Source organism: Heloderma suspectum, chromosome 8 (genome assembly GCF_057233095.1).
Source record: "Heloderma suspectum isolate Gila_16-S chromosome 8, 16-S_ref, whole genome shotgun sequence".
NCBI classification, from domain to species: Eukaryota; Metazoa; Chordata; class Lepidosauria; order Squamata; family Helodermatidae; genus Heloderma; species Heloderma suspectum.
The window spans coordinates 10,112,553-10,184,641 of NC_139465.1; the positions used below are offsets into that span (position 1 = coordinate 10,112,553).

Sequence of the window (72,089 nt, forward strand, 5' to 3'; positions counted from 1 at the left end):
TTCCTTCCTTCCTTCCTTCCTTTTTTTTGGTGCCCCCCCCCCAACAGACACACACACACACACACACACACCAATGTCCTGGAATGATGCTAGGTCTGGGGCATTGTGGAGGATACAAAAGGGTGGCCAGGCTATCAACACAGTTGCTGCTGGTGGTTCTTGCACCACCAGCAAAAAGAAAGAAAGAAAGAAAGAAAGAGAGAGAGAGAGAGAGAGAGAGAGAGAAAGAAAGAAAGAAAGAAAGAAAGAAAGAGAGAGAGGGAGGGAGGGAGGGAGGGAGGGAGGGAGGGAGGGAAGAGCTGGGCTAGTGTCACTGCTAATGGTGATTTCTACCCCTGAGACTGTAGAATCTAAAGGCACTAAAAAACCGGTTCTTAAAACGTCTGGGAGAATGAAAGGTCTTCACTGGGTGCCGAAAAGATCATAACTTTGGCAGCAGGCAAGCCTCTCTGGGGAGGGCATTCCACGGACAAGGCACCAACACCGAAAAGGCCCTCTCTCTTGTACCCATGCACCTTGCCTCATTTGGCAGGAGCACCTGGATCTCAGATTACTACCTTAGTGTCTGGATAGGTAAATACGGGAGGAGACCTTCCTTCAGGCAATCTGGCCCCAGGCCGTTCAGGGCTTTAGGCCACAATCCTATGCATGTTTAGACAGAGAAAAGGCCTACAAGTTGTAGGCCTTTTCTCTGTCTAAACATGCATAGGATTGTGCCCTTAAAGTTTAAAACTGGAACTTTGAATTACGCCTGGAAACAGGCCGGCAACCATTGCAGATGGAGAAACTCTGGCATAAGGTAATCACATCTGCCAGTCCCAATTAGCAGTCTAACTGCCCTGTTTTGGACTGACTGATTCTGAATCATTTTCAAAGGCAGCCTCATGTATAATGCATAGCAAAAATCCAAAGAGGAGGTTATCACACTGTAAATAATGGCCACTCCTTATTTGTTTGTTTGTTGGCTTTTGCCATCCTTGGTGGGGACAAGGAATGGGATCCCAAGACGACATGCGACTCAGCAGCACCCTGCATGCTCTGTGGTCTATGCTCGGTTTCTGAAGGGAACCAGCAATACCAAAAGTGGTGCAGACTTGCACACCGTTTCTAGATGGCAGGTGCCACTGGAACTGTGCCTCTGAGCCCCTAGGCTTAACCTTCTTCAACCTGGTCCCCTCCAGATAGTGTTGGACTATAGTTGCGATCATTCCTCACCATTGGCCATGCTGGCTGGGGCTGATGGGAACTGTAGCCCAGAAGCACCTGGAGGACCTCAGGTTTGGGAAGGCTGCCCTAGGCAACCATGAATTCACCTTCTATGGCACCTCCAGTCACCTTCTACCTACATTTCATTCTTTTCGAACTGCGGCAATCCCTAGCAGCTTTCATTATGACTCAGCTGAGATACATCACCCAGTTGATAATGTGCACTCTAGGCAGCCATGAAGTCACCTTCTATGACAAATCCAGACCTGCCTGCACTTTGTTCTTTTTTGAACGCCCACTGAAATCCATCCCTAGCAGCTTGCATTATGAATCAGCAGAGATCCATTGCCCAACTGATGACATGAGCTCTCTGATCATCTTACTGCTTATAGATCTGTTTTATTGTGCATGGTGACTGTTGAGCCTTTTCCTCTGTCCTCCTCGAACCGTGGGGAAGTAGCAGCAAACTCTTATTGCCTCATCTTTACAGCTTCTCATTTCAAGCTCCGTCTTTGGTGCTTAAACCACCCACCTTGCCAAATGGGAAGCGCCAGGTCCTTGGAGGAGGGCTGGGAGAGGCATCTCATTTCCACGCAGCTTGCTTTGTAATTTACAAGAGAACACCTCTGACGTCTCATGCCTTCCTGCGGTGGTAAATTCAAAGCTACCTGACAGAGGCCGTAATTGCTCTGTACAGTGTAAAATGAACTGCCACCAAAGTTTTAAAACTCCATTCTCTGGCATGCTCTCTCAGTAGCTGATCGCTCTTCATTTTCACAGGACTAAGTAAAGTAAAGAATATATAGTTCCTTATCCCACCCCCCACCCCGGTCCTGCTGTTTATTCACAGTGACAGACAGTGGTGTAGTAGTGGACCCAGGGCTCATAGGGTCAAAGCGCCAGGAGTTCTTTATTAACAAGGATGCTGATATCTTCTGCCAACCCCTCAGAGTTCCCTGTTCCCTTTGCCTTCAATCTTCAAAGTAGCTAGTGTTGTGAGCCATCCCTACTGCAATTCAGAGTATTTGGGGGTGGCTTGGACTGGAATGGATAATTAAGACCCATTAGCTTTACAAAAGACCAACAGAAGACATATATAACACAGAGAGAAAGAGAATCATAGAATCATAGAATAGTAGGGTTGGAAGGGGCCTACAAGGCCATCGAGTCCAACCCCCTGCTCAGTGCAGGAATCCAAGTCAGAGAGAGATGGATGAATCAATGCAGCGGCCTGCTTTGTTGGACTCTCCTTGGTGTATGTCTGTATGTCATGATGAGTATCTCCTAGTTATAACATAGTATGTATGTATGTATGTATGTATGTATATTCATTACATTTAAATCCCAACTTTTTCCTCCTTAAGGAACCCAAGGAATTATCCTCCTCTTCCTCTCCATTTTATCCTCACAACAACCCTATGACGTACATTGGGCCGAGAGTCTGGTACTAGCCCAAAGTCACACAGTGAGCTTCCATGGCTGAGTGGGGAGCAGAGTCTGGACCTTCTGACTCCCAGTCCAACACTCTAACCACTGCACCACACTGGTTCTAAGCTAAACATGTTCTCTCATTGCTTCTAGTTTGCCTGCTGGGCTTCCCCTCACTGGCCAAATATATTAATCTGCCATATCCGAGTCAAACAACTGGTCCATCTAGTATGGTCTTGTCTATTCCAGTTCTCTGTGTTTCTTTCTCCCCAATGTCTTGCCATCTGCTTGCTGCCATTTTGTCTCCAGGATTCCCAGTGGGAGGACAGAAAGCATTGTGCTCATTCTCACTGGCTCCAAGGCAACACTGTATATACAGCACCATCCCAAAGTTCCACGATGTGTCGTCATCCAACGGTGCGTAAGCGGACTTTCTCCGTAGCGACAACCACTCTCTGGTGCAGTCTCACACATTTTGTGCAAGAGGCAGAAGCTGTGGCAAACTTTAGATGCTTCTTGAGGACACATCTGTTTATTCAGGCTTCCCTTGATATGTATGTACAGCATCGCTCCATTTTACTGTGCCTGTAAATTTTGATGTATTTATTATTTTATATTGACTTGTATTGTATGTATTTTTATGTAAAGTTCTTAGAGATCTTATAATATCAAGCAGTACATAAGTAGTTTAAAATAAAATAAAATAAAATAAAACAAAGCAGATAGTTTAGCCTTTTAAATTACATAATTTTAATGTTTTACTGTTTTCAATGTTCTTATTTATTGTGTTCGGGTTTTATTGTTTTATACTGCCTCTATGGCTTTTTAGCAAATAAGGTGGTATATACTACTACTACTAATGGTGGTTCCACATGGACCCATGGCTCGAGTCACTGGAGTCCACCAGGAAAAGAGCCTTCAGCTTGGTGGCCCACTTCCTGTGGAACTCCTTGCCTTTGGACATCATCATTGTTATTATTAACAGCCTAGCAAACTCAAGCTATTTGCATGCAAGTGGGGCTTTACATCATTGCTGGCACATGGGGGAATAAAAAACCCCTTACATTCATGGAACTCCAAATGCCATAAACAAGGCCTGCTCTGCACATACAGGGGGGAAAGATGGTAAAATCCAAAGGCAGCAGAGAGGATTGTACCACCTCATTTTGCAACTGTGGGGAGAGTGGATGTCGTTTTTAATACTCCCCTTCAAAAAATGTCCTTGCAATTAAAAAATAAATTAATAAAACTAGCACACTAGGGAGAAGAGTTCCATCAGAAGGCATGTTCCTGGTGCTTCCACATGGACCCATGGCTCGATTGGAGTCCACCAGGAAAAGAGCCTTCAGTGTGGTGGCCCCCTTCCTATGGAATTCCCTGCCTTTGGAGGTCAGGCAGGTGCCAACATTGTGTTCCTTCCAATGTCTCCTGAAGACATTGTTATTGCAAGAGGCCTTCCTTCCTTGAGTGACCAGCCACAGTTTATTAAATTCGGCCTTATTGGAACTTGTCTTTTAAAAAACATTGTAACATGGTGTTTTATTCTTTTATCCTTGCTGTTCCCCACTCTGAAATCTTTTGATGTGGAATGGTATAGTAGTAGTAGTAGTAGTAGTAGTAGTAGTAGTAAGGCATTGAATGCCAGCCAGTTGAGAATGTCCCAGTTAGGACATTGGGGATAGATGCCACCACCAGGACCTCAAAACAAGCTGCACTGACTGTGTAAGTCAGGATAGCTTGGGAGAACTTTCTCCAGTGTCTCCTAAAATTTGAGCCCAAAGCCATGCCTTCAAATGGAAATGCGAGAGATTGGACCTTGGACCTTCTGCATCTAGAGTACGTACGTGCTTTAATGCCGAGCTATGCCTCGTCCATGACGGCAATTATTCCGTGATATCATAGCATGAGATCAACCAGTCGAGGAGCCAAGGAGCAAAGGAAGAATGCTGCCATGCAAGCCATCCTCTGTGGGGAGCGGAGTGGAAATGCAGAAGACAACTGTTATCTCAAGGAGTGAGGGCTGTACAACAAACTGCTGTTTGGCCTGTTGTTTTAGTGGTTAGCTATGTTTCTTCATCTTCCCAGAGTCAGTTATTTGAGACTGAGCAACTTGAGAGGCTAGTAGATAAGCCTCTGGCAAAATCTCAAGGTTACCCGAGTAGCTAGGAAAGAGTTACCTATGCTGGATTCCTGCCAAACATTCTCAAAGTCATTAGACTAGGGATGGTGGAGAAATCTGCCATGGACTCCAATGAGGCTGGATTCTTTAGAATCCCCCCCCCCCGAGTCTGTGGCAGAACGGACAACACCCCCCTGCTACCCCCCGAAATCCCCCCAGGATGGGCCCTACCTGGCGGTGGCGGCTGCTCTGGGTCATTGCCTCCATCCGCTGCCGGGCTGTGGAACGAAATGGTGGCCAGTGTAGCGGCCGTGATTGCCTATGTAAATATTTATGTAGCCTATCATGGCAAAGAGCAGGCATGCAAATGGCAGCCGCTATGCCATTTGCGTCCCTGCTCTTTCCGTGATAGGCTATGTAAATATATACGTAGCCTATCATGGCTAACGCAGGGATGGAAATAGGCTACGTATATATTTACGTAGCCTATCACGGAAAGAGCAGGGACGCAAATGGCATAGCGGCCGCCATTTGTGTCCCTGCTCTTTACTGTGATAGGCTACATAAATATATATGTAGCCTATCACGACCTAATGTAGGGACACAAATGGCGGCCGCTACGCCGGCCACCATTTGTGGCCTCAGCAGCCCGGCAGTGGACGGCAGTCCAGCTGCGGATGGGCCCGGCCAGCAGCTCCGTGGACTTGCCACAGAGTGGAGCAGGCCGGGCAGGATTCCAGGGGGAGAAATGGATCACCTCCCCCCCAGCAGATGCCGCCACCTGGAATGAGGTAAGGGATTCATACATCCCTACATTAGCCTCTGGCCAGCACAGGGGTGGGGTTCCAATGAGGATAATGGTATATATGAATCCCTGAGACACTCCCAAGGTGGGAAGTCAATGCAGGCTGATCCAAAAAGGTGCTGCATCTTAGAAGCCGGTATTAGAGTCACATCAGTTGCCATATTTTAATGGGACCCCCCAGCTACTGTAGGGATGTAAGCTTATAATCTTGCTCCATAGTGTTCTGCTTTCTTCTGCTTTGTTAATTTGCTCCTGCTTAAGAAAATCTTTAGCCTTCACCCGTTAGTGTGGTCCTTGTATCTGAATCCTAAAAAGAACCATTGCCTCTTGGAAACACAGGACGTAAAATGTCAGCTTGGATAGGGAATAACTTCACCTTTTTAAATTTTGCACATTTTTCTATGATGAAATTTGTGAACAATTCCCGAAGGTTGGAAAACTGGTCCACAAGTCCACAGAATCCACCTGACCGGGGGGGGGAGGGGGAAGCCAGTCTGCTGTGGAATCCATGGGTCGGATTCATGAAAATCTGAACTCATTTGGTTCCATTGTGGATTTCTCTGACATCTCTACTTCCCTCCCAAAATGCTTTTGTTAAACTAGCAAAAAAAGCCAGTTTAGCAGAAATGTAAAGTGGGAGGACAGGAAGGTGAAGATTGCCTCTGCCACTCCTCCCACTCTACATAGGATGCTCATAAGCCTCTGAGTTCAGAGGCTTGTGAGCATCAAGGGCACAGCCCATATGATTGCACCCTTAATGTCTTTCTTTCTTTCTTTCTTTCTTTCTTTCTTTCTTTCTTTCTTTCTTTCTTTCTTTCCTTCCGAAGTATTGCTGAAAGTCAGATTACAGATCTGTCAGTTAACAAAATCATGGTGCAATAGTCACAGTTCTACCTATGATAAAGTTGTAGAGAAAGTCAAAAGAGCTAAAAAGCCAGAAAGACAAGATAGCTGGCCAGAACTGAAGCTGAGGAACAACCCCTAACCGAAGAGGAACTTGCTTGTTTCTGCACTAGTCCCTAGAATTTCTGAAACAGCTCTTTTCTTTTCTTTTCTTTTACTCTGCTTTGTTTCACTGCCTTTGAAGAATAATTTCTGGGAAGCTGTCCCAGCAGGTGATGCCCGGAAATGCGCTCGTTGGATTGTGCCTGTGCTTGCAACAAATGAACTGACACCTTCCCATGGCTGTGTCTGAGCCTCAGGCTAAACCAAAGTTCTCCAGACAACAAAGACCTCCACAATTGATAGGCAACAGAGCAGGAACAGCACGTACTCGACCGCACATTTCTACTGGTCACATATTTTGGCAACTGCTACAGATAAAAGGAGTGGAACAGGCAGAGACGAATGAATCATTTCTGTGTCCACTGACTAAGCTGCAAATTCTTTGGCTGCCGACATCTACGTCCACCAGCGTTAAAGGGTGTTGCTGTAGGAATTCCAAGTTCTTTCCACCCAGATAGACTGCTTCTACTTGAAACTGTTGTGCAAACAAACAAATCAAAACCCTGCTTGTTATAATTTAGCTATATTTTATTTTAATCAATGGAAATGAATTACATCAGGGGTGTTGAACTTCATTCAGCCCAAGGGCTGGATTCAACTTCAGAGAAGCTCTCAGGGCTGCATTCCAGTCCTGGGAGAGGCCAAGGGAAAAGGAGCATGCCCAAAATATCCGAAATGTGAGCTTATTTTAGCTTAAAGTGCTTACTGCTAGTAACGAATCCCCAAGAGAGGCATTTCAACCTTTTAGAAAGGGAGGGGCATGCAAAAGCCAAGAAACCACTAAACAATCAGTGGTTGGAGGAAAAGGGTTGAGGGGAGGGGAAGGGGCATAGCCAAATTTGGCCCACAGGCCTGAGGTTCACCACGCCTATATATGAACATTGATCCCCATTTTACACACCGGTCCAGCTTTGCTTATGAAAAATGCTCCTGTCATCTCTAGTTATTTTATTTATTTATTTATTTTTCGCATTTCTATATTGCCCAATAGCCAAAGCTCTCTGAGCAGTTCACAAAATGTTCTAATTAGAGCTGTGCGCAAATGGCCTCTCAAAATTCTCCAGCCTTTTTGTGGGCAGAGAAACAAGGGCGGGGCGCGGGGGGATTTCACCAAATTTCTCCTAAGGGAGGAGAAATTCTCCAACAGTTTTTCACAGACAGGGCTCAGTATTGGCAGGGGCTGTAGCATAGCTTCTTTCTTTTTCTCTAAGGGTTTTTTGGTTTATTGCACTGCTTCTGTAGGTGGCAACACCTTCAATTGTGTTGAGGCTTCCACTTTTTCGAGGCAGAATTTTGAATTTCTTTTGGTTTTTGAGGTGTGAGGTGGCCGAGGGTGCTGTGAGGTGATCGAGGGTGCTGTGTGTGCTTTCTCTCTCTATCACACATCTTCCCACTGCTCTGCAGCCTCCCAGGCCACCTGCACTTCCTGATCTGAAAAAAGCCCCATGGGAAGAATTGCCTCATGACGTCGGTCTTCCTCATAGGGATGTACGAAAGTGACTTACTTGTTCGTGGATTCTGTTCACGGTGGGGGGACGCTCTGTCCCTCCCCCCGGAATTCTCAAGGGGGGGGAGGTGATCTGGTCTTCCCTCCCAGAATTCTGCCTGGCCAGCTCTGCTCCGCGGCGGCTCCGCGGAGCAGCCGGCCAGCCAGGGCCGTCCACAGCCAGATTTCCAGCCGCGGACTGGCTGGGGCGGACGCAAATGGCGGCCGCCATAGCAGCCGCCATTTGTGTCCAGCCAGGCAGCCGTGATAGACTATGTAAGTCTTTACGTAGCCTTACAACTGGGCAAAAACGAAAAAACAAAAACCGGCGTACGCAAATGGCTGCCATTTGCGTTCCCTATTTTTTGCTGTTCCAGCCTACATAAATATTTACGTAGGTAATTATGGCAAAAAAAAAGGGGAACACAAATAGCGTATTGGGCACTATTTGCGTTTCTTTTTTTTCGCTGTAAAAGCCTACGTAAATATTTACGAAGGATAAAACAGCGGGAAAAAAAGAACGCAAATAGCGCCCACTATGCTATTTGTGGTTCCCTTTTTTCACCATAATTGCCTACGTAAATATTTAGGTAGGCTAGAATGGTGAAAAATAGGGAACGCAAATGGTGGCTGCCATAGCCGCAGCCATTTGCGGATGCTGTTTTTTTTTGGGGGGGTAGCCATGATAGGCTACGTAAATTCTTATGTAGCCTATCACAGCTCGAAGGATGGCAATGGCGGCTGCAGCAGTCTGGCGGCAGCCGGCCAAGAAACCAACCGCCACTGGAGCCGCTGGAGCCGCCGCCGAATCTGCCACATCCGCCCCAGGTAAGTTCCATCCTGGGGAATTCCGCGGGGGGCGGGGGGCAGGAGGCCGTTCTGCCATGGATTCCGGGGGGCTGGATTCTAAAGAATCCGGCCTCACTGGAATCCGTGGTGGAATTCTCTGCCATCCCTACTTCCTCATGATGGATTCAACAGAAGTGTGGAAAGCCAAGGAGGCTACAGGCTGCCACAGAGATTATTATTGTACAATGAATCTCTGTACACTCCTCAGCCACCTCCAAAGTAAAGTAAACACAAGAACCCCAAACCCAACCCATGAAAATTTCTCCGAAATTTATTATCCTTTGGATTTGTTTTTGAAAGCAATTTATTTTCTATCAAACTGAATGAGAATGGTAGAAAAGAATGTGGGAGAAATTTTTGGCACAGCACTTGTTACAATACTGCAAGTAAGAATGTCAGAGAAATCTGTAACAGTTTCAAATGATTTTGGATTACTATGAATCCAGCCAGAGGATTCCGCCACTCACCAGCTTTTTTCCAAGTCATGAGGAGTCCATGGACCTGAGGACCATTTTTTTTTTTTTTACTTCTGTGGGGGGATTTGTGCAAATGTGCACTTGTGCAAATGTGCTCATGTGCATTAGCACAAGTGGAATGAAATTCTTGTACATTCCTGAAAAAACCCTGATTCTGTCAATGAGTGAAGGATGGATTGAAAGGTGCCTGCCACTCTGCAAAACATTGATGGAATGGATGGAACAAAATCCATACAGCCCCCAACTACACGTCATGTAGAATGAGTTGAGAAGTCTCATCGGAGTGTGTGTGTAATATGTGCCTTTCTTTTCTTTTCTCATTGCTTTCTCGTTTGACCAAGGGTTAGAACACCCCCATGGAGCAATGAACTGCCATCATTTCCAGTTGGAGAAACGATGAATGGCAGTCGTGACAACGAAGACCATCAGTGTGACAAATGCCTCCTTGCCTGTGGCAAGACCACGGAAGATTTATTCATTTCCTGCTTGGACTATTTGATTAAAAAATGCAAGCATCACCACAAGGTAAAGCTTTTGCTGCAGTCAAAATGTGACTAGCAGGCAGCTGCCTGCCTCCCCAGCCTCTGTGACTTTATTTCTGAAATGCAATAGTGACTGTTCAGCATATTGATTCATGGATGTCGACCTAGAAGACAGCTCAGGACCCAACTTCACCTGACACATAGCTGGTGGTAACTTTCCAGAGACTCTTTTTAAAGATTCCCCAAAAGTAGCTGTGGGTAGCTACAACTGGGAGTGGACAATCAGTGGGTAGGAAGTGTTGGGAATCTGGTGATATACTGTATTTATTCTTCTTCTTTCTGTGAACATAAGAACTTACGAACATGAGAAGAACCCTGCTGGATCAGACCAAGGGGCCATCTAGTCCAGCCTTCTGTTCACACAGTGGCCATCCAGCTGTCGACCAGGAACCCACAAGCAGGGCATGAGAGCAATAGCACCCTCCCACCCATGTTCCCCAGCAACTGGTGTACATAGGCTTACTGCCTCTAATACTGGAGGTAGCATATAGCCCTGAGGGCTAGTAGCCATTGATAGCATTTTCCTCCAGGAATTTGTCTAACCCCTATTAAAACCATCCAAATTGGTGGCCATCACTACCTCCTGTGGAAGTGAATTCCATAGTTTAACTATGAACTGCATGAAGAAGTCCTTCCTTTTACCTGTCCTGAATCTCCCAACACTCAGCTTCATGGGATGATCCTAGGTTATAGTATTTTGAGAAGAGGGAGAAAATGAGGATACTATGCTATATTCTCATTGGACATTGGTGATTATTATGGCCCAAATACACTTATTTACTGCTATTCAAAAATAAAGAAGTAGATGTCATTCCTGTCCACCGTCTCAAATTCTAAATATATGTATTACTTCATTAAGATATTTTAACTGCTTAAGAGTATAATCTTATGGTCCATGAAGAGCATCCCAGGGACTGTAGGATTTTTAGGATCCCCCCCCCCATTCCCATAGCCATAGATACAGCTATGACTTTGGGAGGGGAACTCCAGAATCTGATCCCTGCCCCCACCCCCTTGCAATCACCATGGAAAGAACCATGGCACCTGCTTTCTGATGTCACAAAAATGGCCTTGGATGACCTCATAGAGGTCAAAAAGAGGGTGTTTTATAGGCGATGAGGTGAGAGAAGAGGCCAGGATATGAAAAATCCTATGGCTTCTCCAGTCCCGGCCGCATCAGCGTGATTACTCTACTACCCTAAAAAGGCTCAGACTCAGAGGCCTGCCTAGAGAAAAAAAGGAAAAAAAAAATAAGGAGGACAAAGAGGAGAAAATCTCTGTTTCTCCTCTTGCTCCTCTGACAGCAGCTTGGCAGGGCAGAGGATACTCTTAAGCATCTAGTATCGAAGGCTTCCTTCTAACAGGCAACAACCTGATGACCCTAAAATTTCCAAATGCATAAGTAGTGTACAAAGTAAACATCAGTTAAAGCCCAATAAAACAATAAACTATGAACTCAGGCCATAAAGAGGCTGGGAGCACCCTTAACTAAAATCATACATCTGGATGACTTGCAAAAAGAGATAAGGTTTTATCATGCTCCAAAAATGTGCCATGATGATCAGGCAAAAGTCCACCCTCATGACCCACCAGGACATAGGATGCATGCTGGTTCCAGCCAGAACAACAACATCCTGGTTGCCTCAGCAGTGGAGCCAAAACCAAAAAATGAGAGAAAGATGACAGGGAGATGTGTCTTTGGTGCTATGGTGATAGATCCTCTTCCTCTCCTTCCAGGGTGGTGTATGGGGTGGTGGTTGAGGGGTGGCGTTCCTCTCATGGTTGTTTGCGGGCCAGCCTATCCCTGAGTTAGTGGGGCAGCTGGATAGTATTAGACCCTGGATGGTCATGGGGGGGGGGGGGCTTTACCAAGATTTTGCGAATGAACAATGGTGGAGATTACTAGGATTCTCCAAACATTGTCTTGCCACTCTCCTCATTCTTGATTCCCATTTGCATTCACAATTGCTACTTGTTTAGCACAAACGGGAGATTTGTGCAAAGCAAGAAGCAACCAAATGGGAGATTTACACAAATTTCCCAATGTGCACAAATGTTCTCCATAGACGAAAGCGGGGCTGATTTGGTTTCCTGAGGATATTTGTGCTCATTTCGGAAGATTTGTGCAAATTTCAGGAGATTCGTGCAAATCAAACTTGGGATGAGGAACGAGACAAATGCAAGCACATCTTCGACAGTTTGTGAACATTTTTGGCAGACACGTGCTCGTGTTCAGGGCTACATATGGGGCACAGTTGCATATTTTGCAAGCAAAAACATAATTCTTGTACTTCTCTTACCCTTTACACAGCCATGTAAAGGATGGGGAGGCAAATGGAAGCCTCAGAGGTTGCTGATGTTTTCAAGCTACTGGGGAGCGGGCGGCACGCCCTCAGCCCTCCTTTGGCTGCAGGCCAACCATCAGGCCCAGGCCCAGCAGAGGGGAGATGCCACTGCCCCGCCAGGCCCAAGACCAGCTGTCCCACATGCACAGGCAGCAACTCAACTGGAGAGCCAGTGTGGTGTAGTGGCTAGAGTGCTGGACTGGGAGTCGGGAGATTCGGGTTCTAGTCCCCACTCAGCCATGGCAGCTCACTGGGTGACTTTGGGTCAGTCACAGACTCTCAGCCCAACCCACCTCACAGGGTTGTTGTTGTGAGGATAAAATGGAGGAGGAGGATTATATACACTGCCTCGAGTTTCTTGGAGGAAAAAAGGCGGGATATAAATGCAATAAATAAATAAATAAATAAATAAATGTGTATTACTTTAGTTGTGACACAAACAATCAATATTTCTCTTCCCTCTCCTACTTGGATGCCATGCTTTAAAATGGTTTCTTCATGATATGGTAGCTGAATGTGGCCATGAAAGCTTTAAAACCTCTTTCAGACTGAAGGCCAATTTCAGAGAAGCTCTCAGGGGCTGCAGGGCCAAAGGCAAAAGTGGTGGGCCAAAAATATCCCAAATACCAGCCTGAAAGCTACCAGTCGCTAAGCCTTAGGAGAGGCATTTCAAACTTTTAGAAGGGGGGGCATGTAAAAGCCGGGAAGCCACCAAACAACTGGTGATTGGGGGAAAGGGGCTTGGGCCAGGGAAAGGGGCCATTACCTTCAGGAGAGCCACAGAGAGCCAGGCTGGTCCCCAGGCAGGCCAGATTTGGCCAACAGACCTGAGGTTCAGCTCCCCTGGCTTAATACCTCCATGTTCAGAGGCAATGGTCTATCTAGTCCAGCATCCAGTTTCCAACATTGGACAGCTAGTGGCTTTCATGTAGCCCCAAATAAAGCATAATAACCCTCCTGCACTCATGCCTCAGGGCTATTATGTCTTATTTTGGGCTATGTGGAAGGCACTAGCTGTCCACTGTTGGAAACTGGATGCTGGACTAGATAGACAATTGGTATCATCCAATGGGTTCTTCTTATATTCAGGAACTGAGTTACCCATTTATTTGCTTTCAGAACAATGTCTGCCCACACAGAGGAACAAAAGAGGGAACAGAAGAGGGAACAAATACAGTTCAGGTATGTTCCATTCTCTGTATTGTTCCTCATTAGCTTGAGAAGAAAGTTAAGCTGTTTTGATGTTTATGTGGGTGGAGCCCTGCACTCAGGTATGATCATCACTGGGAAATCAGGCCCTTTTGGGACTCGCTGGATTTCCACAGTGCCCCCAACTCAGCTTGTATTTGCAAGCCGAGCTGAGGGTTTTTCCTGGAATCTAAGAACGTCTTCCATTTTTAATCTGCGTAAATAGACATTTGCACAAATTGCAAATGCAATTTCTGAAAATTATGCAAATTATGACTGCACTTCCTGCAAATTATGGAAATTAAGCACATTTCTATTTAAGCAAAAAGGAAAGAAAGAAAGAAAGAAAGAAAGAAAGACCTCAAACTGGCCCAACTGGATGCTGATTGAGTCAGGCCTGCTTGTGGGAAACAAGCCAAAGTCTGAGGGCGTGGGGGAGTGAGAGCTGATGAAAGTTCAGTGAATTCCACCACCTGGATGGATTCCTCTGAGATCCCTCCTTACATTACAAGCTTCCCTAAGAGTATCTTAAAAACTGTTGCTGAATGCAGCCACTGTCTCTTTAGAGATGTGGGCATTCACCCACAGAATAGGAACTTTAGAATATGTGTCATTGAAGTGTGACATTGTGCATTTGGTGACCCTGCTTAATGTCCATTGCTGCTTTGCTGTGTGTTTTGAATATAGCCATGCATTATACTGTGTAGAGAGCTATCATGATGTCCTTTTTGCCACTTTGCAGTATATGAGAAGTGTGTGTTCTGGCCATGTTTATCCATCTTATTTCAATTTTGCTTTGTTGTTTAAGAACTTGATTCCAGTTAACATTTTTTTGTGTGTGTTTTGTGATGCTTCCAGATGAAGCTTTTATTGTGCAATCACCCTGATATGAAGAAAAGTGTCAGTTTTAGATCAATTCACTTTCTCATGTTCCCTACCCTATGTTTGTTTCACTCCCATTTCCACATCAGTTGGTGAATTCAGCAGAAAAAGTGTGCAAAAATTTGTAAGCATATTTTGGTACGTTTTCCAAGCATGCACATTTCTTACAAGCACATGGCTCTAATATAGTGCATTTTTGTGCTACTTTCCCCTAGTCTTTGAATTTTTGCACTTTTCCTTAATACACAGACGTTGTGCCCATTTTTTGAGTTACAAACTGCACTGCAAAATCCTGAAAGTGTGGATTTGGGTGTGGAAGTGCTTGCCAGCCCACATACAGGTTTACATAGAGAAGAGGTTAGGGGCATCAAGCCTGGGGGCAGTGAGCCTATGTACACCAGTTGATGGGGAATATGTGTGGGAGGGTGCTGTTGCTTTCATGTCCTGCTGGTGGGTTGCCTATGGGCAGCTGGTTGGCCACTATGTGAACAGAATGCTGGACTAGATGGACCCTTGGTCTGATCCAGCAGGGTTCTTCTCATGTTCGTTATGTTCTCAAAGGCAGTTCAGGAGGGGCCATAGCTCAGTGGTAGAGCATCTGCTTTGCATGCAGAAGGTCCCAGGTTCTATCCCTGGAATCTCCAGGTAGGGCTGGGGAAATTCCTGCCTGAAAAACCCCATTGGAGGAATTACCACATGATGTCTTCCCTTGGGCTTTAATTGAAGAGCAGGAAGCCAAGGGGGCCGCAGGCTGTGGGCAAAATAATTGTACAATGAAAGACAGGACAGGATTCATGACAGATAAAAGGACGGACTTCTTCACACAGTGCACAGTTAAACTATGGAATTCGCTACCACAGGATGTAGTGATGGCCACCAGTTTGGATGGCTTTAAAAGGGGGTTGGACAAATTCCTGGAAGAGAAGGCTATCAATGGCTACTAGTCCTCGTGGCTATGTGCTACCTCCAGTACTAGAGGCGGTGAGCCTATGTAGAGTAGTTGCTGGGGAATACGAGTGGGAGGGTGCTGTTGCGCTCATGCCCTGCTTGTGGGTTCCTGGTCAACAGCTGGTTGGCCACTGTGTGAACAGAATGCTGGACTAGATAGACTCTTGATCTGATCCAGCATGGCTTTTCTTATGTTCTTAATATGCCGGGTTGTTTGTTTGTTTGTTTTATATTTGGGGTTTTGTCCCGTTTGGGGTTTTGATCCTGCCCACTTTGCTTTCACTCCTGCTCACCACTGGAATGCAGCCCCCAACAGCTTCTCCAAAATGGAATTCAGCACTCGGGTTGAAAGAGGTCCCCTACCCCTGACATAAAGGTACAGCAACAACTAGAGAAGTCATCAGTAGAGCTTCCTCATCAGCTATCCTCTCCCCTTTCCAAAATAGCACAACAAGTCACACATTCCCATAGAGGCCTCCCAGCCTCTTGCCATAAGGATGTATGGACTATGTAAAATCCTCTGCATCTTTTGCGGATTGTAAGGCGCCTTTTGTTCCATCTTCTGCTCACAGATGGATGCGGATTTCTTTCTTTTCAATATGCCGAAAAATACACAAATATTTACGTCAGAGATTTCACAACCATTTACATGATTTACCTTAGTATGTAACATTTTGCGTATTGTCCCCCAATTCATTCCACTTTTCCTCAGCAGAAACTTGCGTATTTTCCTTCGAATGAATATGCATAAATTTAGGGAAAGTAAAAACAAACAAACAAACATCTGAAAGTCTACAGACTCCACATGGCCTGAGGTGGGCGCTCTGCAACAGATTCCGCAGCTCAAATTCTTAGAAATCCAAGTTCATTTTAGTCCATCTCAGATTTTTCCAGCATCCCTATCTTGCAAGGCCGCTGGGCCTGGGGAGGCCCATGCAGCATCATTATCTTAGCAACGCAGCCTGCACCACTGGCCTCAGCCACAGGCTGTAGCCTGCCTGTTTCCACCACAGTAGCCGCAGCACTCAGCCATTTGCCAGCCAGGATCTGGCCCACACTTTTGTGGATCAAGGCAGGGGAGTTGCTGATCTCAGAGTCTTTCTGGCTTCTGAGTGGCACCTGGGGATCCTGCTTCAGGACAGAACAAAACGGTGGCAATGGAGAGCAACACTTCACCTATGCCATTATTTGGTGTATGGCCCACCGTGTCCAGCTCTCCTCATGTCCTAAGGTTTGCAGAGCAGTCACTTATTTATTTATTTATTTAATTGCATTTATATCCCGCCATTTTTCCTCTTTAAGAAACCCAAGGCGGTGTACATAATCCTCCTCCTCTCCATTTTATCCTCACAGCAACAACCCTGTGAGGTAGGTTGGGCTGAGAGTCTGTGACTGGCCCAAAGTCACCCAGTGAGCTTCCATGGCCGAGTGGGGACTAGAACCCGGATCTCCCGGCTCCCAGTCCAACACTCTCGCCACTACATTACACCACACTTAACATACACAACTGGTTTCTAGTCCTTATGACTGCAAAGAGAACTTTGGAAGTTGCCTATATATAGGCAACATCTGGTGAACATTCTAAAGCATCATGTGCTTGATTTATACTTATCTAAGAATTGATTTTTTTTTTCCCTTGGTCCAGGATTTTGGTTACCTCTAGGGATGGGTGAGAATTTCGTTTCAGTCTGTTTCTCATAAGGGCTTACTAATATTCACAAATGTCTTCATATTCAGGATGGAAAGAAAAATGAATGTGGGAGAAACTGAAACCGACCGATTTGTCCATCCAGGGCCAGGGCTTTGAGTGCTTTGCACTTAAGTCTGGGTTTGAATCCTTGTGCATTCATCCATAGTAATGCTTAATTATGGTCACCACCTCTCTCTTCTTTTTCTGACAGGATCCTCATCTTTATCAGCTACATGGCAGGCAGGTACAACGTGGTCCTCTCCATACTTGGAGCAGCCGTACCTATGAATTTGGCTGCTGCAAATGAGGGAGAATTTTGTCTCAGTTCATTTTTGATGAGAATTTGCCAAAATTCTCAAACGTTCTTCAAATCTGTGATGGAACGATCTTCAGATTTAAACAATTCAAATGTGCGCAAAAGCAAAAACCACAGATTTTGCCCAGCCCTCTGGGTTACCTCTGCTACAAATAATAATTTTAAAAAAATAAAAAATGTGTGTGTTGTTTGTTTGTTTGTTTGTTTGTTTGTTTTAAAAGCACGAGGTACACAAAACCCTGGTAAGCTGGAGCCATTTGATCACGAGGCAATTTCCTTATTTCTTCTCTTCTTGAGACATAGGCACACTGTTCTGAATGTTCATAGGTTGTTCTGTCTCACATATTAGGTGGGGTTGGCCTAAATTACCTTTTGGGGGTTCCTTTCATCTCTTTGATCCTTTCATTCCATGACCATTGATCTGTTTCAAGTGAACCATCTTTAGAAGCTGCCAGGTGCCTGTACCTCCATTTGCATTTCGATCTTGAAAGTCTACAAACTAACCCTCTGTATAAAACCTTCACAAGTGATCAGGATGTTTTATTTATTTGTAAAGTCTTGGGAAATGCTGATGTTTAAAAATTTAATCTACCACTCACCCACTCAATCATTCATCTCTGGCAGGCAAACAAGTGAGGTAAGCTACAGTATTACACAGTTATATATACTACCCTCCCTCCTCCATCACAGTAATTAGATCATATTTTCTCAGCTTCATTTATTCTCCCTTTTTGCCATTTTTAATTAAAAATTTACTGTGTTTCTCCTCAGGACCATGGCTTGCTTTAAATACAGTTAAGAAGTTGTTTTCTCAAATACGTAGGAACTGTAATTATGATTCATAACACTTGTTTTTAAGCGTCTATGGTATGTTAAGACAATCTAAATTAAATTCCACAATGAATTACACAACCTGCATTTCACGTGTATTCACTTACTTTCCAGGGCTTTGAGTGCTTTGCTTTTAAATCTGAGTTTGAATTCTTGTGTATTCACCCATGTTAAATAGGGTTGCCAACTCTCTCTCTCTCTCTCTCTCTTTTCTGATAGGCTCCATATTTTTAACAGCTACATGGCAGGCAAGTACAACTTGGTCCTCCCCATACTTGGAACAGCTGTACCTATGAATTTGGCTGATGCAAATGAGCAAGAATTATGTTTCAGTCCATTTTTTATGAGAATGTGCCAAAATTCTCAAAGTTCTTCAAATCTGGGATGGAAAGGTCTTCAGATTTATTTATTTTTTAAAAAAATTCAAATGTGGACAGAAGCTCTTATTGGCAATTACTCTTTTCTTATTAGGAGACAAGTTAGACTAGTCTTCCCCAACCTGGAGCCCTCCAGGGGTTGCATCCAGATGTGGTCACCACCCCCCTCTAAATTGTTGGAATGCTTTTCCTGAAGATCGGTGATGGGCCATAAGAGCTTTAAGCTAAACTCTGCTGATAATTTTGGCCCCATTTGCCACTGAAATGCAGTCCCTGAGAGCTTGTCCAAAATGGAATATTGTACAAATATGGGGATTCCCTCTTGTTTCTCGGTGACTCCATTTTGATTCTCATCCTGTTGGCACTCAACATCTGAGTCCACTGTTAAAGGGAGCAATCGTAGTTCTCTGCAAGATCTCTGGCACAGAATGGGCTGAAGTGCTCTAATTTAGAATGGTGTTTTAACAGTTTACTAACATGTTGCGATGCTGTGAGAAAATTATATATATATATATATATATATATTCAGGAAGCAAGGCCAGGCATAAGAAGTGCCATGCTGGATCAGAGCAAGGGTTCATCTAGGCCATTATTCACACAGTGGCCAACCAGCTGTCTGTGGGAAACCCACAAGCAGAACATGAGTGCAACAGTACCCTCCTGCCCATGTTCCCCAGCAACTGGTGTACACAGGCAAACTGCCCCTGATACTGGAGGTTGCATATAGCCATCAGAACTAGTAGCCATTGATAGCCTTCTCCTCCAGGAATTTGTCCAATCTCCTTTTGAAGCCATCCAAAGTGGTGGCCATCATTACATCTTGTAATGTATTACATTACATCCACAGTTAAACTATGTGCTGGGTAAATAAGTCCTTCCTTTTACCTGTCCTGAATCTCCCACTATCCCAGGTTCATGGGATGACCCCACTGAGTTCTAGTGTTAGGGGAGAGGGAGAAAAATCCCCATAATTTTGTACATCTCTATCATGTCTCCCGTTAATTGTCTTTTCTCCAAGCTAAATAGTCCCAGCTGTTGTAAACTTTCCTGATAGGCAACTCCTATGAGCCCACACTCCAGCAGGAAACCTTGGACTTGCTCCTCTTATCATTGTATCTTGCTTTTTTACCCTCCTCTCTCTGGCCCAGAAAATGGTGTTAGTGAGAAGAGGGAGCAGGAGATGCTACTGACAACTTACGCACTGGCTTTCTGCCTGTCAAGCAAGCAAGAGGTAGCAATGATGAGAAAGAGGGTGAGGAGCAATAACAGCTGCTGACAATGGTGGTGAGAACATAGATTCAGTGAAAAAGGGGGCCCATTGAGGGTGTCTTGCCCAAGGGTCCTCAGAAGTCTGGAGCCAGCATTTGCATAGGTGTATGCATAGGTGAACAAACCCAAGCTTGTTGTAGAAATCAGTCTCTTTTCTACTTGATTCTATCTAGTCATTCTATTTTATCTTAATTAATTTATGTTACTTCCTTTTGGCTATGTCTTTTCATCTGAAGCACCTTGAACTTTGCTTCATTCACTTTGAAATCAGGTGGTTAAAGTTTCCATTACTCTGCCCCTATGAGGGTAGGGTTCATCAAACCAGGAAACATCACTCAAACTTAGCCTAAGGTCATGATGTAACATGCCAAACCTGTTCTATCAAGAGCAGAATCAGTTGGCATCCATGGATACCTTAAAGCAGTCTTGTCCAACCTGGTTACTTCCAGATGTTCTGGACCTCATCTCCCAACAGTCTCTGCCAGCATGACCAATGGACAAAAGTGCTGGGAGTTGTAGAGGGCCACAGGTTGGACAAGGCTGCTTTAGAGTCTTGGTTTTCATTAAAACAAACTAAGCCATGTTTCTATCCCTTGTCAGTCTATGGAATGAAACTTAAAAAAAAAAATGCAACAATTTGTTACCTTCAGTGGTTCAGATGGAATCCACTTAACGTATTTATTTAATTAGTTATTTACAAGTTATTTATAAACCACTTACATCTAAAGATTGATGTAATCATACATCAATCATATATATATATATATATATATATATATATATACACACACATACATACACACACACACACACATATATATATACACATATACACACGCACGCACACACGCATGCACACACACACACACACACACACATTTAAAACCAATACATGGAATTAATAAACTGTATCTACATATCCACAACAATAAAATATATGGTAGGTGAAACTACACCAGGAAGACTTGCATAAATGGATGTCTCTTCAACATGTGCCTAAAGATAAGAATTGTTGGTGCATGTCTAATATTGCAGGAAGATCATTCCACAGGGTGGGCACCACTATTGACATACTGACTTTTTGTTCTCTACTAATGCTATCAACATTGGCTGAGCTGGGCAAAAGAGAGCCTTTACCAATATGGGCTAAGGACACAGTCCTATCCAGATGCCTGTCAGCCTCCGAACTCTGAACTCCCACTATGCGGAGTGGGAGGAGTGCAGAGGCGATCTTCATCTCCATGATTCTCCTGCTCTGCATGTTTGCTAGATGGGTATTTTCCCCTGTCCAGCTAGGGCTACCTTGGAGAGGCAGCTGGCACGCTTCTCTCCACACTGGCAGGGAGGGGGACTCGGACTCCTGGGTCTGAGGTCAGAGTGCTGTCTCCGACCTTGGATCCCAGAATCCAAACTATCCTATGGCCCTTAGACACTGTCTAAGGGCATTAGGATTGCTCTCTAAAGGATCTATTTTGGAACAATGGAGTGGAAGCTTTCATTTCCCCATAAACTAAGCAGAAAGATCAGCACCAGGGCAATCCAAGCCAAATGGCAGACTGCGACAGAGGAGCTGGTGAGGAAAGTAGTGGCAGGGTACTGCTGCGACAACCATTATGCAACTGATAACAATGGCTTTATGTCTTCTTTCTATCGGTGCCCTCTCCAAGAAAGCCCCAGGGTACTTAGCAAACAAAGCCGCCAATGTGACTGGCGCTAGCGGCTAGCCTAATCAAGGGCATAGAACCAGCCCAAGTATTTCTGTGAAAGAACCACCCTGCATACAAGCAACTTCTTAAATCATTAACTTGGGTTACAGTTACAGCGACTGGCACAAAGTACTTACAAATCACAGTTATATTGTTATGCTCACTGCATCCTCACAGCAGTGAGAAGTTCCAGGGCTGCAGTGTGCCCACTCACCCAGGTTTGGTTTCCTTTGGAAGGAGGTCATTAGAGGCATATTGGCATTTTTGTTAAATATTTGCCTTTATCTATAAATATACAGTATGAGCATAGATGGAAGCTTAGTGTAAACCAGGGGTGTGGGATGTCTTTCAGCCCAAGGGCCAAATTCAATGTCAGAGAAGCTCTTGGGGGCTGCATTCAAGTTGTGGGCAGGGCCAATGGCAAAAGGGGTGGAGCCAATGGCAATTAGAGGCAGGGCTAAAATACCCCCAATACTAGCTAATTTGACCTTACTGCCAGTGGCAGTAACAAATTCTTAAGAGAGGCATTTTCCCCTTTTAGAATGGGGAAAATATGCACAGAAGCCAGCAAACCACCAAGATTGGAGAAAGGCTGGGTGGTTAGAGAAAAGAGGGTGGGCCCAGTAGGAGGAGTGGGGCCATCTGGGAAACCCCACAGAGCCAGACTGGGACCCCTGGCAGGGCAATTGGGAGCCTGGGCCTGAGGTTCCCACCTCTGGTGTAAACTTTCTCATAAGCAGACAAAGTTTATGACTTCCCCATCAGATCTCCATAGACAGATAGCTCCTTAAATATTTGTTGGCTTACAGAGCTCAACTAGAGCTGTGTGCAAAGGGCCTCTCAAAATTCTCCAGCCTATTCCCAGTGAGGGAAGGGAATTTCACTGATTTTTTCCTAGGGAAGAATAATTTCTCCAACAGTTTCTAATGGATAGGACTCACTATTGGTAGGGGTTGTAGCACAGGTTCTTTCTTTTTTTCCCTTCAGGGTTTTGGTTTATTGCACTGCTTCTGTAGGTGGCAACAGCATCAACTGAGGCTTCCACTTTTCTGAGGCAGAATTTTGAATTTCTTTTGGTGGTATTTTTGAGCTTATCTAATCACTGTGAGGTGGCCGAAGGTGCGGTGCGCGTTTTCTCTCTCTGTTACCCATCTTCTCATTGCTCTGCAGCCTCCCAGGCCACCTGCACATTCTGAATGGAGAAAGTCCCATGGGAGGAATTCCCTCATGATGTCTTCCTCATGATGGCTTCAACTGAAGTGCGGATTGCCAAGGTGAAGGAGGCCACAGGCTGCCACAGAAATGACTGCATAATGACAGAGAAACTACTCATGCACACTCTTTGGCCACTTCATAAGTCAGGTAAGCACAACAACCCCAAACCCAACCCTTGAGAATTTCTCTGAAATTTCTCCTCCATTGAATTTCTTTTCAAAAGCAATTTCTTTTCTATCAAATTTAATGAAAATGGTTGAGAAAATATGGGAAAAACTCAAGTTTAGGCTAGTGCCTCTCTGGGCATGTTTAACCTTGAGAAGAGAAGACTGAGGGGAGATATGATAGCACTCTTCATGTCCTTGGAAGAAGGTTGCCACAGAGAGGAAGCCCAGAACCTCTTCTTGATCATCCCAAAGGGCAGGACACAGAATAATAGGCTCAACTTACAGGAAGCCAGATTCCAGCTGAACATCAGGAAAAACTTCCTGACTGTCAGAGCAATACGAGAATGGAATCAATTACCTAGGGAGGTAGTGGACTGTCCCACACTGGAGGCATTCAAGATGAAGCTGGACAGCCATCTGTCAGGGATGCTTTGACTTGGATTCCTGCATTGAGCAGGGAGTTGGACTCACTCAATGCTCTTATAGGCCCCTTTCAGCCCTATTATTCTATGATTCTATAATCGTCTCTCCCTCAAAATTCCCCAAACAATTAAAGGGGTGATCACACATCCCTTTCACACACACACAGACCTAGCTTGCCCACTCCCCCTGGCCACATGGGCTGGCAATCCAAATGAGACATCTCCCAACATCGACTAGCTATCTTAGGCAATGTTAGCTCCCATGGAGACACATCACCTGAATACAGACATGTATGAGAAATCTGTTCCAGTTTGTTTTAGATCAGGATTTAGCCAGTTTACACCTTCCAGACCTAGGATGGACTTGGATGCTATCTGTAAGTCCATACACTTCTGATCTTGCAATGTGATTTGTGGACCAAAAGGAAAAAAAAAATGTGTTCGACAGTATGCATTCATTTGAAAAATGCACATGAAAAAATGCATACTTTTGAAAAATGCAGAGAACAGACTTTAATCCATGGGAGACAAACACATACACTTCAAAGGCATGCAGAACTGATGTGTACATTTGAGAAAATATGCACAAAATATGCTTGTCTTTTCATGGAAAAAGAAAATAAAAGAACAAAGCTTGCTATCTGATAAGGCTCAGGTCAGAACAAGCTTTGAGATAGAATTCAGAGAACTTCAACAAGGTAGAAGTTTGCTGATTCAAACATCCCTGCCTGAATATTACAGGCTAGGAAACACTCCACACACACACACACACACCCCAGTTTGGAGATGCTGGCCAGGAGTTGCCTGAGGCCAAACCACACTGATAGTCCTACTCAGAGAAATCTGTTAGAAAACACATAATAAGAATCATTAAAGAGGTGATCACACATCCATCCCTCCTTCAGCATACCGTGGCTGAGATTTGATTTATGCCAACGGGTGCCTACAAATCATGTTCAGATGCACCCTTCTATCCACATGCTTGGCAAGCATCTCTTGGAACTCGTCCAGGTGCAGTGCAAACTCCCATTTCTAGCTTTTTGAGCTTATGCTCCCTTTAAATATCTTCCTGCTTTGGTTTGAGCAATTGAGCAATTTACTAACTTGGCAGGGCCGTGGACTACGTCCTGTTCAGCCCATGTCAAGCTGACCCAGGTTGGAGGGCTGTGTCAAGCTCAACATGTCAGGAGGGTAGGACGTCCAATATGTTTGTGGTTTCTTGTGGTGCCATACTCAGTAGCAATGGGCTGATGGCAATCCATGATATGGCGTATAAAGAAACTGGCACAAACCCAACCATGCCACTTCCTTGCTGATCTGGGTCACCTTGACCTGGGATGAGCAAGGCATGTGTGTGCAATACTTCCCTTAAGGAATTCCCAGTGGGTGGAGTAGATCTCCAAGCTGACAGCGATAAACTACTTAAGAAAAAATCCTGATTTGTCAGCCCAATGATGAAGCTGCTCTGCTTCCCGCAGTGCTTCCGTACAACTGTCCATCATCAATTCCTGCAAGAAGGAGTTGATTTCAGTGATGCAGTCATGTCTAAGTTAGCTCCAATCATCTCTGTTTTCAACTGTGGGGGTCAAAACTCATGATTTTGGTGCAATGTGCATTTCTCCTTCTATGTGAATATTCACCTTTTAAAAATAATAATAAAAAATGTTTAAAATCATTTCCTGGGGTGCTGCTTCTCTCCATTGCTTGGATTAATTCCATGGGTGATCTCGCCTAATCAGAGATCACAGATGTGCTATTCAAATGACATATGGAGGGTGACATTGTCCACTGGCCCTGTTCCCTCGGCTCAACCCCTACATGTTCAGCTGAAAGCCTGAACAGAATACATACACACAACTGTAAAGGCAATCAGGGAACCTGTATTCTTCAGGGTCCCTGACTGTGCAGAGAGATCCCATGCATATGCATATGCAAATTGTATGCACATAGATTCTATTCACATTTTTGGCTAACCACGTGGACATCAGGAATGGAGGGACAGCAGGAGCAACTCCTGACTCCACACACACACACTCACACACATGCACTACAAACACATGCACATTTTCACTGAAACATGAAAAGGGTTTTAGTGAGCAGGATGACATCCTAATGCCATGTAGCCAATTAGATCTGGAAGGGTACTGCTGATGTCATGAGGGGAACTGAGAATTAGGGCAATTTGGTAAGCAGCAGAGACAAAAAATCTTTGGAAAAGGGAGAGATTTGGGGCATTGCAAAAAAAAACAACATTACAAAGGGGAGTTTCAGTACAGCCTTAGTCATGATGAAAATGGTACCAAGGTATCAAACAAATTTAAAATAAAGAAGGGCTAAATGTACAGGGCAATAATATGAGAGAGTCCTATCAAAAAGCTAAACACTTCTATCCCGTCCTTTGAGTTGAATCCAGATTTACTCAAACTGACAATGGACCCATTAAAATCAATGGGCAAGATCCAAGGCTGCCTACCCACTGTCAGAGCTGACTGCTGATTCTGGTCCAAGCACAGTCAGCCCCACTGCTTCTGGTCCACCAGCAGTGCCTACCACTTGCGGAATGACGACTTAGCATTCTGGAGGCAAGCCCCCAAATGAGTGGAAAAACACTCATTTCTGGAAGGCAGCAGGTCAGCGGAGCCAACCTGCCCCCTTCCAGAAATCAGCAGAGACCGGAATCAGTGTCCTGCCTACTGAGACTTAAGCTAGCTGTGACTATCTTAACTTCCGTTCATTGAAATGGGTCTACTCTAAGTATGACAAAATTTGGTTCCACTCCAGTGTATTTTTAAGAGCTGCAGATCATCCATCATCATCATCATCACCACCATCATCATCATCAAAAGATCCAAGATCCCCAACACTCACAACTGACTAAATAACTTAGCAATCAAAGGCCATGAATCAATGAGTAGTTCATCCATGATTGTCTTAGTTGTAGAAAGCGTGTGTACTCCTGTATCTGTCTACAAGTTCTTGTTTTTTGTCTCTGCTGTTCTGAGAGCACTGGGCATGCTTGGGATAGGCATCAGTTTGCTCACACAAAAATCATAAAACCAGACCGGAGAACAGCAAAAAATGAGGAGGTATTTGTATGCATTCTTGCCTGGCGTGTACAAACTGTATGGACAATCTGCCAGTAATGCATGTAAAATATCACGGAGCACCGGTGAGAAATCTGGTGAAGATACAGAAGGCATAAACGTGAGAGATGTCTTCAGGGCGAGGATGTAATCTTCACCATAATCTTTCTTCACATCTGGTGAGAGGTTCTCCAGAAGGGTCTGCTCTTCTTTATTCCAGAGCTCAGGAGTTCCCTGGATAGCTGGAAGATCAACCAGTTCATTCATAAACATCTGGGCTTCTTCATTTGACATTAGAGATCAGTCAAACAAGAATGAAACAAGAGAAAATGCCAGAGCAAGGGCTTATAAGGTAGCATTTTCCTTTAAAGTAATGGATTGGAACATGGCCATTGCAGTTCTATCTTTTGAGCTACTTATTTATTTGCTTGCTTGCTTACTTACTTACTTACAATATCTCTTGGCTGCCTCTCAGGGCAGGAGCTCTCCACGTACAATAATAATAAAACACATAATAAAAACTGATATGGACTTGAAAAGTAATTAAAAAAATAGTAATAACAGCAAAAACACAGTAAGAACAGTGATTAAAACAGTGACAAAAACAACAGTAAAGCAACAACAACATAAAATATATCAGGAGAAGGCCAAATACATTTTCATGGCCTTCTTAAAAGACTGCAATGATGGGGCCTGGTGGGAGGGAAATTCTCCCACAATAGGGTAGAGAATTTCAAGATGCCATTTGAGCACTGCTCTTGTATTTATACAAAGACAGCAACTACTTGGAGGCCAGTCAGGTCCATAGACAAAGAAATTAATGATGCCTTCCCCAGCCAAAGATGATTGGCGAACTCCTAGAAAGTTGCCATATGCATCCTATCCCTAAAACAAACTCCATCTGGGATCCTAAATAGCAAAAGCAGGTTTCACACATCTTTGTGGGTTAACACTGGTGAATGAGGGACAGTGTGGCATAGTGTTGGACTGGGGCTCAGGAGATCTGGGTTTTAGTCCCCACTCAGCCATGAAGCTCACTGGGTGGCTTTGGGCCAGTCACAGACTCTCAGCCTAACCTACCTCACAGGGTTGTTGTGAGGGTAAAATGGAGAGGAGGGGGGCCATGTAAGCTGCTTTGGGTTTCTTGCAGGAGAAAAAATGTGGGATATAAATGTAGCAATAATAATAACAACAACAACAATACTATCACATTTGTTTAGAAATTGGCCTCTAACAAGGTCCACACACACACACACGTTAAAGAACTATGTGAAATGTCACTGCCTTACATGTTTTGAAGGCTGACGGATGAACAACAGCTACGTTCATGCCCCATTTCTTAAGCTCCTGCCGAATGACTCCAGAAAACATAGACAAGGCTGCTTTGGATGCTCCATAGGCAGCAAATCCAGGCATTGGGATCCCTCCTGTGGGAGCAACAGAAACATGCTACTGAGACTTGCTGTGAGTGATTTAAAAGGAAGGATTAGAGCAGAGTTGATTTGTGTTGCTGAGGGTTAAATACAAGGCATGGAAGGAACCGTATGATAGCAGCCACAAACAAAGCATGTGTAGTCATGGCCAGCTACAAGCTACCACTGCTGAAGCAGCACTTGATCTGGTAGTCTCTTTCTGGATTTGGTAGTCTCTTTTTGGATTTGGTAGCCTCTTTCTTCCCTGCCCCCAGTGGAACTGGATTTTGGCATCTAATTGGATGAGGATGAGGTGGGGTGTGTGTGTCACCATCATGTTAGTAACTGGTTCAAAGAAGGTGATAAACACATAGGAAATAGCGTTGGGTGATAAACACATAGGTGATAAACACATAGGAAATAACTGTTTCTTCCATCGTAATGACTGGGTCAATGCAGACAGCCAGGGGAATGGAGACTGCACAAGTTTCTAAAGATGGGTGGAGTCCTCCTCCCCTGCTTAGGTTAAATTAGCTTCAAAATGAGAGCTGAGCTATTCCGCTCTCCCTCCCCCCAAACACCTCCACCAGTGAACCAGACCATCCCAATTAGGGGTCAGCACCTTGGGTAGTTCCTTTAGAGTTCTGGTTGGTTCTGATGGAAACCTGGATGGGTTTAGGGCCCCACCGAAATCTGAGCCACCAACCTCCACAGGCACTTGCTTTCAATAGTCATTTAACTATGCAACCATGCATATCGGTAATGTGGGGAAGGGGAAAGACAAGAAGGAACTGAAGGGGTTGAAACTGTGGCAAACTGAGCATGCTGTATACCAAAGCAAGTCCATCAGAAAGCGCTGAAAAGTAGAGATGTGTGCAAATGCCCTCTTGAAATTCTCCACCTTACTTACGGGCAGAGAAATTTGGGAGACAATTGCATCAAATTTATCCAGGGGAAGGAAAAATTCTGAACAGTTTTTCCAAAGTAGGGCTCCCCATTGGCAGGGCTTGTAGGACAGCTTCTTTCTTTTTTCCTGAGGGGTTTGGAGGTTTTCATGCTGCAACAGCATCAACTGTCTTGGCAGGCTGGGGCCCAGTTTGCATCCGCCACAATGCAGGCGGGGGCAGTGTTGTGTCCAGCTCCAGGGATGAGGTAGAGACAGAGTTAGTGCTCTGCCAAAATCTGTCCAATTCTCTGAAAGTCTTTACCCCTCATGAAAGAGGTGCCCATTTTCTGCTTCATTCAGGATGTTTTAAAATGTATTTTGTGTTGTTTTTGAACTTACCTAATCACAGCTAGCCTCTCAGGCTGGCTGTACATCCTGATCTTTTTTTTTAATTTTTTTTAATTGCTTATAGCCAATGGCCATTACAATATAAACACAAGAGAACATATTTATAAAACATTCAACAATCAATCCAATAAAACACAAGCAGGGCCTTCAAAATACAAATAAACGGTTTTAAGCATATGTTTAAATTAGAAAATGAAACTCCCCTTAGCTTTTTTCACTGATGTTATTCAGAAAGGCCACTCCTAACTCGCTGCGGTTAGTGCAAACAGAACTACTTTGTAATTGATGCATTTGTCTATATCTGCCAGAAGCCATCTGATCTTAAGATCATGGGACAGGCCTTCCAGGAAGGCCAGAAAAGGGAGAATGAACTTAACCCTAGGTGAATTATAGAGAGGGCAGTATAAAATGTAAAGCACTACATCTTCAATTTGGCCCTATCCACGTATGCAGAAACAATATTTTGCTGACTTCTTAAAGAAAATCTGCCCGCCAGGTATTCACTGGGGATCAGTTGAAATCTGAGCTGAGTAAAGCTTGCTTTACAGGCAAGAAGGTTAATTCCCACAGGTAGGTGGCCCTTTCCTGATCTAGCTTGATTTTGGCATAGTAAATAGCAGACTTACAATTCTTTATATATTCAGAATCTCTCTTAGCATCTTCAGCAAAGATTATGTCCCGGATCTTATGAACAGATGCATCCTGCATCATCATTACTGGTGAGATCAAATAGCTCCGCATCAAACATCTCCATGATTGTACCCAACCTTCTCTATTCTGCAGATCGAAAAAGCACAGTTTTGCTAAGTAAGAAGCCAGCATCAGTAATAGCGTTTTCCAATACAATATGATGGATTTGTGTATGCACGCTTTTAAAGAGGGAAGACCTAGTTCACTCCTTAATATTGCACCGGGTGTGCTATGCACTACTTCCAAAAGCAGTTGCAAGAACTTATTTTGGATTGCATGAAGTTCATCTCTGCAATGACTCCCCCAAATTGCTGCTCAATATAGAAGGTGGGTTACAATCTTAGTGATGTAAACTTTTAATACTGCGTCTACTAAGTGGTGGCCTTCAGTATGATAAAGCTTCTGTATGGGCCCCAATGAGTGGGTGGCCAAAGATGTAATTGCCTCGGGGTGGGGTGGGCCATAGGGTGTTTTCAGAAAAATGAAGCCCCAAATATTTACATGAGCGACACTGTTTTTATTTTATTTTTTTATTAGATTTATTAGCCGCCCATCTGGCTGGCTACCCGGCCACTCTAGGCAGCATACAATACAAATAACAACACTAAATACAACATAGTCAACTAAACAAAACAACATTGCTCTAAAACAACAACAACAACCCCTAACCCACCCCAAATGCCCGCCTGAACAGCCAGGTTTTCAAAGCCCAGCAGAAGCTCATCAAAGAAGGGGCACGGCAGAGGTCACTAGGGAGGGAATTCCACAGAGGGGGGACCACCACAGAAAAGGCCCTCTCTCTCATCCTCACCAGCCTAGCTGTCCTAGCTGATGGGACAGAGAGAATGCCTTCCGAGGCCGATCTCGTTGAGCGGCATCTCTGGTATTGCTGGAGGCACTCCTTAAGATAGATTAGGCCGGAACCATATAGGGTTTTAAAGGTCAATGCCAACACTTTGAATTGGGTCCAGAAAACAACTGGTAACCAGTGCAACTCCTTCAGCACTAGAGTGATGTGATCTCGCCGACAGCTGCCTTTAATCAGGTGGGCCGCCATGTTCTGCACCAGGTGCAACTTCTGAACCATCTTCAAGGGCAACCCCTCATAGAGCACATTACATCAGCCTAGGCGAGAGGAGACCAGGGCATGAACTACTGATGGGAGCAGAGGTTAGGGAGGTATAGGCACAGCCTTCGTATCAGATGGAGTTGGTACAGTGCTGCCCAGCTCACTGCCGACACCTGAGCCTCCATGGACAACTGGGCATCTAAAATGACCCCCAGACTGTGGACCTGGTCCACAAGAGGCAGCCGCACCCCATTCAATACCATCTTGTGTCCATCCAGAGCCCATCTATGCTGATCATGCCTCTTGCCAAGCACAACCACTTTAGTCTTACTTACTATAATTGATAGGCCTTCTTGCTTGCAATTCATTTCAGATTTGGTAAGCAATCTTCTCATGCCTGTTTGAGCCAAGGAAATGAGGGCCATATCATCTGCATAAAGCAGAACTGAGATCTTCTGTGTCCCAACAGCAGGCAGGGGGAGGAAGGGGAGAGGGGTTCCTCAGTTACGTCATCCTGATCTGATAAAGCCCTATGGGAGGAATTACCTCATGATGCCTTAAACTGGGTTTTAATTGAAGTGTAGGAAGATGAGGAGGACACAGGCTGCCAGAGAGATGACTGTACAATGAGAAACAGGACACCCGTGCTCCTTATTCAGCCACCTCCTAAGGTGGTAAGTTCATGAATCCCGAACTCAACCCATGAGAAATGTCTCCAGAATTTCTTCACTGCTGAATTTCTTTTCAAAAGCAATTTCTATTCTACCAAATTGAATGAGAATGGTTGAAGACAATGTGGGAAAAATGTTCAGCACATTGCTACTGAAAAGAGCTGGGTATGTGTTGCCTAGAAAACACAAGTTAAAGGGCAGACACAGTAGCTATTTTCAGATACCTGAAGGGCTCCGTGTCCAGCCAAAGAATGAGAAGACATGTTCTCTGTTGTTCTAGAGAGAAGGATTAGAACCAGTGGGCGTAAATTGCAGGGAAGCAGATTCCAGGAAAACATTCAGAGAAATTTCCTAATTATAAGACCAGTTCAACTGTGGAACAGGCTGCCTCAGGATGTCTTGGGATGTCCTTCACTGGAGGTATTTTTAAACAGAGGCTGGATGGCCATCTGTAAGGGATGGTGGTAGCACAGCCTCCAGAAATTTTCACTGCCCAGGGAAGTGGGTACCACATATCAGTATATGTGAAGTCCTTTGAATAACAGTACTATTTAGCATTTACATCTTGCTCAGAGTGTCTAACCCATTTAGGTAATGGTTCTATAATAGTAGTAATAATGGAGCCTTATGCACACAACAGGGTTGTAGCATGTACAACTATCCGGTAAGGAAGGTCAGTGGTAATATCCCTATATTGCAAGGCTGGGAACTCATAATGCCAAAGTCCAAGGAAGGAACTCATGACCAAAGTGAGTTTCCAGTTCCCTGGTTCGCAGCATGGTCTCTTAGTCACCAATCCACACTCAGTGCTGAGCTGAACATCTTTCAGTTTCAGCTCAATTTTGTGGAGGCACAGGAGATGAAAAGAGGCAAAACCATGGGCAATTTTTCAGGGTGCGGGTCAAAAGTCAGAATGAAGGCAAAACACACCACCACTGCCTGGACCCCTTCTTCTTCTTAAAGTGCCATCTCCTATCGGATGTTAGCTATCATTACAGTTTTGTTTGTTTGTTTTTGATGCTGCTGCTGCTCTGAATAGTTGAATACAAGTATAGATGAACCATTCCCTCAGATTCTTTAACCATGATGTCCATCTTCTTCCTATTGATCTTTTTCCTTCCATTTTCCCTTGTATAATGAGTTGGAGTATGGCGTATCTTCCGCCTCAGATAATATGACTGAGGTATTGTGTAACTTTCTTCTTTCGATGGTCTTAACCAATTCCGTTTACTTGTTTACTATGTATAGTACGTCCTCATGTGTTACTCCATCAGCCCACGGTATTTTCAGCATGCGTCGGTATATCCACATTTCGAAGGATTCGATTCTCCTCAGATTGTTATTTTTAATTGTCCAAACATAAAGGACACCCCCACTAGTGTCCTCAATTTTTCTTTTCCCAAATCCCCCCAGTGTGGCACTACTAGGGGTGGAAAAGAAATCCATTTGGTTCAAATTGTAATATGAACCGACCTAATTCACACTTCCCAAATTAAGATGCAAACTAGAACACAGCTATCCTTTGGTTTTCGCACCTGTCTGAATATAGCAATATAGTCCTTGGATGCAAAAGTGTATGAAAAAATGCATACATTAGAGAAACATCATACAAATGCGTACATTAAGGAAAACAGTGTACAAAAAGATGAGAAGTCTATTAGGAGAATATCCTTGCAAAAATGCATATAGTGCAGGAACTGCATACGGATATTCTCCCCAGAAAAATGCATACAGGTTTTTCTGCTGAGTTTTTTAAAACAAACAAACAAACAGCCATTCCCAAACTGATAGAATGGAACAAACTTACACTTGAAAAAAATGTGAATGTTATGGAAAGTGAAACAGAGAGATTTGTCACTCCATTAGGGATGTACGTACTGTGTAAAATCCACTCCGTCTGTGATAGTCAGGTGCCTTTTGTTCCATTGTCCACTCACAGACAGATGCAAATATTTTTATTTTTCATCAAGCGGAAAAATACAGAAACAATTAGGTAAGCGTTTTCATAAGAATTTACATAATTTACCTTAGTATGTAACATTTAGTGTATTATCCCCCACTCCATCCAACTTTTCCTCAGCAGAAACGTGCATGTTTTCTAAATTTTGGGAAAGTTAAAAAAAATCCAATGGTCCACGGACTCTGTGCAGCCTGAGGGGGTTCATTCCACAGTGGATTCCACAGGTCACATTGTTAGAAATCCAAGCTCATTTTAGTCCATCTCGAATTTCTCCAGCATCTCTACTCCACATAGGCGCTATGTGACAATGTTATATCACTCTAATCTAAGGGTGAGGGTCAGCATTCCAGTGGTGGGTGGGATTGAAAGCAAGGGGTGGGGCCAAAGGCAAAAGGGGTGGGCCCAAAGTTTACCAACCCACCCCTAAACCCCCACCAGCATATTGTAGGTTAAAGCTTTTACTATCAGTGCCTAAGCCTTAGGGGAGGCATTTAAACCTTTTGAAAAGGGGGAAAAGCTGCACAAAAGCTGGGAAACCACTGTTAGGAATGAATCTGACCTTGTGGAGGTGTCTGACAGCTCAGATTCACAATCAGAATGGGAACAGCAAGAACAGAGGGAGGCACCCTCCCTAGTGAGCCCAGATATGGCAAGACTTTCTTCCCAAGACCTTGACAGACTGATGGCCCAGCCTGAACTGCTCCACCATTCCTCCACCATGAGAACTCAAGTTGCAGAGGAGGAGGGCAAGGGGCATGACTTGAGGGATGCTACGGTCCGTCGCAGAGTGAAGTGGGAATACTTAGGGACAGGGCTGAGACGCTCTCCCAGGTCGGCCACTCGTGGAAGCCAATGTAGGAAGGAGCCACCCTAAGGAAGGAGCATCCTGCCAAGCAAGTCTGGTCATGAGGTTCATGCCCAGACTGCTGGCAACTTCTCTAACTTCAACTTTGTCTCCTCTATTCATATTCTTAGATGTGTGGATTAGCTATTTCTATGCAGTCTGAAAGTTTCCTAGAATCTGCATTTGTAAAGAAGCTAGTCGTTTACTAACAAAGCAGTGTTGGCCTGAAGTCTTGTTTCCTAGGGTGTGTTGATTGTGAAGGGAGAGGACGAAGGAACGTGACAATCCCCAAACAACTGATGGTTGGGGAAATCAGGACATGGACATGTGGAGAACCATGGAGGAGGGCTGGATTTGGCCCCATGGCCTGAGGTTCCCCACCCTGCTGTAATGGCAGATCCCAGGGAAGGGGGAATGGTAGCCCCAGTGGGGTGTTATGGGCAGCACAGCAGTGAGTTTTGTTCAGTAACAGCTACAGTAATATAGGCTATAGCCAGATCAGGAGGCACACACAATAGGAAAATAGTCAGTGTTTCTAGTGGCCACAAGACTCTACGTATTTATCAGCTTGTCATTCCAAAGATTCTCAGCTGGTTCTTTTCCCCACTACTTTTTTTGTTGTTGTAACCCCTAAGTGATGCAGACACTTTTGACAAACCGGCTTTTTCACCTGCTGAAATTGATAAATGCATATGCCATTTCAATTATCGACAATTGGCCGCCTGCCATGTTGGAGACAGAGCTGAAAGCAGCAGAGAGAGGAGACGAGGCAACATTTTTTAACAAGTCCGCAATTGCCTTGTTTTAACCTGTCTTCATCAATCCTGGTTGTCAGGAAGAAACTCGCAGTCTGAAGATATTTGGGCAAAAACAATGTCCTCGGCTACCGTACGACGGTGCCTGAAGTGACTCATGTTTCCATTATGAGAAATATTTAGAGGTCCCCCAAGACAGGTGAGAATTTTTAAAGATGCCTAGCACACTGTTTTCTGTACTGTAGGAATACATCTTGTGCTGTAGTGTTATGAATACCAAAGGGCGTCCCATTTTAAGTGATACATTTGGTAAACTTCCTTCAACAGTTTACAACAGAGGTGGGCAACATGCAGCCTCCTGACACCCACAGTTTGGCTGCAGCTGCCCTCCTCCCTTCATGTTGCTGAATGCAGAATAAGTTCTAAAAGGGTCAAATTTAGCTAGCAAACATGCTACATTAAACAATTTTAGGGGTGGAGTGCTATGTGGTTTGTTGCCAAACACTGGTGGCTAACTGCCAATTTTTATAATCTTTTGGGGGACACCCTATGGACAATGTGGTGCCCCATGGTGTGCGGCTCACAGGGGAGGGGTGTGTGTGTGGGGTAAAATTTCCCCTGGACCTCCTGTAGTTGCCCACCCCTGGTTTACATAATCCACAAACTACCTTTCTTTTAGCCAGCTGTATATCAATTAGGAATATAGGTGGGTGCCTTATCCCACCGAGCCCAATATAGATATAGATATAGATAATAGATATAGATTTTCCCTAACTGACAGCAATTTGCCTGGTACTCGAGGTAGGGTAGACTTTCCCATCACCTGCTACCTGATCCTTTAAACATTTTTTAGAGATACAAGAGATTGAACCTTGAACTTTCTGCATGCAAAGCACAAGTTCCAGTCCTGAGCTAGGGCCACACTGCTGTATGATGGATAAATTTAAAGTGATAAACAATAATTTAGCACAGGGTGCTGATAAGGATGTTCAGTTACAAACAGAACATATTTGGATCCAAACAACAGGAAGAAAATTGTCATTAGCATCTTGTGGAATGCACTTCCAATGGACATCTATTAATCCCCATCATTACAGGCTTTCAAAAACCTAAAGACTTATCTATTCACTCTGGCCTATAATTGAGTTAGTCTATTGGGAACTGTTGTGCAGATGGTGCTAGCTGGTTTTAATGGAAGATGCTTTATTTATTTATTTATTATCATTGTTGTATTGTGTTTTCATGGTTTTAATTTTGCATGCTGCCTTGGGAGGGCTTTTCCTAAAAGGCAGCCTATTAGTCCTTTATAATATTTATTTTATAAATACTATTTTATTTTATTATTTATATTATATTTATATTATTTATATTACAAAACTTATTTATTTATGATAAATGAAAAAAGAAAGAAAGGAAGAATGCAGTATTGCTTTCCTAGATCTCAGCATGACTCCACCGTAAAGACAAAGAAAAAAATATGTATGTCTGTATTTATAAAATTCGTATCCCACTTTTTGACCAAATGATTATCGAAGTACCTTACAAAAGATTGCAATAAGACACATACACACTCACACACATGCACGTACACATGTGAGTGTGCACACACACACACACACATACATACACACACACCCAACCCACATGATCCAGTGGTCCTTAGTTCCCCTGGCTGATAACAGAGGCCAGGGTGCGCTTCTTGCCAGCTCTGGTGTGGCAGGGCAATGGGTGGTTGGAGCCAAGCAACCCATTTCAGACAGTGAGCATCTGAGTTCACACTGGAAGGCGTATTTTGGTCCCTCCTGGGGCAGAGGTGGGATGGAAATCAATGGAATAATCGAGGAATTTTAGCATAGCTCCAATCAGGCAGTGGCATGTGTACTCAGAAAGGAAAGACAGCAGTAAAGACAGCAGTTCAGGCTCTTTCTAACTCAGTCCATTTTCATGTGAAAATGTTATTTAAGGCGCAATCCCAGCATGCTGGGAGGTGTAGGTCTTTTTTTCTGTCTAAACATGCATAGGATTGTGACCTTGGTCAGTTGGTTTTAGGTTGGGTGGAAAGGCTGCAGTGTGGCCTTACAACAGCCCTACAATGCAGTTTGTTATTAAAATTTCAAGATAGAAATGTGGCTGAGGGTGGTTAGAATTTCCAGCCCCAAATCCCCCAAAGCCACACAAAACAACATACTTCCAATTGCAGCTAAGATTCATCTAGTTAAATGCTCTAGTCCTCCCATGCCCTGCTCACTGCCAGAATCTAGCATACAGATTCAACCAGAATCTTGGCCATCACTGACTTACATACAGACATGTTGCATGTTTGAATGTTTAACAGTGCAAATTATACTTGTTTATTTATTTGTTACATTTATATCCCTCCTTTCCTTCAAGGAGCCCAAGGAGGTATACATGATCCTCCCCCTCCTCTCCATTTTATCCTCACAGCAACCCTGTGAGGAAGGTAAGGTGAGAGTCAGTGACTGGCCCAAAGTCACCCAGTGAGCTTCATGGTCAAGCAGGAACTAGAATCCAAGTCTCCCCAGTCCTAATCCAACACTCTAACCACAACACCACATTGTTTGTATTTAAAGGTAAAGGTAAAGGTGTCCCCACCAGTCGTGTCCGACTCTAGGGTGCGGTGCTCATCCCCGTTTCTAAGCCGAAGAGCCAGCGCTGTCCGAAGACGCTTCCGTGGTCATGTGGCCGGCATGACTGAACACCGAGGTGCACGGAGCGCTGTCACCTTTCCCGCCGAAGCGGTACCTATTTATCTACTTGCAATTTCTTGCTTTCGAACTGCTAGGTTGGCAGGAGCTGGGACTGAAGACGGGAGCTCACTCCGTCACGCGGCACTCGGGTCTCGAACTGCTGTCCTGCTGCCGACCTTCCAGTCTGCAGTTCAGCGTCTTAGCCACTAAGCTACCGCGGCCTAGGGATGGCGGAGAATTTCTCCCCAAAACTTCGGGGGGCCGAGCGCCAACGTGTTTGGCCCCCCGAACAAGTTTTGGGGAGAAATCCTCCGCACCCCCCCGCACCCCCCCCGGGACGGGACTTACCTTCACCGAATGTCCCTCCCGGTGGCTGGTCCGGCCGGCGGTTCGGCGGGTGTTCGAGCGAGGTGGGAGCGGCAGCCGGTCTTTTGACCGGCTGCCACCGCCGCCATTTCTATGAAAGAAAAAAAAAACAACGCCCCCGATAGGCTACGTGACGATTCACGTAGCCTATCACGGCTGACTTTGCAAATCTAGCTGTGATAGGCTACGTGAATCGTCACGTAGCCTATCAGGGGGCATTTTTTGTTTTTTGTTTACTTTCAAGTTCGCGGCTGGGCGAGGCGAGGCGCCTCCTCCCCGGCCTGAATTTCGGCCGGGCAAGGCGGGAAGCCTCCCCCCCGGCCTGAATTTCGGCCGGGCGAAGCGGGAAGCCTCCCCCCCCGGCCTGAACTTCGCGGGGGGAGCAGCGAAGCGTCTCCCCCCCACCGCGAACGGCCTTCGACGACAGGTAAGTGACTTTCGTCCACCCCTACCGCGGCCCCGTGTGTTTGTATTTAGTTATGCTAAAATCCAGGATTTCTCCATTGCTTCCCATTGGCAATTTGCCTTCTCCCCCAGTGAAGGGAGAGGGAAAAAAAGGTATAATGGAATCCCAAACACCAAGCCCTGTGTTTGAGTCTATCCACATGGACTCCATCCCAGCAGGCACTGACTAGTACACCCAACAACTATAAATAATTCCAGGTTAGGGCTGGGATGCAACCTCGACAGTTATGTATCTGCCCACCCCAATGCACCATCCCCATCTTGCCAAGATTCAGAGTTCCTGCATGTTAGATCACTGAAGCATTCCAGCACTGATATATGCATTACTTTGGCAGTATTATAGTGAGGTTTTGCATGCAGAAGTAGTGGGGTTTTAATTTGGAAGCCCACTGCATAGGAGTTTCAATGTATAAGAAATATGAACGTCCAGAGAGAGCAACCAGCCCAACATCATAGTCAGTACATGTACAAATTGCATGAACACATTGTCTTGACTCACCCGCCATGCTTGAAATGTTAATAAGCCTTCCTTTGGATTTCCGGAGCAAAGGCAAGAATGTTTTTGACAGTTCGACGGGACCAAAGAAATTGACATCCATGCACTGCTTGTAAGAATGCATGGACAGCAATTCACCATCTCCTGTGAATCCCAAGACCCCTGCATTGTTGATGACGCCCCAAAGATCTGGCAGGGAGGAAGAAGGAAGTTCACAGAAGTGTGTTAAAAAAAAGTCCCTGCCACAGGAGATAAAAGTCAAAAGTCAGCGAGACTGTCTGGATTCAAATGGCTTGTTTTTGTACGTCACAAGTTCTTCTTACCACACCCTTCCCTTTATCCCACCTGGCTAGATTTCCGTAAATGAAATATGTCAGGCAGGAATAAGGAAGTTGCACTTGGAAGACCTTCCAGCATTCACAGACTTCCCATCAGCCTGCATTCAATGAAGATTGGTAAATAAAAGGAAGAAGGATTGAGTCTGCAATCCTAAGCACACTTACTAGGGTCTATTGAAGGCAGTGGGACTTAATTCTGAGTAAACATCTATAGGATTGCACTGTCAGAAAGGCACACAAATATTTGCAAACAGTAGCAGCAGACCCCAAGAAGGAAGGAATTAGAACTAAAATGTATACCCCCCCAATCTCCCTTATGAATGTTGATGTGGATTAGTCGCCATTAGGGATGTACGAAAGTCACTTACCTTTTCGAAGGATGACATTCGCGGTGGGGGGGAGGCGCTCCATCCCTCCCCCTGAAATTCTCTCCGGCTGGCTCCGCTCCATGGAGATTCTACAGAGCCACCAGCTGAGGCAGCCCGCAGCTGGACATCCGGCCGCTGCACAGCCTGCAGGGATGCAAATGGCGGCCGCCGTAACCGCCGCCATTTACATCCCTGCATTTTGCCGTGATAGGCTACGTAAATATTTACATAGCCTATCACTAGGGATGTACGAAAGTCACTTACCTGTGATGAAATTTGATTCGTGGTGGGGGGGGCGCTCCGTCCCTCCCCCCCAAATTCTGGCCGGGGGGGAGGCGTCCTGTCCCTCCCCGCTGAAATTCTGGCCGGGGGGGAGGCACCCCGTCCCTCCCCGCCGAAATTCTGGCTGGGGGGAGGCGCCCTGTCCCTCCCGCTGCGAATCCTGCCGGCCGGGTCTGCAAATGGCGGTGGCCGTAGCCGCCGCCATTTGCGTCCCTGCAGTCAGCCATAAATGTTTACATAGCCTATCACAGCTGAGTTAAAAAAAACCCCAAACCACGCATATGCAAATGGCAGCGCCCATGGGAGCCACCATTTGCGTTCCTTATTTTGGCACGTCTAGTCTATGTAAACATTTACATAGACTACGGTGAAAATAAGGGGAACGTTATTTGCGTTATTTGCATTTTTGTACGCGCGGTGTTTTGTTTTGTTTTGTTTTTAACTCAGCCGTGATAGGCTACGTAAATCTTTACATAGCCTATCACTTTTTTTGTTTTTGTTTTAAACTTTGAAATGGCGGCGGTGGCGGCAGCCAGTCGGAAGACTGGCCGCCGCAGCCGCCGCCACCACCGAACTGCCGCCGAACCACCGCCGGAGCTGCCGCCGCCGCCACCAGGGAGATTCGCCCAAGGTAAGTCCCGTGCCAGGGGGCAGACCATTTCGCCACCGATTTTGGGGGGCTGAATGCGCTGGCATTCGGCCTCCCCAAGATTCGTGGTGAAATTCTCTGACATCCCTACCTATCATGGCAAAACAAACAAACAAAAAAGCAGCGGATGCAAATGGCAGAGGCTACGGGGGTCGCCATGTGCGTTCGTTTTTTTTTTGCCGTTTTAGCCTACGTAAATATTTATGTAGGCTATTACAGTGAAAAAAAGGGAATGCAAATGGCGGCCACTATGCCATTTGCGTTCCCTTTTTTTCCCACCGTAATAGCCTACGTAAATATTTACGTAGGGTAAAATGGCAAAAAAAAAGGGAATGCAAATGGCGGCCGCCGTAGCCGCCACCATTTGCATTTGCTGTTTTGGTTTTTTTTTTTTGCCGTGACAGGCTACGCAAATGGCGTCCCTGCGTTAGCCATGATAGGCTACATAATTATTTACGTATCCTATCATGGCTATAATGAAGAAGCGAATGATTCGCAAATCAGCGCGGATGGCAGCAGGTAAGTGCTCCATTTCGCGCGCCTTTTGTGGGGGGGCGAGGGGCTTCATTCCACCATGGATTTGGGGGGGCCGAATGCACTGGCATTCGGCCTCATCGAGATCTGTGGTGGAATTCTCTGATATCTCTAGTTGCCATATCAATATTTCACTGTATTTGACAATATTTGACAGCTGACATACAGCAGCTGCCAGGATTTGATAATATTTGATTGCAGACATGCAGTAGTTGCCAGCTGCTGATGACTTCTGACATGCAACAGATAGCAGTTGACAGGAGCTGGAAAGCAGACGTGCAACAGAGGGTAGAATATTAATTTTTCTCATTCATTTAGCCAAGCAAAAGGGTTACATTTTGGTGTCAGATGTTGATTTTGAGAGATGACTGTTTAGATTCTGAGGCCAACATCCAAAACCTACATTTTGGGGACTTTGGGAAATTTCCTTTCAGCTGTAGAATGAATCTTATGATACGCATCATGGAACTGCACACTCCAAAATACCTGCATTTTGCAACTTCCTTCGTACTTCAAGATAAGCTTCTTTAATTTGTGCAGAATTTGTGATGTCCAGTTGCAAGACAGAAAGCCTCTCTGAGCAGCTCTTCTTCAGTTTTTCGGCACCAGGCCCATTCACATTTAAAACGCTAGCAAACACAGTGAATCCCAAATGGTCAAGGTACTTTGCAAGTTCATGTCCAATGCCACAGTCGCTTCCTAAAGAGAAACCAAATCCAAAGTTGCATTAAACCAGGCAGTGATGTATTCACAGGTAGGGATGCTGGAGAAATTTGGGACAGATGAAAATGAGCTCGTATTTCTAAGAATCCCACTACGGAATCTGATGCAGACCGGCCTCCTCTGGCCACATGGAGTCCATGGACTTTGGGGTCTTTTCTTTTTACTTTTCCAAAATTTCTGCAAATGTATTAATAAGAAAATACACACATTTCTGCTGAGACTGGTAAATATACATGGGGAAAAGTTGAATGGAATGGGGGACAGTATGCTAAATGTTACATACTAATTTGCATATTAGATTATGTTGCAAACCCTCTTATGGAATTATTTGCATATTTTTCTGCATAATTAAAAAAAAAGAACCCATCTGTGAACGGAGGCTGGAATGGATGACACCACATGATCCACAAAATACACATGGGGCGGATTTCACAAAAACCAGGCATCCCTGCTCACAGGGACACAGTACCATCACTTCTTTTTTAGCAGGGATGTTGATGTCATCTGCCACCTCCCTAAGTATTCCCTGTTCCCTTTGAGTTTAGGTGACATTCTCACAATAGGAGGGTGGGAATTAATTTTCCTAACAATGGTTGTTCTCTGTAATGCAAAGTACTTCGGGATGGGTTGGTCTTGAACCGGCAATTAAGCTTTAGAGACAACCTGTTCCTGGTGGAGATAAGAAGTGCTAGAACTAGGGATGGCAGAGAATTCCTCCATGGATTCCAGTGAGCGGAACAGCCTCCTGCCCCCCCGCCCCCCCACGGAATCCTCCAGGATGGAACTTACTTGGGATGGATGCAGCGGAATCCGTGGTGGAATGGCCTCCTACCCCCCGCCTCCCCCCGCAGAATCCCCCTGGATGGAACGTACCTGGGGCAGCGGCGGCGGTGGCAGCTGGTCTCCTGGCTGGCCGTGGCTGGGCTGCTGTGGCCGCCATTGCTGTCCTTCGAGCTGTGATAGGCTACGTAAGAATTTACGTAGCCTATCACGGCTACCCCCCCAAAAAAAACCAGCATACACAAATGGTGGCGGCTATGGCGGCCACCATTTGCGTTCCCTATTTTTCGCCATTCTAGCCTACATAAATATTTTGCATAGGCAATTACGGTGAAAAAAAAGGGAACCACAAATAGCGTAGTGGCTATTTGAGTTCTTTTTTCCCCCGCCGTTTTATCTTATGTAAATATTTACGTAGGCTTTTACAGCAAAAAAAAGAAAGAAACGCAAATAGCGCCCACTACGCTATTTGTGGTTCCCTTTTTTTCACCGTAATTGCCTACGTAAATATTTACGTAGGTTAGAATGGCGAAAAATAGGGAATGCAAATGGCGGCCGCCATAGCTACCACCATTTGCGTATGCTGTTTTTTTTGGGGGGGGCATGCCATGATAGGCTATGTAAATACTTACGTAGCCTATCACGGCAGCCTGGAAGGATGCAAATGGCGGCTGCTACAGAGGCTGGAAGTCCGGCTGCGGACGGCCCTGGCTGGCTGCCCCGTGGAGCCGCAGCGGAGCAGAGCCAGCCAGGCAGGATCCCGGGGGGGAAGACCGGATCGCCTCCCCCTCCGTCAAGGATTCCGGGGGGAGGGATGGAGCGCCTCCCCCCCCCAGCGGATGCCCCGACCGGAACCAGGTAAGTGATTCGTACATCCCTAGCTAGAACTGGGTTTCTGTTTTGTTTTTTATAAGGATCAACACAACTGTCTGCATTTTGGGCCTCTTCCTGGAGGTGTGGCTGTAGGGACTATCATGATGAGCACAGGCATTTCAACATTTATCATTACATAACTGATCCCTGGGATTCATAAAACTCATTGTAGTGAACCTTTCTGAGTGACGGGCAAAGCTCTCCAGGTATGGGCCAGGAAACAAGCTTCATGGCTTTGCAATGCTAGCATCAAGAAACACACAGCCCTGAAAATGTTTTCAGTGCCAGTCCCTGGAAGCATAAGAAGCCATTAGTAAGAGTGCATCTAATCATGTGCCAAGTACCTTTCCTTTGACAGTAACGTAGGGCAGCCACTTAACAAGTAGTCAACACAGAGGAAACCCATACCAAAAAAGAGGACAACAGAAGACCTGTGATCTGCATAAAATTTGCATATGATAATTTATATGTATAGATGCAAATGTAGATATAATTATTGTAATTTAAGCAGAAATACAGTACATCTCACACTAGTGTGGAAGACTATGACCAGGTGACCTGATGCTCAACCTGATGTCCAGGTGCTGTTGATGGGCAACTTCAAGGCCCAACTCTCTCTTCTGATGGTTCTTTATCTTTAATCTGAGCTTGGACTGGGCAGCCCTTTAAATACAGAACACCTTCAAAAGAGAGGACAGTCCTCTGGCAGCCCTTCAAATAGAGGACAGTGCTCCGTAAAAGAGGAGAAACGGCCACCATACAGTAACTAGAAGTGGTGTGATAGAACCTGGCAGCTGGATTCTCTGTACAGTTTCCAGTTGAATCTGGGGCAGGCTGCTGGGATGAAAGGGGAGGGTGTTTTCAGTTGTGGTGTCCAGGTTGTAAAAAATCCTCCCCAAGGACAGTCACCTGGTTCCTAAACCTTTATCTTTGGGGCTCCAAGCAAATAATTTTAAAAATAAATCTCCCAGCCCTTTTAAAGCACTGGAAGTCTTAATTCTATTGATACCAGTAACTGCTGTCTTAATACTGTCTCCGCCCCCAATTCTTAATGATTTGTGTGTGTGTGTGTGCATGCGTGTCTGTGTTTAGTGTTGTATTACACTATTGTTATTATATTGTAAACTCAAATCTTATGATGGGGTTGTATCTAAATCTTATGATGGGGTTGTATCTAAATCTTATGATGGGGTTGTATCTAAATCCATTCAATAAACAAATATGTGTTGACACATCCATCCATATCACCAGTTGGGGAGGAGTAGGAAGATGTGACAGAGCAGAATGGAAAGCACATGCAGCATAGATGTAAAAGAAGCAGGTTCAAATCCCCATCCAGATAAAAATTTCATTCAAGACCCACACTCACATCTCCTTGCTGCCTCTCCTTTTGCTTTAGCAAAACAATGTCTCAAGGGTGTTAGGGAAAAATATCCACCACCACCACAACAACAACCTTGGGGAAGGAAGGAGTAAAGTTCATGAAAGCAAGTGATCTTGCTGGGAGAAGCAAATGTCTTGTGTATCTTTGGGCGGGGGGGTATTTCAGATCTTTTGCTGGGTGGTATAAACTCTCATGCTAGCCTTGACTCTGTGTGTGTGTGTGTGTGTGTGTGTGTGAGAGAGAGAGAGAGAGAGAGTTAGAGAACTGTTTATCTGAAAATTGTAGTTATTGCTATTATCATTGCATTGATTTGTTCATTGCTGTTCTTGTTGTCACTGCTTCCAACGGAACTGTAGGGAGTTATTTATGACAATCTTTCCATCTTGGTCCTGCAGGGTAAAAAATCCAGCAATGAGCTGCGTGTAGTTATGCGTTCTGAACACCGGCACCAGCCAGGCTGAGGCAGCTGTGCAGCATGAAAATGTGCTAATTTATCCAATTAGTCCTTTTGAGAATTTATTTTTGTCTGCGATAAAATCTGCCTGTCTGTGTGGAGGTTTCTTGGAGATTGTTCAGAATTCCCCAGGCAGAAGTGGCTTCCCATCCCTTGTGCCAGAATGATAGCTATCTGCAACAAACAGCAGAAAAACCTGAGGGTTTGAGAGGCCAAGAGGAGTGTGTGGGGTTTTTTTTTTTTACACAACAGAGGCCCTGTCAGCAAAACTGAGATGGAATCAAAGGCTCTTGGAGTAGAATGTTTGACTTGAATGGGGGTAGAGGGATGGGAGGAACCACCTCTGGCCACCATTTTTAACCTCACAATTCTCCTCAGAATGACTCTATGTCACCATGTAGCATCTTTCTGAGGGGAATTGTGTGTGTGTGTGTGGAGGGTGGTGTGTGTGTGTGTGTGTGTGTGCGTGTGTGAGGAATAATAGATTGTGGCTGTTTCTTGCCCAAAGTAGCACCTCTGGTCATAAAGTCTTCCTTTCACACTCAAAAAATCATTGATACCCCCCCCCGAAATTCACCTCTTGTGAATGAGGTTGCAATAATGTGTGCGTATGTGGATGGGGCAGCAGTCCCAGAACTGTTGTGTTAATTCTGCTGGGGGAAAGGCACTTGGTGCATGCTTAGAGGCACTCTTTCTAATAAATTCCTATGCTTCAAGACTGAATACTGGGGCTGAAAATAAATAAATAAATCAGACCTGGTCCCCAAGAATCCCAGGCATAAATGAAGCCATTGCAATTTCAGGGTCAGCTATATTGTTCCTATAGAACAACTCCTTGGCAAATGTCAGTAGTCTCATATGGCTGTGTTTGCTCCTAATGGCTATTTAATGCTGAAGAACTGGTTGTAAGATATTACACAGATTTCTCTTGCAAAAAAGCACATGGATGATGGGTGTTCTTGAAAACGGCAGTTGGTATGCATACTCTTCAATTGTCCCTTTTCTGTTACCTGTCCCTGTTAAGTGGGAGCCAAATTACGCTTGAAGTGGGATGTATCTTTGCATTTTGAGTGCAGATGTTGTTTTTAAATGCAAGTGGCATCAGCTGGAGGGAGGTGCTCATTTGTGGGCTCACAGCAGGCCTGGGAGGGGGAATTAACCTTTTGTTTATCTGCTGCAATCCTGATGCCAATTTGGGGGATTTCCCCCTATTTGCAAATTCCAGCTTCTCATGAGGGATTTCCCTCAGGAAAGGAAGGATTAACTCTCCCACACCAAGTTCCTCAGCAACTCATCTTGTGCAATGTGGGTTAATCTATACTGTTGTCTATGACTGGTTTGAAGTGTGTGCCTTCTGAATATGTCCCTAGCTCTCCCAGTCTGTTCCCATCTTGCTTTTCTACTACATTTCAAAGGATTGTCGTCAAGACACGGCCCAGACAGAACTTGGCCGAAATATATGTCGCAATTGGAATGTGCTGTGAACGTGATTTTCTTTTCATCTGTTTGTACACTTAGGTCTGAGAATGTGTGCCAGTCAAAATTCAGTTACTTTGCAAGCCTCCCCACCAAAACAAAATAATCACATTTACAAGTGTCAGTGACTCAGTGCCAAACCTCTTAAATTGAGGGGGGGGGGGGGAAGAGAGAGATCACTTGTACCAAACAAGCAGCAAGATATATTGTTAAAGGAGAGTGCAACTTGACTTTTTAACATAACGCAGAAAGCAGAATATATTATACAAATCTTCATAGGTAAGGACTGTCAAGGTGTTTACTTTTTTTTGTGAATGGCCATTATGTTTAGAGACCATTGATGAATTTTCCTTCTCTTTCCCTCTGCCACTACCTCAGCCAAAGAATAGCAACGTTTTGTTGTTGTTGTTTTTTGGCAAGACACCGTGCAGACAAATAAGCAATTTGTATCTAGGTGCTACACACCCATGACATTTTGTTCTTTGGGGCAATTTATCAAGATTATTTAGAGCTACATGTCAAAAACGGAATTGTGTTCCCTGGATCTCTTTTGTTCAAATTTGCAGAAACAAACCTGCATGTGCTATTGATTCGCCCAAGGTAAGTCCCTTATCATTTTGTGATGAAAAAAAGAGAAAAAAGCCCACAAAAATCTCAGTAATAAGTCATTTCACAGCTTATGACTCCAGTAACCCTATGCACACTGACTTAGGAGAAGGTCTCATTGGGTTTAGTTCTGAACTCATGCATAAGATTGTGCTGTAAGTCAAGAAGGCAGAAATCTCATATAATTTCTCTTTGACGCAAAAGGCCTCTTATTTTGCACAGAAAGGTAGTTTCAGAAAAATGGATGGAGTAGGGAAATTCCTGCTAAGAACTGAAAGGATGCAAGCCATGGGGATGCAAAGCAGTTGGAACAGTTTGATTTCAGACTCGGAGACTAATTCAGCAATGTCACATCTCACAGCCTCTTTCAAGAGATGACATTTGACTGAGTTATAGAAAAGCCGAAATGTTCCTTCTTACCTGTGATGAGCACTGCTTTGTGGTCCACAGGCAGCATCGCTCGAGCGGGTATGTAAATGCAAAAGATGAGACACGCCAGAGAGAACAAACTCAAGCCCAGATAACTTCTCAGCATGGTAAAACACAAGATTTCCAAAGCGATAAGCAGGACGAGACCACAGAAAAAAGGGATGGCTTTCTCAACCCGGTTCTTTTTGGCTCTGTAAAGAATTGTCCCTCCATAGAGCACAGTTGCGCCCATGTACATCAACAGGGAATTGTCAGCTTCGGAGTGGTGCAGGACCATGGTCACAGCAGAAGACAGGCAGGACTGCATACCAAAGGCACTGCAAAAATAGCACTATGATAGAAAAAAAATACTTTAAATAAAAATCCTGGCAGTGCTCATAATGTATGCTTTCCTATAAGACAGGGTAGTGTGTGTGTGTGTGTGTGTGTGTGTATATATATATATATATATATATATATATACACAGGAGAAAAGGAGGAGGTGGAGAGGTTGCAGAGGGGTCAGGTTGCAGTTGAGGGGTGAGAGAGGTCTTCAATGACTTCAAATAATGTGTGTGTGTGTGTGTGTTTGCCTCAAGTGGAGGCTTGTCTCAGCTGCTTGCCAGAAAGGCTATAACCCTTCGACACCTTCCTCTCACCTTTTTTTTTATTGCAGAAGGGCTCCACCTTCTGAGGGACACCCAGCTTGGATAATGATTGACAGAGGCAGGAGTAAGCATGAAGTAACAAGTCTTGTACTATGGGAGACTATGGCTATTACATAATTTACACGTTCACAGATGTTGTTCTTGAAAGGAAAGGAGAGTGAGAAAGAAATGTGCTTCTACTACAATAGAGGTGGTGTTTGGTGGGGGTTTTTTCCCTGCTGTCCTTTGATGTATTCCTTTCCCACTGTGCTTCTTTAATAAGTACAGTATCTGCTCTTTCATCAACTTGTTCCAAGCTGCCACTGCATCATATAATTAGAACAGATCAACTTCTCCTCCAAAGCTGGACCCATTTGGCTAGGAAAATCCCAACCCTCTTGCTTTGGTATCATGAGAAGAGACAGAGTATAGAGGAAGTGGATAGAGAGTTGATTTTCTCCCTATCTCATAATACAAGAATACAGGAAGCATTTTATTAAATTGATTGACAGAAGATAGGACAGACCAAAAAGGAAGGAAGCAAGGGGCTGGATGTGCCTGATCTCGTCAGCTAGGCAGGGTCAGCCCTGGTTAGTACTTGGATGGGAGACCTCCTGGGAATCAGGATTCCTGCATTGAGGAAGTTGGACTCAGTGGTCTTGTAGGCCCCTTCCAACCCTATGATTCTAAGAGTGAAAGAAATTCTCCTTCACAAAGTGCATAGCTCATTTATGGAATTTGCTACCAGGAGATGGGATGCAGACCACTTAAGGGATGGGTGAATCTGTTAAACTGGAATGTTTTGTATGCATGCATCCATTGACTCAAGTGTCTTTGTGTGTTTAGAAATGTACGCAGTTTTCTCTGTGCATTTTTCAAATGTGCTCAAGCCATTGGACAATTCATTTGTTTGTTTTGTGGAACCCATCACAAGCTGAAAAATGTACCAGTTTCAAAGTGCAAGTTGCACTAGGGTCTAAAAGGTACAAATCAGGCTAAAAAGGCCCACACTCAATGAAGAACATTTCTCACCCATCCCTAGCCATCAACTTTTGTGGCTTTAAAAGGGGATTAGACAAATTCCTGGAGAATAAGGCTATTGATTATATATGCACCTTCCAGGTGGAGAGGTAGTATGCTGCTTGAGTAACACTTGCCACTTGTTACTCTTGCTGTGCATAGGAGAAATTGGAGATGGACTAAAATGAGCCCAGGTTTCTAAGTATATGACCTCCGGAATCTGTCGTGGAATGTCCCCCTCAGGCTGCATGTAGTCTGTGGACTTTGGGATTTTTTCTTACTTTCCCCAAAATTATGCATATTTATTCGTAGGAAAGTACACACATTTCTGCTGAGGAAAAGTTGAATGGAATGGGGGACAATACGCTAAATATTACGTACTAAGGTAAATTGTATAAATTCCCACAAATGCTCTTGTGTAATTATTTGCGTGTTTTTCCACACGACAAAAAAAATCACATCTGTCTGTGAGCGGACAATGGAACAAAAGGCGCCTGACAATCCATGAAACACAGACTGAGCAGATTTTACACAGTCCGTACAGCTCTAGCGGTGCAGAGTAACTACATGAGCACAGAGATGGGTGGAAATGTTGTCTGGTTTGTTCTTTGATAAGGTACCAACATTTGCAAATTTCTTCATAAACAGAAAAGAAAGAACTTGAGGGTTTTTTATTTTATTTTTTAATGAATATGCAAGAAACTGAAAGATTCAACCACCGAGGCAGAAGGCTTTTGAGTGCTTAGCACTTAAAGGTCTCACTTTGAATCCCTGTGTATTCAGCCATGTTTGTGGTGCTAAAATAGGCTGTCCATCTCTTTTTTTCTGATAGGCTCCTCGTCTTGAACTAGTGCGGAGCCAAAAATTTCACCCACATTTTTTTTTACCATTCTCTCTTAATTTGATAGTAAATAAATTGCTTTTGAAAAGAAATTGAAAGAACCCACGTAAAGAAATTCTCATGGGTTGGATTAGGGTCCTTGGGCTTACCTTACTTATAGAGGAGTGTGCACAAGTATCCTATCTTTATTTCTTTATCTATTACATTACTATATCTCCCAATAGCCAAAACTCTTTGATGGTCCACATCAATTAAAACCACAACATACAGCATAAGATACAGTATACAAATTTAAAAGTTTTCAATTATGGTGTAAAATAAAAGTAAAAACCAGAATAAAACCTAGCAGCAACGCAGAAATTTAAAATACAGTAACAGATTTAAACAACAGCACTGTCTTTCGTTGTACAATCATCTCTTCAGCAACCTGTAGCCTCCTTGGCTTTCTGAACTTCACTTAAAGCCCTGGGGAAGACATTATGAGGTAATACCTCCCATAGGGCTTTTTCAGATCAGGAAGTTCAGGCAGCCTGGGAGGTTGCAGAGCAGTAGAAAGATGTGTCATAGAAAGAAAACACACACACACAGCACCCTCGGCTGCATCACAGTGTCTAGGTAAGCTCAAAAACACCACAGATATAATTCTGAACTAAATTATAATATGCACTGAGAAAGAGGCAGAAAAAAATGTGGAGGCCTCTTTCATGGGGGAAGAAAACTTTCAGGAAATGGGAGGACAGAGAATAGCAAGGAGAGACAAGAAGGCCTTCTTAAATGAACAATGCAAAGAAATCGAGGAAAACAATGGAATGGAAAAGAGTAGAGATCTTTTCAAGAAAATCGGAGATATCAAGGGAACGTTTTGTGCAAAGACGGGCATGATAAAGGACAAAGAAGGCAGGGACCTAACAGAAGCAGATGAGATTAAGAAGAGGTGGCAAGAATACACAGAAGAACTATACAGGAAAGATCTTAATGTCCGTGATAGCCATGATAGTGCGGTCACTGAACTTGAGGCGGACATCCTAGAGAGTGAAGTCAAGTGGGCCTTAGGAAGCATTACTAACAACAAAGCTAGCAGAGATGACAGTCTTCCAGCTGAGCTATTTAAAATCCTAAAAGATGATGCTGTTAAAGTGCTGCATTCAATATGCCAACAAATTTGGAACACTCAACAGTGGCCACAAGACTGGAAAAGGTCAGTTTACATTCCAATTCCAAAGAAGGGCAATGCCAAAGAGTGTTCAAACTACCGTACAATTGCGCTCATTTCACATGCCAGCAAGGTTATGCTCAAAATCCCACAAGCTAGTCTTCAGCAGCATGTGAACCGAGAACTACCGGAAATACAAGCTGGGTTTCGAAGAGACAGGGGAACTAGAGATCAAATCGCCAACATTCGCTGGATCATGGAGAAAGCAAGAGAATTCCAAGAAAACATCTATTTCTGCTTCATTGACTATGCTAAAGCCTTTGATTGTGTGGATCACAACAAACTGTGGCAAATTCTTAAAGTGATGGGAGTACCAGACCACCTTACCTGTCTCCTGAGAAACCTGTATGAGGGTCAAAGAAGCAACAGTAAGAACCGGACATGGAACAACCGATGGGTTCAAAACTGGGAAAGGAGTATGACAAGGCTGTATACTGTCACCCTGCTTATTTAACTTATATGCAGAGTACATCATGAGAAACGCCGGGTTGGATGAATCACAGGTCAGAATTAAGATTGCTGGGAGAATTATCAACAGATACGCAGACAATACCACCCTAATGGCAGAAAGCGAAGAGGATCTCAAGAGCCTCTTGTTGAGGGTGAAAGAGGAGAGTGCAAAAGCTGGTTTGAAACTCAACATTAAAAAAACGAAGATCATGGCATCTGGCCCCATCACTTCCTGGCATATAGAAGGGGAAGAAATGGAAGTAGTGACAGATTTTATTTTCTTGGGCTCCAAGCAGACGGTGACTGTAGCCATGAAATTAAAAGACACTTGCTCCTTGGGGGGAAAGCTATGGCAAACCTAGACAGCATAGTAAGAAGCAGAGACATCACCTTGCTGACAAAGGTTCGTATAATCAAAGCTATGGTTTTCCCAGTAGCAATGTATGGCTGTGAGAGCTGGACTATATGAAGGCTGAGCGCTGAAGAATTGATGCTTTCGAGCTGTGGTGCTGGAGAAGACTCTTACGAGTCCCCTGGACTGCAAGGAGGTCAAATCAGTCAATCCTAAAGGAAATCAACCCTTAGTGCTCATTGGAAGGACAGATACTGAAGCTGAAGCTCAAATATTTTGGCCACCTAATGTGAAGAGAAAACTCCCTGGAAAAGACCCTGATGCATATTTATTTATTTATTTCATTTCTATACCGCCCAATAGCCGAAGCTCTCTGGGCGGTTCACAGAAATTAAAACCAAACAACACACAATAAAACAATTTAAAATAATTTAAAATATAGACTGAAGGCAAAAGGAGAAGGGGACGGCAGAGGATGAGATGGCTAGATAGCATCACCGATGCAATGAATATGAACTTGAGCACACTCTGGGAGAAAGCAGAGGACAGGAAGGCATGGTGGGCTATGGTCCATGGGGTCACGAAGCGTCGGACATGACTGAACAACAACTAGCTCCATCTCTTTCCTGGACCTGAAAATGACACTGTCTCCCTTGTGCCTGCATTGTGGAGGATGCAAAATGGGAGCCAGGCTGCCAACACAGTTGATGATGTTGCTACATGTGGTGGCAGCATAAAAAAAGAAAGGAGCTATGCTAGACCCCTGCCAATGGGGAGCCCTACCTGTGAGAAACCTCCTCCATTGGGGCCTCTAACTCTTCTTCAGAGGACAAATCTTCTGATGGGGACATGACATCTTGCTACTCTGCCTCAAGCAGCAAAATACCTTTTGCCAGTCTTGATGGCTAGTCATTGTCATGGCTACATGCTACCTCCAGGATCAAGGCCATTATGTCTCTGGATTGCAGTGGCTGAGGAGCCTTCTGTGCTTTCCATCCATGTGGGCTTACCATAGCTATCTGGTTGCTCACTGTGCAGGACTAGACAAGATGCTGAGTGAGACAGGCAGGCCTACAGTCTGAAGCTGCAGGACCATTTTTTTATGCTCTTATCGCCTGAACCTGCATTATTTCTTTATTACATTTCTATACCACCTAATACCTGATGGTCTTTCAGCAGTACACAACAAGTAAAACTATATCATACAACATGATAAAATACAATATAAAAGTTTAAGAGCTTGAAACTACAGTATAAGATAAAAACCAAGATAAAACCTAGAAGCAGTGCAAGAAGTTAAAGTACAGTAACAGATCTGAAACAACCGAAACTGAAAGATTAAAATGCCTGGGAAAATAAGGTCTTCGCCTGGCTCTGAAAAGAGCACAATGTAAATGCCAGGTGAGCGTCTCTGGGAGCCTGTGGAGCGTGGGCTTTCGGATTTTTTTTTTTAAACTTTTCTGAGATGAAAAGTTGAATGGAATGGGGGACAATCCGCTAAATGTTATATACTAAGGTAAATTATGGAAATTGTTATGAAACCTCTTACATAATTATTTGCGAATTTTTCCTCATGATGGAAAAAAATTGCATCTGTCTGTGAGCAGACAACGGAACAAAAGGAGTCTGACAATCTGCAAAACACAGAGTGGATTTTACACAGTCCGTACACTCCTAGCTTGTGCCTTGTGCACACATCACTACTGGTGTCAGGAGTTGGACTTTGGTCTGAACAGGGCTTATGATCTTATGAGGCAGAGCAAAGAGAGGGAGGCAGGTAGGAGAAGATGACAGGACATGCCTGCAGTCTTCCTTCATCTGGGCCAATTCTGAGGTATTGTCGTTTTTGGAGTTCTGTTCAAGTGAAAGGTTAAAGTAGCCTTATCAAGATTCTGAGCTCCTTTGGGGATAAGAAGTAGGGATAGAAATCTGCAAAGTAAGCTAATAAAGTATTATTGAAGGGTTTACTTCTGAGTAAATATGCTTAGGAATTGGGTAGAGAAACCTAGCTATGTTTGCTCCAGATAAGTGCAATATCAGATAGATTAACCACATTCACCTGGGTTTCTATTTATTTTATATCTGAACAACAGATTATTTTGTATTTTGTATCAATTTAATGCTGACAGGGAGATGTGCTTGTAAAGCGATAGCAAGGGGATTGTTTTTAAGCTCTTGCATTTCAGCAGTTTCTCAGCTAAACTGAAATTTGACCTAATTAGAGGTTCTGAAAGAGTTTCAACACCTAGAGCATAGGTTTTGAACCTCTTTCACACGCAGGGCCGAATTCCATTTTGGAGATGCTCCTGCAGATGACATTCCAGTTGTGAGTGGGGCTAAATGCAAAAGGGATGAGGACAAAGGTAAAAGAGGCTTGGCCAAAATACTAAAAATACCAGCATATTTTAAAGCTCTTACTGCAAGTAACTAAGCTGTAGGAGAGGTATTTACACCTTTTAGAATGGGGAAAAAACTGCACAAAAGCCAGGAAACTAGTGCTGTGCTGAAAATTTCTCCCACACTTTTTTTTGACCATTCTAATTCAATTGGACAGAAAAGAAATGGCTTTCAAAAAGAAATTCAAAGGAGGAGAAATTTCTGAGAAATTCTAATGGGTTGGGTTGGGGTTCTTGTGCTTATCTGACTTATGAGGTGGCTGAGAAGTGTGCATGAGCATCCTGTCTGTCATTGTACAGTCCTCTCTGTGGCAGCCTGTAGCCTCTTCGGCTTCCCAAACATCAGTTAAAGCCATCATGAGGAAGACATTGTGAGGCAATTCCTCCCATGGGGCTTTTTCAGTTCAGGAAGTGCAGGTGGCCTGGGAGGCTGCAGAGCAATGGGAAGATGTGCAACAGAGAGAGAAAACATACACCCTCAACCACCTTGCACTGATTAGGTGAGCTCAAAACTACCACCAAAAGAAATTCAAAATTCTGCCTCAGAAAAGTGGAAGCCCCAGCACAGTTGATGCTGTTGCCACCTACAGAAGCAAAGCAACAAACCAAAAACCCTGAGGGGAAAAAAGGAAGAACCTGTGCTGCCTGCAGCCCCTGACAATAGCGAGCCTTATCTGTGAGAAACCGTTGGAGAATTTCTTCTCCCCTAGGAGAAATTCGGTGAAATTGCCCCCCCCAATTTCTCTGCCTGCAAATAGGCTGGAGAATTTTGAGAGGCTATTTGTGCACAACTCTACAGGAAACCACCAAATGCTCAGTGGCCAGGGAAAAGGGAGTGGGACCAGAGGAAGAGGGCGTAGCCTTTTCTAGCTCCTTCAGGCTGTCTAAATTGCACCCAGAGGCTTCTCTCCTGTGGAAAGCAGAAGTTAAAGAGGCAATTATTTCAGATGAGTACAAATACAGCTTGGCCAGTGTTATCTGGAGGGCGAGATTGCAGAGAAGATAGAGGACACTTCCCACATTTTTGGCTTGAGCCTCCATCTTTGTTCAGAGTCTGTGCGTCAGCTTTCAGGTTACCGACTTGCAAGCTTGCAGGAAAACAACAATCCATCTTCAGAGAACAATGATGATGACATGTTCCTGACATCTCTGTTTTTCAGCTGGTTATTTTGTTGCCTCCTAACTAGGAATTAACTTTTTCAAGAGCAGCTGGAATCTTTGCATCATAAGGCATTGTTTCTTGAAGCAGCAGCTTCAATGAATTTGGATGATCCAAGGTAATAGCCCATGCGTGTTTGATGGAAACTCCCAAACAAGCTCAACTAGAAGCTAACATTGTTGGGGTAATGCTGAAGCCACCCCAGTCACAGGGTCATACTGCCCTGTAATTATTAAGAATAATCTTCATATATGGCAAATGTCAGTCCATACTTCAACACGAGAGTCAATATTTTAGTGAGTTCAGGAGCTACCTACACATGACAGAGCACAGAAGCAACCGGAAGGCAGGGGTTCACAACGTGGTGCCCATAGGCATGAATGTGCCCCTGGATACCTTTCTTAGCAACCATCAAGGTACCCTACTCCTCCCACTTTCCCCCCCACCATTAACACACTTTCTCACTAGCAGCCAGGATTGCTATAAAATAGGTTACTAATGGTGCTGAAAACCATAGGAACAAAGGAGTTATTTAATATATTGTGGGTGAGAGCCCACCTCTGCCTTGTACTCAGTCTTTTGGGGAGATGACTTGTCCTTTGCCACACCTCCCATGGCAGCCATTTTGTGGTGGTGGCCAGGACAGTTTCTCAAATGGCCAAATGTGGCCACAGCCCAAAAAGGTTGCCTATCCCTGCCCTAAGGAGTTTGCCTCCTTAAAGCCACCATGGGAAGGAAGACACTTCTGAGTCAAGGGGGGTGCAATGACAAATGTTCATACAATTTATTTATTATTTATTAATAAAGTTTATACCCCACCCTTCAACCACATTATCAGGGTGGCTTACAATTAACTATCAGAAACAATCAAGAGTCATGGGGCACCTTAAGGACCAACACATTTACTTTGGCAAAGCTTTTGTGGACTACAGCCCACTTCATTGGATGCATGGAGTATTATGGAAAATTTCCGGATTATAGATACAGTACATTTTATTCTGACAGTCATTTTCTCCGTACAGTCTGGGATGATATGTTTTATTTGCTGATCACTACCTCATTTGTTATGAAGCTTAATTGCTTGGCTGTTACCGTATTTTGAGTGTTCCAGTGTTTTATGATTTGTTTTATGATTTATATTGTGCTTGGCATAGATAGATGGGCTATAAGTGTTAAAATAATCTAAATTAGAAAAATCCTTTAGAGAAAAGTATGTGGCGAGGGGGAGGGAGGTGTGTTAAAAGGCATTTTAAAGAGGTGTTTACAGATTACATTCTGGAGATATCGAGGAGAAGGAAATTCCAGACATCATAACTAGGGGCAGCATTTACGGCAGGAAAGGGTGTTATGTTTTCCTGAGCCCCCACCCCCCATTTCAGACCACATAAGTCCATGCCACTGACATAACCATGTAAATATCTGCAAATGTGTCTGTGTGCTTTTATGCAAATGGCTTTTAAACATCATATAATGTATTTTAATTGTATACATCGTAATGTTGTAAAGCCGCCTTGAGTCCCAGTATTGGGGAAAAGGTGGGATATAAATAAACATAATAAATAAATAAATTTTAACGTTTTAACTTCTGTAAACTGGCCAGAGAGCTTTGTAGAAATGTTAATCATCATCATCATCATCAGGAAGGGACAACTATAAACAGTGAGGTCAGAAGGAAAATAAATGAAGAAAATACGGATAGTGACGATCACATTATTAACAGTGGTCATTCACAGTGCAGTTTTTGAGGATAACCAATGTCCTGCTACAGCAGGTAAGCCAACTCTGATCAAGTCCATTATCCTGATTCAAGCATCTGGCAATAGAATTAAACCTGCTGGATTCCAGCTCAGCAGTCTCTTCCTCTAATCTCCCTTTGAAGTTTCTTTTTTTGCACAATGGCCACTTTCAGGTTGGTGTCAGAGAGTCCTGGGAGGCTGAAATGCTCCTGAAAACAGAATAAAAATAATTTCCAAAGGGGAAAGTTATTATGTGTTTGTCTGTTGCAGCAACCCCCACCCCTGCCCAACCCAAAGAGTCTTGTGGCATGTTTAAGTCTTAACAGATTTATGATGGCATAAGCTTTCTTGGACTGCGCCTAGGGATGTCAGAGAATTCCACCACGGATCTCGGTGAGGCCAAATGCCAGTGCATTCAGCCCCCCGAAATCCATGGTGGAACGAAGCCCCCCACCCCGCGAAAGGCGCACGAAATGGGACACCTACCTGCTGCCGTTCGCGCTGACTTGCGAATGGTGGCCGCGGCCGCCATTCGCTTCTTCACGATAACCGTGATAGGCTACATAAATACTTACGCAGCCTATCAAGGCTAACGCAGGGATGCCATTTAGTCTATCATGGCGAAAAAAAGGGAACACAAATGGCGTTGGCTACAGCGGCCGCCATTTGTGTTCCCTTTTTTTGGGCCGTGGTAACCTACGTAAATATTTATGTAGGCTATTATGGCAAAGGAGAGGGGCACAAATGGTGTAGCGGCCACCATTTGCGTTCCTTTTTTTTTTCTTCCGTAATAGGCTACGTAAATATTCACATAACCTATCATGGCAAAAAAAAAAGGGAACGCAAATGGTGGCCGCCGTAGCCGCCGCCATTTGCGTCCGCTGATTTGTTTTGTTTTTTTGCCGTGATAGGCTACGTGAATGTTTATGTAGCCTATCACAGCAAAATACAGGGACGCAAATGGCGGCAGCTATGGCAGCCGCCATTTGCATTCCTGCAGGCTGCCCAGCGGCCGGATGTGCGGCTGCGGGTGGCCCTGGCCGGTGGCTCTGCGGAATCTCTGCAGAGCGGAGCCGGTCGGAGAGAATTTCGGGGAGAGGGACGGAGCGCCTCCCCCTCACCGTGAATGTCACCCTTCGAAAAGGTAAGTGATTTTCGTACATCCCTAACTGCACCCACCCTATTGAATGTCATAATAAATTTGTTAACATTTAACGTGCCACAGGATGCTTTGTTTTTATAAGAAAATAGCTTGTACATAAATGTAAATTAAATACAGCACATCTATAGAAGCTGCATAAAATAATATATAAGGCCACATAACATAGATTAACCAAAAAAATAAAATTCAGGGGGAGGGGGAGAAAGACATCACAGTGGGTGCCAGACAAATCTCTCTGGGGAGAATCTTCCAAATGGAGAGCACCAACACTGAGAAGGTGTTTTCCTGGTTATCATCCACTATACCTTAGATGACTGGGAAACCTGGAGAAGTGTGTCTGGTGATGATCTCAAAGTAAGGGTCAGCATCTTTCAGGTACCCAAGACTGGTGTCCAAAAACACACTAGGAGCCAGTACAACTGGAGAAGCACCACCAGCATAATACAATCAATAAACAAGAACTTTTCAGTATAATATGCTGTGTTAAGGGCTTTCCATGTTCACTCAAGCTCCAAAATGCCAGGAGATGATGGCTGTTAAGGGCCATGCTCTTAACAGACTTTTTTTTTATTTTTTAGGTAATATGCATATGGCATGGTATCCTATGTTGTGGTTAGTTCCTGCGTCTCCATTTCCTTGGGGCCAGACGGCTGTCAGCGGCAGAGCGGTAGACCTAAGTCTCAGATTTGTCTGTTTGCTAGAATAGACATGTGAAGTCTATGTAACTGAAGCCATCATGTAACTGAAACTGCCATTCCATGTTATATTATAAGTGCCCACCAGCAGCCAAGTTCACCCACATAATCATAACAATAATCCAACAATTTTGATGAGACCTAGAGCCAATCTACATGGCCGATTTAATGTGGAGGGACAGCACATCAGGGTGTTTGCAACAGATTGTGCTGTTGCCAATCTGCAGCTTCCCTCTTGAAAAGCTGCATTTTCCAAAATACCAATTAGTCTGTATTTTTTTACTTAGAATGACTCCCAGGTGGTTCTGCTGCAGTGTGCCCCGTCCCCCCACATTAAATCCTGGGGGTACCTCTGTGATGTAACCGTGACCTGGCAGTGATGTGAACAAGGGGTGGGGACTCATCTTCCCCACCCCCATTCACTCTTTTTCTCCACTGGCTGTAGATCTGCAGATAGTGTTTTCCATTCATAATACTGCACATTTTGGGGGAGTCAGGATAGCGAAGTTGCTATCACCAGTCAGAGTAACTAGCCTGCCTTTATAATTCATAAAAGCACTGCAGTGCTGTTTCTAGCCTTCACAACTGCACAGCAGTAGTTTCTGTGATTCACAGTATGGAGCCTTGTTTCAGAGTAGTAGAGGGGAGCCTGGACAGGAGTGGGAAACAAGCTTCTGTCATCCCCTGAGTGGCACCTTCAGGGTTCCTAGCCTTCAGAATGGAGTCATAGTTGCTTTCACAATTCATAGTATGTAGCCTTATTTCAGAGCACAATAGGAGTGGGGAGCCTGGGCAGGAGTGGGAAACAGGACTCTCCCATTTGCTGAGTGGCACCTCTTGCCAAGGGGTACAGGCAGCTTATTGGGGTGGGTGGATTGCCTTCAGCGCTTCCTGGCCTGCCCCAATCAGCCTCCAGTCAGTTAAGTTCAAATATGATCTGGGTATGAAATTGAGCAACACCACACACACGGCAATCCCAGGCTGTACAGAAAACGGCAAGTGGGGGGTAGGTAGGAAGGTTTGTGGTATATAAAGTTCCAGCCATGGAAAGGGAATGCAGATAGAGCAAAGCTGCGATCCTCTTTGCTCTTCCCAGTGTGTAAGTCCTGCTGAATACAGTGGGACTTACTCCTGAGTTAAAAGGCGCAGGATGACACTCTTACTCATGGGAGGGGTAACTGGCTATGTCTGGGGTGGGTACGCTGATGGAATTGCTGAACCAGGCTCCTAATGCTGAGCCCAATGAAGCCAGGCCCCTTGCCAGCATACCAGGTCAGAGGCCAGAGAACCTCCAGGCCAAACTTTTGGCCCTTTGAGAGCCTCCTTTCTTTGGAGGAGGGGGGAGGAGCTTTGTAGTTCTTTAGCAGCAAATTATTCTCTCAGGGTCATGCCTGACCCAAACCTGGATGACTCTTTGGAGGACAACCCTAGCCTTGCAGAGCCTAAACATCCTGTGGGACCCCCTGGCTCAGCTTATGACTTGGGCATCTCCAGCAGCTGTGGAGAAACTTCTTTGGGCCCTTCTGCAGTGGTGGACCCGGAGGCCTGTACCTCACTCAAAGAGCCAGAGGAGAAGGAGGAGAAGCATCTAGGGATGACGGAGAATTCCGCCATGGATCTCAGTGCTGAATGCCCCCGAAATCCGTGGCGGAATGGCCTGCCACCCCCCCCGCGGATCCCCCCAGGATGAGACTTACCTGGGGCAGAAGTTCCGGACGGCAGCGGCTCCAGCAGCGGCTCCGGCGGCGGCTGGTCTTTCAACCGGCCGCCGCAGCCGCCATTTGCATTCTGGTCTTTGCCGTGATAGGCTATGTAAGTCTTTACGTAGCCTATCATGGCAAGCCAATCAAAAGAAAAAGAAAACGGCGTACGCAAATGGCAGCGGCTATGGCGGCTGCCATTTGCGTTCCTTATTTTTCACTGTTTTAGTCTACGTAAATATTTACGTAGACTATTACAGCAAAAAAAAAAGGGAACGCAAATAGCGTAGTGGCCGCTATTTGCGTTCCCCCTTTTTTTTTGCTGTAATAGTCTATGTAAATATTTACGTAGACTAAAATGGCGAAAAATAAGGAACGCAAATGGCAGCCGCCGTAGCCGCTGCCATTTGCGTATGCCTTTTTTTTTTTTTACCCAGACATGATAGGCTACATAAAGACTTACATAGCCTATCATGGCTCCCTGGCCGCCATTTGCGTCCGCACCAGCCAGTCCGCGGCCAAAATCTGGCTGCGGACGGCCCTGGCCTGGCCGGCTGCTCCGCGGTGCCGTCACGGAGCAGAGCCAGCCGTTAAGGTTTCTGGGGGGGAGGACCAGATCGCCTCCCCCCCATCGAGGATTCCGGGGGGAGGGACAGAGCGTCTCCCCCCCTCCACGAACACAATCCGCAAAAAGGTAAGTGACTTTCGTATATCCCTAGAAGCATCTGCCCAGCCCTAGAGTATGGTGGTGCCAGAAGGGGGAGGCACATGCCTCAAGACCGGCAGTAACTCAGCTCCTCAAGAGTAAAGCCCTACTTGAGAACAAGGGTATCCTCAGAAGTAGGGAGACTCTGAAGGATGAGTGACTTACAGTTGTACCTGGGTATGGGCTGGGAGACCTGACTATATAACCGGGGGGTGGAGAATCTCAAGCCTGGGGGCCAAATCTGGCCTTCCAGGGGACCCAATCCAGCCCTTCGGGTTTCTCAAGAAGGTCATGCCCCCTTCCCCAGGCCCCACCCATTTCCCCCCACCTCCAATCATTTGGTGGTTTCCCCACTTTTGTGCAGTTTTTCTCACATTCTTTTGTTTTACTGTGTGCTTGTTGGTTTTAATTTTTGTGAACCGCCCAGAAAGCTTCAGCTATTGGGAGGTATAGAAATGAAATAAATAAAGGGTTGAAATGCCTCTTTTAAGACTCAGTTACTGGCAGTTAGCTTTGAGCTAAAATCTGCTGTTGTTTTGGCATTTTGACCCTGCCCTTTTTGCCTTTGCCCATCACTGCAATGCAGCCCGCAGAGCTTATTCAAAATGGACGTTGTCCCTCGGTCTGAAAGGGTTTCCACACCCCTGATACAAGCTTTCAGTTGAGACCTTCTGACTGCTGGAACACCTTCATTTTCAAGCTAGTTTTCCTGACCTTGCTTCTTCTTTGAACTGATCTCTTTGATCTTACATAAGCCACTCTGGCAGATGTTTTAGCTAAAGAGTGGAGCAAAAATGCTTTAAATAAATAAGGAATAAATCAAAGATAATTGGGCAGGCAATTCAGTCTCAGGATTTGTTGGTGGTGGTATGTTGTTGCTGTTGTTTGAGATTATGTTGTTGATGATTACATTTATATCCCACCTTTTTTCCTCCTGCACGGAACTCAAGGTGGCTTACATGGTCCTCCAGTTTTATCCTCCCCACAACCCTGTCAGGCTGAGAGTCAGGGGCTGGCCCAAAGTCATCCAGTGAGCTTCATGGCTGAGTGGGGACTAGAGCCTGGAACTTCTAAGTCCCAGTCCAAAACTCAAGCCAGTATACTACACTGGCTCTCAGTGTGTTTTACTATATTTGTTTGACCTTTGTAAGCTTCTTTGAACTGCAGAGAAGTGGCACGCAAATACATCTTAATACATCAATCAAAATTAAACACAATTAAAACCTCACCTTTTAGCCTTGTTTGAAAACCTGTCCTCCCACATTAAATTGAAAGGTGTGTTTGTTTGACTAATTACCCTCCCCATACGGATTGGGTTTACCTTGGAAAGATGAACAACTATATGCAACCACCTGCTGCAATTCTCACCATGTCAGTACATTGCTATTGGCACTTGTATTATGAGAGGAGGAGTCTCCCCCCCATACGAGTAATACTTCCGTCTACTTGACTTCCAGATTATGTTATCAGGGGCAGCCCTACAATAGCTGCCAGGAACGGGCACCCTAGGCAAACCATGCAATCAGCGCCCAAACCCCAAGGGCATATCTAGGCTGAGGTTTTGGGAAACACTTTGCCCCTATTTTCTATTTAATATTTTTTAAGCGTATTTCTTTTAACAGAGGCATAATTATTCGGTTTTCTGTCCATCCGTCCGTGCAACCAATGATCAGATAAAATGGAGACACAAAATTTTTAGAATGGATATGTACATGGCAAATGGAAGGTATTTCAGTCCAATTTAAAATAAAAATGCAATACCATAGTTTGTTATAAGTATTACTCTTTTATTTGCATTTTTTAAAAATGTGCATTTTTAATAGCGTTTTCCTTGAACTTGGCATCCCAAGTAACTTGGTGCCTAGTCTGCCTACATGGACGGGCCACACCTGCATATCATTTCATCAAAAACCCTTTGGCTGTTCTTGCAGAAGGCTGGAAAGGTGTTGTCTTTGATTGCTTCAGAAGAAGGAACTATTTCCCCACACCACCTCTGCTGCTCTTTATTGTGAACATTCCAGGTTCTTCTATTAACTCTACTCCATATGGAAATAATTTGCTATGGTCTGTGACACTAATTAACAAGAGACTCAGGATGGACAAAAAAGAAACCCTCCTCCACATAGGAGATAATTAAGGTTTGGAATTTGCTGCTACAGGACTGATGGATTGATTTGTTTGTTCATTTAGCAGTTCAGTTTTATTGTTTCTAACCCTAGGTAATAGTAATATAACAGAGGGGAAAATACCCACTATATAACAAAAGTAAAAATGGACAAATTAAATATAAAGCAGATAAAATAACGAATAATCCAGAACAATCTTAACTGAAAGGTAAAATTCCATAAAACTGATCCGTACTTTTTATAAAAATGTCTGTTAACCAAATCAAGGTTAAAACATACAAGGCTGAAATAAAAAATGTTAACATTCAACCTTCTTCAGAGTAACCTTTAACATCTGCATTATAAAATCTGGCATGGATCTTCACTAATACCATTATTAAAGTACCAACACTTCTCAGTATCTTTATATCTAGGGATGTACGAAAGTCACTTACCATTTTGCAGATCTGCTTCATGGTGGTGGCGGGAGGCACTCCGTCCCTCCCCCCGGAATCCTCGACGGGGGGGGAGGCGATCCAGTCCTCCCCCCCGGAATCCTCGAAAGCCGGCTGAGCTCCGCGGTGGCTCCGCGGAGCAGCTGGCCAGGCCCAGACCAGGGCCGTCCGCAGCCAGATTTCCGGCCGCGGAGGGCTCTGGGTAAGGGGGAAAAAAACACACATATGCAAATGGCGGCGGCTACGGCCGCCGCCATTTGCGTTCCTTATTTTTCTTCGTCTTAGTCTACGTAAGACTAAGGCCACCATTTGCGTACGCCTTTTTTTTTTTTACCCAGATATTTTAGTCTATTTACCCAGATAATTTAGTCTATTTACCCAGATATTTTATTTTAGTCTATCACGTCTGGGTAAAAAAAAAAAAAAAAACGCGTACGCAAATGGCGGCGGCGGCTACGGCTGCTGCTATTTGCTTTCCTTATTTTTCTTCGTCTTTTTTTTTTTTTTTACAGAGATGTGATAGGCTATGTAAAAACTTACGTAGCCTATCATGTCTCTGAAAAAAAAAAAAAAAAGACAATGGAAAAAAAAAAGGCTGGAAGACCAGCTGCCGCCGCCGCCGGAACCACCACCGGAGCCTCTGCTGGAGCTGCCACCACCCGGAACATCCGCCCCAGGTAAGTCTTGTCCTGGGGGGGATCGGTGGGGGGTGGCGGGGGGGTGGCAGGCCATTCCACCACAGATTTCAGAGGGCCGAATGCACTGGCATTCGGCCTCACCGAGATCCGTGGTGGAATTCTCTGACATCCCTATTTATATCTTTATTGAAAAGCAAGCAGTCTATATTCTTTCAAATTGACCAGTTTGCTCCATTTTTTTTACCAAGTCAACAAGATCTGTTTTCTCTAGTTATTATCTCACATCAACAAACAATTAAATAATGTGGATGGTCATCATTTCTTTTTCTTAAGCTTTCAGACAGCCTAATAACCAAATTCTCCGGTCAGTAAACAGATAAATAAAAACTTGAATTAAAAAATGTCAATAAACCAATGACAATTAAAAATAAAATAAACCTGCAGCAAAAATAGAACAGTGAGAAGACCTACCCCCAACCCAAAGAAACAGTTCTTAAAAATGGCACAGATAAAACATCTTCATCTGGAGCTAAAAAGACCACAACATAGGCACCAGGTGAGCCTCTCCGGGGAGAGCGTTCCACTAATGGGGTGCTACCACTGAAATGACCCGCTGTTGTATCCACCTGCCTCACCTCTTTGGCATAGACACCTGCAGGAGAGGCTTGAACAGTGACCTTAGATTCTGGGTAGGTAAAGACACAGTAACAGCCATTAGTTTAGATGGCTTTAAAATGGTCTTAGGTGACATTAACAACTGGAAATCTTACCTCAAATGAATTTGTTATTTACTCAGAACATAATGAATTGGTCCATGTTAGCTCAGATGACAGTTCTCCTTTAATGCAAACTCTCATTCCATGTACATAGATTTTTGCATATATGCAACATAGAAGTGCATCTTGGGAGCTGTCATTTGGAATTGCAGAGCACAGTAGGACATCAAGCATCGACACATTATTGTCCTGCTCTAGACTGAGTCTTCACTCTTTGCAAGCAAATCGAGGGAGCAATACAAATGTCAAACACAAGGAGGTTTAGGCTCAGGCTAGGGATGGCAGAGAATTCTGCCATGGATCTCGGTGAGGCCGAATGCCAGTGCATTCGGCCCCCCGAACTCCATGGCGGAACGATCTGCCCACCCCCACCCCGCGGATCCCCCCCAGGACAAGACTTACCTGGGGTGGATGTTCTGGGCGGCGGCGGCTCCGGAGGCAGCGGCTGGTCTTCCGACCGGCTGCCACCGCCGCCATTTGCAGTCTTGTTGGGGTGTTGTTGTTTTTTTTAGAAGACGTGATAGGCTACGTAAAGATTTACATAGCCTATCATGGCTGGGTAAAAAAAACAAAAACAAAACTGCGTACGCAATGGCGGTGGCTATGGCTGCCACCATTTGCGTTCCTTATTTTTGGCCATCTTAGTCTACGTAGACTAAGATGGTGAAAATAAGGAGAACGCAAATAACATAGCGGGTGCTATTTGCGTCCCTTTTTGATTCGCCGTTTTAGCCTACATAAATATTTACGTAGGCTAAAACGGTGAATGAAAAAGGGATGCAAATAGCACCCTTTACGCTATTTGTATTCCCCTTTATTTTCGCCGTCATAGTCTACGTAAATATTTATGTAGACTAAGATGGTCAAAAATAAGGAACGCAAATGGCGGTGGCCATAGCCGCCGCCATTTGTGTACGCAGTTTTGTTTTTTGTTTTATTACCCAGAGCCCTCCACGGCTGGAAATCCGACTGCGGACAGCTCTGGCCTGGGCCTGGCTGGCTGCTCCGCGGAGCTGCCACAGAGCACAGCTGGCCGTGGAGGAATGCCTCCCCCCCCATCAACATAATCCGCGGAAAGCTAAGTGACTTTCATATATCCCCAGCTCAGGCAAGAGATCAAACACAGTAAATCAGTCAGGTACATTACTGAGTTCAGAAGCAGGATCAAGAAACAGTCCAGGGTCAGTAGCAGAGTACAAAGGCACAGGAGACAAGGTAGCCGATACTGAAACTAGGGATTGCGGAGAATTTCTCCAGGAATCTCCGGGAGGCCGAATGCCAATGCATTCGGCCCCCCGAAATTGGTGGTGAAATTCTCCGCCAGCCCCCCCCCCCCCCGGGATGGGACTTACCTCGTGCGAATGTCCCTCTCAGTGGCGGGTCCCGGCGGCGGGGCGGCGGCGGTTTGGCGGGGGCGGCGGCAGCGGCCAGTCTTTTGACCGGCTGCCGCGACCGCCATTGCAATATAAAAAAGGAAAGTAAAAAAAACCCCACACACCCGTGATAGGCTATGTAACGATTTACATAGCCTATCACGGCTGACTTTGGAAATCTAGCCGTGATAGGCTACGTAAATCGTTACGTAGCCTATCATGGGTGTGTATGTTTTTTTACTTTACTTTTTTTTTCACAGCCAGGTAGACGGGGCACTCCTCCCCGGCCTGAATTTCAGTGGCGAGGGATGGGGCGCCTCCCCCCCGGCCTGCATTTCGGCTGGGCAAGGCGGGGCGCCTCCCCCCCCTCGCCTGAACTTCGGGGGGAGAACCGAAGCACCTCCCCCCAACACCGTGAAGCAAGCTGTGGGACCAGGTAAGTCCCTTTCGTCTATCCCTAACTGAAACTAGCAGAAGCATTGTTTTGAACAGCTCTGAAGTCACCAGTGAGAGCTGATATAGCTAAAGCTACTAGAGCCCCACCCACTGCTCAGCTGCTTCATGTTAGAGGCTTGTCAGATGCCCTCCTTATGAGGAGGGCCCAACTCATGAGTAGTCCTCTTCAGTAAGTGACCAGTCCTTCACCTGGCAACCCTTCTATCATGAACCTTAAGGTGCCAGCATTCTCGGGAGCTAAGTGGTGGCTCAGTGTCTTCCTCTGCCTCAGAAGCCAAGCTCTCCACCTCTCTAGGAGGCAGATTCAAAGGCATCACCCCCAAGGGTCCTGGACTGTCCTGGCTAGTGCCAGGGTTCCTTGAGGGGGCCAAATAGCTCTGATGGTTCTGGCTTCTCCTCTGAGGATGACTCTGTTGGTGGCATGATGCTTGGGACCATGACAGTTATACCCCACTCCCCATTCTGATTGGTTATTTTCACAGGGCCTGCTGATGTGATGACGTCATGTGATGCTTACTCACTGTCACCGATCGTGGTATGAAGATGGACCCAACAAAGTCGTCCTCATCCCGAAGCAGAGCTGCAACGGCAGCAGCAGCAGCAGTGGCAACAACAAGAGAAGCAACTAAGGAGACAGAGTTAAGTAATTTGGGAGGGGTCTAGGTGGTAGGACGTCTGAAAATATAGAGTGGATGAATCTGTGTACTACTTTACTGCACCTGCTCTGAAGCTCGCAATCAGTTCTGAACTTATAGTGAATTTGTAATATATCAGCCCAGGGTTACTACGAAAGTGAGCATTGAGAATGCATGCATTTCAAGCAATGAGCTGACATATCACGAAACTGGATGGCATCACTAGACAACTTTATGGAGGATAAGCCTATAATAAATACTAGTTATGCAGCCTCCACTTTTAGAGGCATCATGCCTCGGGCTCACATGCCATTAATGATAGGGTTAGCAATTACATTGTGCATTTTAAAACAACAACAACCATGCATAGAATCATAGAATAGTAGGGTTGGAAGTAGGGATGTATGAATCCCTTACCTGGTTCTGGTCGGGGCATCCACTGGGGGGTGGAGGTGCTCCATCCCTCCCCCCAGAATCCTCAATGGGGGGGGGAGGCGATCCCCCCTGGAATCCTGCCCAGCCATCTCTGCTCCACGGTGGCTCCGCGGAGCAGCTGGCCAGGGCTGTCCACAGCCGGACTTCCGGCCCCAGATGGGCTGCTGAGGACGCAAATGGCGGCCACTGTAGCGGCCACCATTTGCATCCTTCCAGGCTGCCATGATAGGCTAAGTAAGTATTTACATAGCCTATCACGGCTTGCCCCCCCCCAAAATGACGTACACAAATGGCGGCGGCTATGGCGGCCGCCATTTGCGTTCCCTATTTTTCGCCGTTTTATCCTACTTAAATATTTATGTAGGCAATTTCGGCGAAAAAAAAGGGAACTGCAAATAGCATAGTGGGCGCTATTTGCGTTCTTTTTTTTCCGCCTTTTTATCCTACGTAAATATTTATGTAGGCTTTTACGGCGAAAAAAAAGAAGAACACAAATAGCGCCCACTATGCTATTTTCGGTTCCCTTTTTTTTCGCCATAATTGCCTACGTAAATATTTATGTAGGATAAAACGGCAAAAAATAGGGAACACAAATGGCGGCTGCCATAGCCGCCGCCATTTGCATATGCCATAGTTGTTGTTTTTCTTGGCTTGCCATGATAGGCTACGTAAATACTTATGTAGCCTATCACGGCAAAGACCAGAATGGAAATGGCATCTGTGGCAGCCAGTCAAAAGCCAGCTGCCGCCGCTGCTGCCACCGCCACTGCTGGAGCTGCCGCTGCCGTCCGGAACATCCACCCAGGTAAGCTTCGTCCTGGGGGGAATCCATGGGGGGGGCAGGGGGGGCAGGCCATTCCGCCACAGATTTCGGGGGGACGAATGCCAATGTATTTGGCCTCACTGAAATCTGTGGCGGAATTCTCTGCCATCCCTAGTTGGAAGGGGCCTACAAGGCCATCAACTCCAACCCCCTGCTCAATGCAGGAATCCAAGTCAGAGCATCCCTGACAAGTGGCTGTCCAGCCTTGTCTTGAATGCCTCTAGCATGGTATATGAATGGTTGAGAAATTTGCTCTGTTGAGGATTTTTTTAATGGACTTAGCCAATCTGTACCTGCCCAAATGAAACGTGAACCTGAACACAATTTGCAGTCAGAAATCTGTACGTTTCCAACCTTACAAAGCGTTCTGCAAAGCAAAACAAAAAATGTGTCTGTAAACATGTGCACATTTGAAAAATACACAAAGAAAGCTGCATACATTTCTAAACTATGTACAAACTTGCTTTAGTCAATGGGTGCATGCGTACAAAAATGTGTGCCCTTGAGAAATGCATACACTTGAAAAATGTGCGCAAAAGTATGTATAAATGTATTTGCGAGAGAGACAAAGCCACCTGTATGGAAATGGGAGGGAACAAAGATGGAGGTGGAAAAATGAGAAAGTTGCGAGATTGAGCTTCACAGATCTGCCCATCCATAGGGGGAGAACCCCTGATCATTATCAAGTTTAGAGCATGAGGGAGGTCTAAGCCTTTCTTTCCTAGCCTCAATCTCCATGAAATCCTCCACCCGCACCACTGGTGTGGCAGTTATTATTAAGAAAAGAAGTCCTGTTGGTACCAGTGGGGGTTTTGTTTTCCTTTCTCACAAATTGCTGTGTAGGGTGGTGGGATGAAGTTCACTGAGATTGTGGCTGAGTGGTGTGCAGAAAGACTGAGGGGTTCAACATCACATGGAGCTTTTATCCTGCTATTGAGATGGCTCTGTTATGGAAGTTTGTGGGCTCTTTAGATGACACCGTTACCCTCCAGGGTGTCTCCTGCCATTTTCCCCAGCCTATCCCGTCTTTTCCCCAAACACAAAAAAATGTAGTAATTTCTAGAGATGTACGAAACACCTACCTGGCTCCGTGCTGGGTAATTCGCGGTGGGGGGGAGGTGCTCCGTCCCTCCCCCCGGAATCCTTGACGGGGGGGAGGTGATCCGGTCCTCCCTCCCGGAATCCTGCCTGGCTGGCTCTGCTCCTCGGCCAAGCCGCAGAGCCGTCGGCCGACTCTGGCCACCCACAGCCGGACATCCGGCCGCTGGGCAGCCCTGCAGGGACGCAAATGGTGGCTGTCGTAGCTGCTGCCATTTGCGTCCCTGTATTGAGCCGTGATAGGCTACATAAATATTTACATAGCCTATCACGGCAGGGGGGAAAACCCCAGCGTAAGCAAATGGCGGTAGCCACCGCCATTTCCGTATGCTGGGTTTTTTTCCCCTTGCTGTGATAGGCTACATAAATACTTACATAGCCTATCACGGCAGGGGGAAAAAACCCCAGTGTACGCAAATCTCGGTAGCCATTTGCATACGCTGGGTTCCCCCCCCCCGCCGTGATAGACTACGTAAATACTTACGTAGCCTATCACAGCCTCTGCAGGGATGCAAATGCATTGCATCCGCAGGGATGTAAGTATTTACGTAGCCTATCATGGCTATGAAGAGGAGCAAGTGAATGGCGGCCTCAGGACGGCCGCCATTCACTTAGCAGCGCAGACGGGAGCAGGTAAGTGCTCCATTTCGCGCGTCTTTTGTGGGTTGGGGGCAGCAAGGACTTCGTCCCGTGCGCCTTTCGTGGGTTGGGGGGGGCGGGGGCTTCGTTCCGTGACAGATTTTGGGGGGCCAAATGCACTGGCATTCAGCCTCACCGAGATCCGTCATGGAATTCTCTGACATCCCTAGTAATTTCCCCAGCCCATGGAACAGGAGCACCGTGGCCACCATGTGAAATTCTCCCACAGCGGAAGAAACCGCTCTGTCTGGGCATTTGATTTCAGTTGCTGAGGGCACAGTCAGGACGACGAAGGTATTATGGACGGGAGCGGGGTTGCAGGGAAGGAGACCCGAGCAGATTTGACAGATGTGAGGGCAAGAATTGCCTGCAGACTGCGTCTCCTGCCTCTGCATTTCTCAGTCAGAGGGAGAAGAGGGTAAAATGCATCCCTGCAATGAAGGGAGACACATCTGATCCCCCACCCCACCAAGCTCAGAAGCAACATCATGTGTTGTTTCAGAGCACCCTATTTAGTTCAGTGGGGCTTCCTCCCAAGTAAGTGTGCTGAGGATTGCAGACTTACAGGTAGAGATGTCAGAGGATTTTGCCACGGATCTCAGTGAGGCCGAATGCCAGT

The 72,089-nt window shown here is 45.1% G+C and overlaps 1 protein-coding gene and 1 long non-coding RNA gene across 4 annotated transcripts; one reads left to right on the forward strand and one right to left on the reverse strand.

The window, feature by feature from the left end:
- Positions 1-21,643: 21,643 nt before the first annotated feature.
- On the forward strand, positions 21,644-26,890 carry LOC146338841 (uncharacterized). Of its 2 annotated transcripts, none has more exons than XR_014784654.1 (3): positions 21,644-21,708; positions 22,639-22,830; positions 26,054-26,890. It is a non-coding gene; the product is annotated as an uncharacterized LOC146338841 (long non-coding RNA). The 2 variants fall into 2 exon arrangements; XR_014784653.1 differs by having other exon boundaries at positions 21,644-21,686; positions 26,054-26,850.
- HSD17B2 (hydroxysteroid 17-beta dehydrogenase 2) lies at positions 23,765-48,412 on the reverse strand. 2 transcript variants are annotated; one of them, XM_084812405.1, is made up of 5 exons: positions 47,973-48,412; positions 41,743-41,955; positions 39,089-39,274; positions 27,645-27,782; positions 23,765-26,597 (listed from the first exon to the last, which is right to left on the reverse strand). In XM_084812405.1, the coding sequence occupies exons 1-5, from the start codon at positions 48,286-48,288 to the stop codon at positions 26,239-26,241; spliced, it is 1,212 nt and encodes a 403-aa protein (XP_084668531.1). In that variant the 5' UTR covers positions 48,289-48,412; the 3' UTR covers positions 23,765-26,238. The 2 variants fall into 2 exon arrangements, with proteins under 2 accessions (XP_084668531.1, XP_084668532.1); XM_084812406.1 differs by lacking the exon at positions 39,089-39,274 and having other exon boundaries at positions 47,973-48,408.
- Between the last annotated feature and the right edge of the window lie 23,677 nt (positions 48,413-72,089).

Excerpts from the sequence above, each read along its gene's own strand:
- HSD17B2 (XM_084812405.1), bottom strand. The coding sequence starts at position 48,288 with ATGCAGTCCTGCCTGTCTTCTGCTGTGACCATGGTCCTGCACCACTCC. Across the intron at positions 41,956-47,972 it reads CAAAGCAGTGCTCATCACAG|GAAGCGACTGTGGCATTGGA; the intron begins GTAAGAAGGAAC and ends GTTTCTCTTTAG. Across the intron at positions 27,783-39,088 it reads TAACATTTCAAGCATGGCGG|GAGGGATCCCAATGCCTGGA; the intron begins GTGAGTCAAGAC and ends TTGCTCCCACAG.